At 46.6% G+C, this 69,478-nt stretch overlaps 1 protein-coding gene across 5 annotated transcripts; it reads left to right on the top strand.

The window, feature by feature from the left end:
• Positions 1-35,971: 35,971 nt before the first annotated feature.
• Positions 35,972-59,339, top strand: LOC128802378 (uncharacterized). 5 transcript variants are annotated; one of them, XR_008435395.1, is made up of 3 exons: positions 52,165-53,451; positions 54,289-54,444; positions 59,158-59,339. XR_008435395.1 is itself a non-coding variant. In XM_053968696.1 (2 exons), the coding sequence occupies exons 1-2, from the start codon at positions 52,441-52,443 to the stop codon at positions 54,364-54,366; spliced, it is 1,089 nt and encodes a 362-aa protein (XP_053824671.1). In that variant the 5' UTR covers positions 52,165-52,440; the 3' UTR covers positions 54,367-57,858. The 5 variants fall into 5 exon arrangements, 1 of the variants encoding a protein (XP_053824671.1); XR_008435396.1 differs by having other exon boundaries at positions 59,155-59,339; XR_008435397.1 differs by lacking the exons at positions 52,165-53,451; positions 59,158-59,339 and adding an exon at positions 35,972-36,771 and having other exon boundaries at positions 54,289-57,858.
• The last annotated feature ends 10,139 nt before the right edge of the window (positions 59,340-69,478 follow it).

Below are 69,478 nucleotides of genomic sequence, written 5' to 3'. Positions count from 1 at the left end.
GCCTCTTGGGGATTTTGGTGTCTTGTTGCTGTTACCTCTGCGAAGAATTTCTTGATTATCTCATCTCTTTCTTGAGCTAGTTAAAAAGCATCTTACATGGCATGGTTTCTATTTTAACATTATGTTATAACATAAAACTATATTTAACACACTACTTAAGAGAATGAATACATCATAACTTTCTAACATTACACATATAATATTCATCGTAATATTTGCGAAAAGCTAATGATAAAATACGCATTTTTCACATCCATAATTCCAGTATATGAGTACAGTGGGGGGACAGCAAGTAAGGAATTTGTCTTTGCATTACCCTCCCTTTGACTGCTAGGAAACACTGTCCAAAGAGGCTCCTGTGGTACAAACAATAACTGGATGGGAAGAGGCACTCTTGACTTTAAACCTTAATGTATAATAGGAAATAGCACCTGAGTATTGCAATGGTAAAGCACCTTGCCTGCAAACTCACCAGAGGCAAGCGACTGCTGCCACGCTGCAGGGCTACCTGCAGCACAGAGGGAATCATGGCCAAGCCCTCCGTGCAGGCCTGGATAAACCACACAAGGAACCCACAACTTCTTCACAGCTCTCTAACTCACTTAAGAAATAAAACTACAGCAAGTAGAGATCTCCCCCCACTAATTTTTTTTATGTGTGTGTCACACACTCACAGTAATGCTGAAAGTAACAAATTAGCAGGTTACATTAGAAGATACTGAAACTTTTTCTTCGGCTAGCTTTGTAGGTTTCCTTTTATATATGTAGTCACCTCCAATTCTGGGAAAAAAATGAGCTTTATTTTTCAGAAGGGCTATGCATGCACAACTCTAGCTGCTGTTCCAGGTGCACTGCAAGTAATTAGTACTTCTAGAAAAACTAACAAACAAACAAAACAAAAACTAAAAAAGCAAAAGCACTTTTAGGTACCTGAAAAAGGATGGTTGGAAGGAAAAATGTTTCTCATTGACCTCCTAATCAGCTGGTGTTACTTTTAGTTTAACTTTACACACTGAGAACCACTTGATTGAATAACCTGGCCTCAACTTAAAATAAATTAAGACTAGGTTTTGCTATGTCACAGCTGTAAACTAGTTTTTCAATCTTAGAGTACAGCAAGTTACGTATTTGAAGATGAAAAATTACGATGCAAATTGGAATAAATAGTTTAAACTACTTGTACACAGCAAAGGGAAAAGAATTAGCGGAATCAACAGCTCTGTGAAGACATCTGCTCCGTATGAAGCATCCTCCCCTATTTCCCTCCCCAGCCCCAACTTCCTTGTTAATTTTTCTTTATCTTCTTGGCTTAATTTTAAAACTCTGGCTGTCATCTTCCTATCTTTTGGGATAACCCCTATTCTTAATTTCACTTGTAAATCTTGTCCTAATAAGTTGCTACCCTCCCCTGGGATTAATAAGATATCCCTTATTTCAAATTTAGTTTTTCTCTTAATTGCTACATTTTTAATGATAGGAACTGTGAAACTCTCTTCTCTTGCTCTTGTTACTTTACAGTACTTTTGCTCATACTATAACTTTTTGGAATATTTAACAGACAGGTTCTTTCTGCCCATGTTTACCACAAATTCCAATTCTTCTTCTTGGGGACCCACTTCTAAAGTCATCACAGGCTCTAGATGGTATTTGTCCCCTAAAAATAGAGCCTTTGACACCCCTATTCTTCTGTAGTGTTCATCTCTTTGAAGATTTTCAGATCTTTTGCCCGTTTAGGACAGTCCCTCTTATAATGTCCTTCGCCCTTACAGTAAAAACAGGCATTCCTGGAATGCTCTTGAGGTTTGGTTTGTATTGGGGTTTTATTCTTTTCTTTTCCCCTGTCTCTACGACCGTCATATTTAGGAGTAGTGCCTGTGTGTTTTTGATTTTTTTTGTAATTGTTTTCTCTCATGGTGACTGCCATTCTAATATCTGGCCAAGTATTTGTAACAAAGTTAATTCTTAACAAAGCTTTTCCCACATTAGTTTCAGGATCTATTCCAGAATATTGTGTTATATTTCTCCTAAGTCTGTCTAACCATTCAGCTGGGGTCTCTTCTTTCTCTTGCTGTGCTTCAAAAGCCTTTTTCCTCGAGGTCCTGCCCCTTTGGGCCGGTCGGGCAGCCGCGAGCAGTGAGGCGGGGGCCGGCACCGAAGCGGCGGGTAGCAAAAAAGAGAGCGAGGGGCCTGCTGCGGGCAGCGGGGCGGGAACCTGCAGAGCCGCCGCCGCGGGCAGCGAACTCGCGCCTGGGACAGAAATTGGGGCATTAACACGCGGCAAGCCAGGACCTGGGGTAGGCGCTGGGACCGGGACAGGCACCGACACCGGGGCCGGCGGAGCTGAAGGGAGCAGCTCGCTGGGACTTGAAACCGGCGCTGGGGCTGCAGGTGGTGCAGGCGCGAATGGGAAGGGCGGGGGTAGAACTTGTAAAGGATCCCATCCTCTTTTTTCCTCTTGCTCCCCTCCCTTCTCCTTCCCTTTTTTCTTTTCTTGTTTTGTTTCGGGGATTTCTGCTACTTTAAAGATTTTTATTTTCCTAAAATTCCCTGTCCAACATACGGCATATTCTCTTTCTTCTGGATTAAACGGTTCTTTTGAGTTTACAAATACATTTAGAGCCTGACTAATCCATCTTTCAAAAGAACCATATCTAGGCCAATAAACGTGGTCCGATCTTACTTCCTTTGTTGGCCATTCAAGCGTACAAAATTGTATCATCTTTACTTTGTCCTTTTTTCTTGTACAAGGGTTGTTTTCCCAGTTGGCTAACATAACTCCTAGGGGACTATCCTGGGGTATCTCTGTTGATAATTTCTTACTCCTGGATTTCTTTCCTGTATTCTCTTTACTGGATTTCTGTCCCATTTTTCAAGATTTTATCTATTCACCCCCTGCCTCTACTTTTCACTTTCCTCTCACTACCTAAATACTGCTTTTCTTTCGACTATATTCTCAAAAAAACCCCTCCTTTTTCTCACACTACTTTTCAATACAATACACTTTCCTCCGAGGAACTATAATAAAGCTTAAAATAAACAATCTATATTACATATACATTCATTCGTCCACATTTGCTCAACATTATTTTTTTCGCTTACTCTCATACACAACAAAACAACCACAGCAACAAGGTCACTGGCCAGTCCCGGTGTTCTTGGATACCCCTCAATCTAGCTGTGTTGTTCCCAACCCCAGATCCTCTCAGGCTTATCCTCAAACCAGCAAAAATTTTGTCTTCCACTCATTTCCATTTACTCATCTTTATTTTCCACTCACTCTCGCACACAAATTCACACCCTCAGACCTGTTCATTCACACTTCTACATTTCCCTTTATTTTATTGCACAGAGGAAGGAAACGTTAGCAAACCTCTTAGACTTACCAGGGAATCGCGGATCGTGTAAGCCCCACCCTGACCCCTTCCACCTCCCCGAGGTTTGGCTATCCCTCTTCCCTAGAGATAGCCTCAGAATCAGGGGTTCGGACCTCCGTACCTTGCCCGATCTGGACTCCCCACCCCCCCTCCCCCGGGGGAATGGGTTAAATGACTACTTTACGCAGCCGCGGTGCTAAAAGGTCCTACCATACTGAGCCATCCTTGCTTTGGGGGCAGCCTCTCTGGGCTTCAGTACCGCCAGGCCTCTGGGAAGTGCCCTGAATTTAGTTGCCTCTGGTGCCAATTCACCTTTGAGGCTGGCTGCATGCGACTCACACCTGGTACGAGTCACAGCTTCCCCCTCATGCTCGGGCGAACAAGGCTAGGTTTGCGGTGTTTTGCCTAAGCTCCCACCCGCGGGGACTTGTTGGTGCGGGACCCAACCTCGCGTACACAACAAGACAACAAGGTACCTTTCTCTGGCCAATCCCAGAGCTCTTGGATATCCCTCAATACAGCTGTGTTTTCCAATGCCAGATCCTCTTGGGCTTATCCTCAAACCGGCAAAAATTTTTATTCCACCCTGAGTACTCTCGAATTTTCCCCAATACCTTTTGTTTTTCCCCAATAGATTATGCCAAGAAAAGCCTCTTTTAACCTTTTATTAATTTAAATTTTTTCCAATTAATTACCTTTTTATTTTCCTCCCCCACCAAGGGGTCCCACTCTTTCCCTGAGACCCAGTCCCAATTTCCCGTGGGGGTTTCTCTCACTCTTTACCACTCGCTTCGTCTCTTTACTGGCCGCTTTTCTCGCGAAAAAGACAGAAACGCAGCATGGGAGACTGCCGCTCTCGCTTAGCAGGTCTGGGGTAACCAGCCCGCCTCTCATTCACACACATTCATCCCCCCTTTATCCACCCCGTCCCAACATATACTTACCTATCCTTTGTCCCTGGTCTTTGTTCTTCGTGGACACTTTAGTCTTAGGGGCTAATTACCGCAGTTTTTAGGGAATCTCTTCCCTTTTCTTTGTTTTATTTTCTCCTTTTGTCCATCGGATTGGAACCTGCGTCTGTCGGTCACACCAGGGGAGCACAGTGAGGCTTCCTAACAGGGCAGGACGCATCTCCCTCACTCTGACTCTCCTAAGGCACTGGCAGAGAGGTGTTAAGAACCATCCTCTGCTACCATAATTGTGAAAAACGCCAATCACTTGGTTTTTAAAGTTTTTAAAGTTTAATAATAATAAAATGGTTATAAAAATAGTAATACAATTAGAGTAATAAAAATTTAAAGTTAGGACAATTACAAGACAATAAAAAGCAAAGAATTACGGATGTCCGGATGCTCTCGGGCACTTAAGCCACGACAAGCATGCCTTGTGAACAAAGGAATCACCTTAAAAGCAATAGCCTGTTGCATATACAAAACACTTCATGATTATGCATATATTTTATTTAAAACAAGAACTTCATCTGGTACTTATCAAAAAGTTTCTGTTAATTCCCAGGCGCCTTCAAGTCTAAGTCAGGCCTGAAGAAGTTCGTTTCTGTTGATAAGGAAAGCCATAAATTCCTCTCCTCTGGAAAATTTAGGGGTTTCTGTAATTGTTATCCTTGTGCGAAGAATTCCTTGATTACCTCATCTCTTTCTTGAGCTAGTTAAAAAGTATCTTATATAGTATAGTTTCTATTTTAACATTGTGTTGTAACCTAAAAATATATTCAACACACTACTTGAGAGAATTAATACAGCATAACTTTCCAACATTACACATATAATATTCATTGTAACTATTGCGTAAAGCCAATCATAAAATATGCATTTTTCACACTCAATAAAAAGGATAAGATAATCAAGAAATTCTTTGCACAGAGATAATAGTGACAGGGCACACAAAGAGTTATGGCCTCCTTATCGGAAAAGACAAACATTCTTCCACCTTCTCTCCATCTTTATGGAACCAGCAGGATTAAGGGGAAGAAGTTGACAAAAACCAGGAAAATTCTTAATTTGCAAGGAATTTATGCATCATGTATGAGATATATGAATATACAACAGGCTATTGCTTTTAAGGGTTATTCCTTTGTTCGCAAGGCATGTTTTTGGCAGCTTAGTGCCCAAAAACATCCGGACGGCCGTAATTCTTTGCTTTTTATTGTCTCGTAGTGTCCTAATCCTCATTGTCCAAATTTTTATTACTCTAATTTCATTACTATTTTAATAACTATTTTATTACTATTGTGATAAATTGAGGCGAATAATTTGATTCAGCCTTTTTAAGGTCAATTAGCATTTTATTAATTACAGCAAGCAGTAGCAAGCAAAACAGCGCTGGGTGGGTAGGGGTCTCCAAACCGCCCCTCCTGCAGTGTCCCACACTGCAGTGCCCCACACCCCACTCCCTTATTCAGTTTCTTTTTATAGTTTCTTGGAGGTTTCTTCATTCGTGTCTTTTGCGATAGCGGTGTGCGTAGCTTGAGCATCTCTCTGCGTCGTTTCTGTGTTGTGTCGAGGCAGGTGATCGCTGATTTCACAATCGGCTCTGGACAGTGATGGGCGTACCTGGAGCACTCCTACGTTGTCTAGTCCGGTAGCCGTTGCCTGGTGGTCGCTGATTTCATAATCAGCTCCGGCCATCCCCTGACATTCTTAGCCCGTGTCTGCAAAAAAGCTACAAAAAGCTCCCTATATGGTGATTAATCATACTTGTAATCTTGCGGTTTTGCAATATATCTATAGCCTTGCGGTTTGTAGCAGTTGCTACAAGCTAGTATAAGGCTAGTCCCTTATACTTTAATTTTTATTTTTCCTCCTTTAATATTCCAATTCTTTTGATGAACAAACAAGTTACCACAGTTTATCACAATCCCCCATTTTCTCTTTTACCATTTTGTTCATCAAATCGTTTTGCTGCTTCGTATGCTAGGAGTAAAGTGTCTTCTACCTCAGGACAGTTTTCTTTCAGCAGGATTCCATGAGTTCTAAAGAGTGAAGTCAAAGTAGCCACACGTTGCAACATCCTCCAATTCCATATGAGTGTTAAAATGGACATTATTAAACTTATAGCGACTAGAATTAGTAAAACTATAATGGGGTGACTTAAAGTGTTCATGATCCCAGTTGCAGTTGGTGACCATCCGAATAGTGCATCCCACCAGTTATGACTTGCATCCTTTTTTACTCTCTGCAGGACTCTGTTTACTTCAGTTATATCATGATGGACAGTCACGAGAGTTTTCTGCCCATTCTTGTGAATTTCTTCTATAATTTTGATTAGATCTTGGTGTTTCATTAATTGTTTAACCAGGGTTGAATTCATTCCAATGGGTGTGGGTGGTAATTTGTTGTATGTTGTGTAGTTTGATTTTATTAATTGGTGGGATACAACTGGTGCTGAGTAGTTAAAGTCGCACCCAGTAACTTTGATAAAGTTGCAAATACAGAAATTGGAATGATTTCTAGTAAATAAGGAGACCTTGTTCTTATCAATTTCTATAACAGCACACACAGTCCTTAAACACACGCAGCCATTACCTATATACACTAATACAGTTCGTGGGTTGGGATCTGGGCGGATTTCAAAGTGGCAAATGCCTTGGTCAGTGTCAAGGCATACGTCTTGAGTGCTAATTAAATTAGTCTCACAGATAAATCCCTGCTGTTCCCAAGCAATGCAAGGCTCTAGGTTAATGGTTTGCCATTTCCCTCGGTTTTTCCAGGCCCATACCCTATGTTCTGAGGGGTATAATACTGACTTTTCATGACTTATTCCTAAGGCAACAATAGGGTGTATAGTGTGAATTATGGCATTCCGTATAGTGAGCACAAAGGCAGTAGCAGTGTTAGTGGTGGGATTATAGGTAAAATTTACCAAGGTCCACCAAGATTGGGAATCCCTCTCAAAGTCTGTGGCATTGTCCCAGACGACCCTTCGTACTTCAGTTGGAAACACCCCCTCACTTCCTTCTCTTATGATTAAAGCTGCTGTTGATTGTATCCATAACTGTACTTGTATACAACTAAGGGCTAAAGATATGTTCTCTTGTGCCACTTGTAACATGTCTACCAATAAGTCATGGTCGTGATCCTCAATATCTCTCCATCTTGGCAGTATCTCTGAGACTTGCCACTGATTATCTCCTAGTGCCAGTAGAGAAGACTGTAAAGGCTGCTTGAATTTTGTCAGATGGTTAGTTGCTGCAGCTAATTTGTTCATTAATATCTCAGAGTCGATCCCATTCAAAACCCCCAATCCGGTTCCTAACATCCCGGTTAAATCCCTTCGCATTCTACCTCGGAGATGTACTTGTTTTTGTAGCCACTTTGTCCATCCTTCGAAGGATGACCTTAGGAAGGGAGAGCAGGCTGGCTGAACTGCCGAGATATTAGTTTGCATTAACAGTTCAACACGTTTAAGGGACCATTCTGGGTTAAAGAGCAGTTTTTGTTGACCCGTATTTCTTATGACATATGGGCCGATTTCATAAACCTTGGGTTCAAGATTGAATGGTATATTTTTGGTGTGTACTTGAATGTTGGAGTGGTTTGTAAAAGGCTTGGTCATGGCGTTTATTGTAAATTTGAAAGACAACCCAATGGTGTTGTGGGCCCAGAGGCAAACCACGTCAACAGTTTGTCTTAATGTGAAGTTATACCAACAGTCTAATTCACTTGGATGATTGCAGACCTTCGAATGCTTGTGATTATCTACACTGATTTGGATAACTTTATTGTAGGTAGTCCCGTTAATCATTCGACACCCTATCTTAATTTCCTCTCCTATGGTTCCTTGAAGTGACCACCCCTCTTGTCATTTCCACTCCTGCTTAGTATATATCTGGTTATCGTGCATGACTAGAGTTGTTAAATTTAAACCTTCTAAATCAGGCTGGCTTCCCATAGATCCAGTGTATTGGGTAAAGGCTTGGGACCACAGCCATTCAGCATTGTCTTGACCAGAAACACCATTAGGACAAAGCAATAGAAAGCTAATAATTTGCCAATAAGGGTGGAGTCCTAGCCTTGTTTTTGTTTTGTAACATCCTGCTTTCCCCTTTTGGGCTTGCTGCTCCCTTGGTGTTTCGGAGGCACTTAGACTGGTCCTTTGAGGGAGCCTAGTACTCGGCTGGCAATGGTTGGAGCATTTTAGCATTGTTCCACTTAGAGGGGGCTTGGCCTTTTCCTCTCTGCCTCGCTCGCCGACTCGGGTGCTTCGAGCCGCAAGGTAAACCATCTTCTCGGCAGCAGCAGTACTCGCCTGAGCGTCCCCTTTTCCGCTCCTGCCTAGCCTTGTACTGTTCCCAGTTCTTATCTTTGACCAGAGGTGGGTTGCAAGGAATCCCCTTCAGTTCCTTTTGACAACGCCCTTTTATTATCTGAGCAGCAAATGGAGTGGGCTCGTTAGTAAACAAAAATACTCAGGGTATATTCCCTTGGTAAATATTTTCCACCACTCAGATCCAAAACTGACCCACCGATTTTCCAATTCTCCTATCCTTAGTACAGTTCCAATTAGTTTTCGCTGAGTTTTTAGCACTCAGTACAAACCTCAATTGGTGGTCTTCGCCTCTGGCAATGGACCCACCACCGTTCTTGGCAAATTTTACAAAAGGATAACGATCTCCACAACCTTCCTTATTACAAATCACTATAGAGTCTAAAGCACACAAAAGAATAACAATCTCCACAATTTTCCTATTACAAATCACTATAGAGTCTAAAGCACACAAAAGAATAACAATCTCCACAACTTTCCTATTACAATATCACTATAGAGTCTAAAGCACACAAAAGAATAACAATCTCCACAACTTTCCTATTACAAATCACTATAGAGTCTTCAGCTAGTTTGTAATTGTATCCCTTTTGCTCCCCCTTTTGGTTGATTTGGATAATGTCCACAGAGTTCATTAGTTTTTCTTAAGAGTCACTTTCAGGTTCCCAGGCTGGCTAGTCACTCTCCACTGGTTATTTGTAGCAACCGGGCCTTTCACTCGGCTGGCGTGAGTCCACCCCTTTTCGGCCGTCCTGACTGCCGTTTCTATGGTAAGCAAAACAAGAAAGGGACCGTCCCAGCATGGGGTTAAGGAATCTTCCTTCCAAGACTTAATAAGTACTTGATCCCCTGGTTTTATTTTATGGATTGTTATATCCAGAGGTGGTCTCTGTGCCAGCACTCCTTTCTTCCTCAATTCCTGCCTTCTGCTCATAATTTGGGTGATGTAAAATTTAATATGAGAATCTTTAAGGCAGGGGTGATCTGTGGGGGCTTCCATATCATAAGGCATTCCAAATAGCATTTCAAATGGGGAGATTCCCACATCAGTTCTGGGTTGAGTTCGAATGTTCAATAAGGCAAGAGGTAGGCACTTAACCCATGACATTTTTGCTTCCAGCATTAACTTTGTGAGTTGTTTTTTTATTTCTCCATTCATCCTTTCCACCCTCCCCGAGCTCTGTGGATGCCATGGGGTGTGATATTTCCATTGAGTTCCCAAAGCTGTCAGGACATCTTTTGCAATTTTAGAGGTGAAATGGGGTCCCCGGTCCGAGTCTAAACACTCAATTAATCCATACCGGGGGATAATTTGCTCTAATAATACTTTTACCACAGTGTTCAAAGTAGCTCGGGCCGTAGGATAAGCTTCCATGTAATGGGTTAAGTGGTCTACCAGTACCAATAAATATTTATACCTCCCCACTTTTGGTAATTCTGTAAAATCGATTTGTATATGTGAAAAGGGTCGTTGTGCCAGTTCCCTTCCGCCCATTGGTCTTTCTCTTAATTGTTGTTTATTTATTCTTTAACAGGTTAAACATTGTTGGGTTACCTGTTTTGCAAGGTTATAGATCCCTATGCACATATATTTAATTGCAAATTGGTCAACCAGGGCTTGTGTTCCCCAGTGGGTTTTCTCATGAATTGCTTGCAGGACCCTTATTGCCATTCCTTTTGGGAGTACCTCCCGCCCATCCGGTAGTATCCACTTGCCTCCCTCTTTTTCCTTCACCCTCATTTGGTTTAATTTTTGTTTTTCCTGTACCGTGAAGGCTAACACATGGTTAATGGGTCCATGGAACCGGCAATGTTTGTCTTGGGGGTTATCACAGGCACACTGTATTGAATCAATCCCATATGCATCCCAACAAGCCCAACATGGTTCTTCCTCTAAGTCAGCTCCACAAGTAGAGCAATCTTCCCTTTGTGTGACCCCCCCCCCTTATATGGTTTTAAATTCATTAGAGCTGCCTTTCTCGCCTCCTGGTCAGCTAAGTTATTTCCCCGTACTGAGTTTCCCATCCCCACTTGATGTCCTTTTACATGAACAATAGCTATTCTTTCCGGACCTCTCAAGGCCTGGAGCACTTTCCGAATTAATTCCCCATGTATCAACCCCTTTCCCTGTGAATTGATAAGACCCCTTTCTTCCCAGATTTTACCAAATGTATGAACCACCCCATAAGCATATTTTGAATCAGTATAAATGGTCCCAACTTTTCCTTTTAGTAGTTCTAAAGCTCTGAGTACTGCATACAACTCACATGCTTGTGCTGACCAGCTGGGGCTAAGAGGACCAGATTCTATTTTCTTAAAAATCTTCCCATCCACAATAGCATACCCAGATTTCCTTTTCCCTTCAAGGACCCGAGAGGACCCATCTACATAATATCGATATCCTTCCTCTAATTCCTCCTCTTCAAGGTCTGGTCTTATTTTTGTTTGTTCCTCTATTTGCAAAAGACAATCATGAGTTAGTCCCACAACTGGTTCCCCATATAGAAACTGGGCTGGATTTTGTAAGCTTGTGGTTTCAATACTTAACCTAGGAGAAGAAATTAGGATGCCTTCATACTTTAGGAGTCTGGCATCTGTTATCCATTTATCCGCTTTTTGTTGTAGTACTCCACGAATGTTATGAGGAGATAGAACCTTCAGTTCACTCCCAAAAGTTATCTTTCCTGCTTCTTCTACCAAAAGGGCAGCAGCCACTATCGATTGCAGACAGGCAGGCCACCCTCGACTAACAGGGTCGAGAAGCTTTGAAAGATATGCCACTGTTTTTTTTCCTCCAGCCCATTCCTGGGCTAACACCCCGTACGCCACCCCTTCCTTGACATTAATGAATAAAAAGAATGGTCTTTTTAGATCCGGGAGGCTGAGAACCGGGGCATTGACCAGTTCAGTTTTTAATGATTTTAAGCGGGTCTCATCCTCGGAGCTCCACTTTAATAGCCCGTCTGTTGTTAATTTTTCATACAGAAATTTAACTTTCCCACTAAAATTTTCAATCCATTGTCTGCAATACCCAAAAAGTCCCAGTAACTGCCAAACCTGCCTTTTAGTTTTTGGGGCTTCCAGGGAAAGTATTCCTTGGACTCTATCAGTATCCAATTTCTTAGTCCCCTGAGTCAGCCAGTGTCCCAGGTATTTAACTTCCTCTTCCACGAATTGTAATTTCGACTTTGAAACTTTGAGTCCCTTAAGGCTTAAATAATTTAGGGGTTTTATAGTTTCTTCCCTTACTCTTCTTCTTTCCCTGCAATTAATAAATCATCTATGTATTGTAGAAGCACAATCCCCTCCCCCTGTGAATATTCTGCCAATATTTGTTCCAGAGCTTGCCCAAACAAATTTGGGGATTCGGTAAACCCCTGGGGAAGGACTGTCCACCTCAATTGTTGTTTTCTATGTGTATCCGGGTCTTCCCATTCAAAAGCAAAATAACCTCTAGAGGTTTCCTTAAGGGGACAGGCCCAAAAAGCATCTTTAAGATCTATTACACTATACCACTGGTTTTCTGGGCCAAGTTGGCTTAAAATAGTATGTGGATTGGCTACGACCGGGAATCTTTCAACTGTTCGTTTATTAATTTCCCGCAAGTCATGCACCAATCTGTAACTGCCATTCGGTTTCTTTACCGGCAGAACGGGGGTATTGAAAGGGGACATGCAGGGTTCTAAAAGTCCCTTTTCCAAAAGTCTCTTTATTTCTGTTTTTAGTCCTTCCCTCCCCTCTTTGGGTATGGGATATTGCCGAATCCTGACAGGGATTTCTGGGTTTCTGATAGTTACCTCAAAGGGTTCAATATTTAATTTCCCCACACTGTTGGGGGTATACCAAACTTCTGGGTTAATCTTTTTTTCGTCTTCAGCCCGGAGAGGATATAGTTTTACTGTTAGTTCTCCCTTTTTTGCCTCTATCCCTATCCCCAACTCGATCATCAAATCTCTCCCTAATAGATTATAATCTGCTTCTGGGACTAGTAAAAATGACCCAATTCCCAATTTAGAATCACTTTCTAAGAGTACATCCTTAATTACAGGTACTCCAAAGGGTTCCCCTTTGGCCCCAATCACCTGTATTATTTCAGGTGAAACCTTACACCCTTGGGGAAGGGTCTGGACGGTTGATCTCTCCGCCCCTGAGTCCACAAGGAACTCATATTCTTGTTGCTGGGGACCTATCTTTAATTTTACCAGGGGCTCTGTTCTTTCCCTTGTCCCCAGCAGATAGAGCCCCCGACCCCCCTAATCTTCTTTGAACTGTTCCTCATCAGCAATCTTCTGCCGACACTCTTTCCTTATGTGTCCCTTCTTCCCACAATAGAAACAGACAATGCTCTCTCCACCTCTCGACTTCCCCTCAAACCGACTTCTCTGGACATCAGTCTGACCTCTAGACTGACCTCCAGTTCTTCTTTGGGGATTCCGTTGTCCCTCCCTTACTGCTGCCAACATGATTTTAGACTGCTTTTTAAAACTCTCATCTTCTCTCCTAACATACACCTTTTGAGCCTCTCGCAACAACTCATCCAATCCTTTCGTTTGCCATCCTTCTAATTTCTCCAACTTCTTCCGAATGTCTACCCAAGAATTGACTACAAAATGCACCTTCAAAAGTGTCTCCCCTTCTGGGGTATTGGGGTCCACCCCTGAATACAACTGGAAAGCTTTCTTCAATCTCTCCAACCATTCTGTTGGATCTTCATCTTTTTTCTGGTGCTCTTTAAATGCCTTTTGTACATTCTGCCCACGAGGAACAGCCCTCCTTATTCCCTGTAATATTATATTCCGCAAATCGCTCATGTGTATGCGATGTACCGGGTCTTGGTTATTCCACTGAGGATTCTGGAGGGGCCATTTGGTGTCTGCTAAAGGTCCTTGCTGGTGTTCATCGTCCCAGATCCTCATACCCGTCTCCCTAATCATTCTCCTTTCCTCCACAGAAAATAGGATTCCCAAGTGTCATGGTTGGACACTGGCGCAATGCCAGCGTCCCCATGAAAATGCACCTTCCCTAAATAAATGCTGTGAGATGTTATCAGGAACAGAGCAGAGCAGGCCCAAGCTTAATAACAAAGGGAAAAAACTTTATTAAACTACTACTAATACAGAAAACACATAAACTAAATCCAGGATGAAGACCTTTTAAAACACCCCTCCTCCTCCCAATTTCCAAAAACACCCAGCCATGAAACATCACCCGGGATTCCTGATCAAATTACCACCCTTCAGGTAATCCATACTCAAACTATCAAGGGAGAGAGAAGTCTCTTTTGCACCACAGGCCCCCCAGGAAACACAGCTGCCACCCTGTGTTTCCCTGTCACACATGGCCACCGCCCGGAGAAAATCTGCCAGTGTGACACTCTCCTTTCCATGTCACAGTGCTCTCACCACCGTGCATGGACAGACTGCTCATAGGGCTCCTTTAAGGATGCTTTGCCACAGACCCAAAGATAAAACAGTTCAGTTTCTCATCCTGGGACTACAGTCCCCCCCATTTTCCCCTGGGGCCGAGGGGTCCAAAAACAGGACTCATCTTCTTCCCGAAGACAGAGGGTATCACCATTCCCTCTTCAGCTCTCTTCGTTTCTCGCCATTCTTGTGCTGTTCGAAGCTGAAACAGGTCTCCCTGGGTCACCACTGCATCCCCCTAAAATGCAGTCTCCATTGCAGGAGATTTTGGTTCAGTCCATGGCTAACAAGAAAAGTCCAGCCAAAAGCTACTTCATCATCTCTTCCCACCTAAATATTTCTTCTTCTAACATCTCAGGTCCCGGACTATCTCTCTTCCACTACAAATCAAGGAGGAGTAATACTTTTAAAAAGCCCTCATTTCCTGGAAAGGGTTAAAAGTTCAGACTCCCTGGACGGCTGATATCTCGGTCTGGTGTTCCGCCGCCTCCCACGCTGGGCATCCCCCCCCTTCCGTCCAGGAGCTGGCTGGGTTCCAGACCCTCAGCCCCCTCGGCCTACCTGGACAAGGCCGCGTGGCTTCCCCTCCCCCACCCAGCCCGTAGCTGGGCAGGGGAGCGTCTGCACTCTCTGACGACCGGAACCAAAAAGAGAGAGTTCTCCTGGGAGTTCTTGCTTTTAACCCCCTGTGTTCTCAGAGGCGTGTCCATACTTTCAGTGGTCACTCCAGGTGCCAATATCCAAACCTGACCACTGATTGGTTTGACCTAACTTCCTGGAAAAAATTCACTTCCATGTCAAACCACGACACCAAGATAGATTGCAGCTCCTCCCAAGTGTAAATGTTAGGTCCTAAAAATTGGTCTAATCGCTCCGCCACCCCCAGGGGGTCTTCCAACAGATGTCCCATTTCCTTTTTAAAATCCCGGACATCTCCCGGACTTAGTGGGACAGATATATATCCCACTCCCAAAATTTGGGCTGGCTTCCCTGGTTGTGCTGCATTTGGGTTGGGTACCATTCCCATCCCATGTTCTCTAAGAGGAAATATGCCCAGTTCTTGTTTCTCCCTTTGTCGGGTTTGACTCCTAGTGACTCTCCGGGACATCCTGGGGGTATTCCCCTCCGACCCCCTAACCTCTGATCCCTCGTCATCAGATAATTCTTGAACGGGGGCTGAGGGGTCAGGGTATTGTAGCAGGGGTGGAGGTACTGGAGGAGGTGGTGGTATATAGGGAGGAGGAATAACTGGGGGTATTTCCTCCTCCTGCATGCTTTTCTTTTTCCTTTTACTATTGAGAGCAAATAGCTTTGTTCTTGTCTCCCCCATTATCCAAAGAGCTGCATATTCGCTCTCCTCTTGGTTAAAGGGCTCTTTGGAGTTAACATATATATTTAGAGCTTGACAGATCCAATCCTCAAACGACCCAAATACGGGCCAATATAGTTGGTCTCCCCTTATTTGTTTACCTCCCCAAATTTCCATACAATAATGGATCATTTTAACCCTATCTTTTCCTTTTCTAGAAGGAAAGGCATCCCAATACTTTACCATTAAGCCTAGTGGACTCTCCTCTGGGATCTGAGGAAGTTTTACCAAGATTCTCCCACCCATGGATTCAGCAGATTTACTTTTTCTCTGACCCATCTTCTAGAGTGCCTTCTCACACTCAACACAAACAATACGACAGTCGCTTCCCCCAATTCATGGCCCACTCCGTCGCCGGATATGGGAAACGCACTACTATGGGGTCCACACTCACTTGGGGAATCTGAGCTGCCAGTTCCCCTCTCACACACACGTTCACATTCGTTACACTCCAGGACTCCCACCCCTGACCGAGCGACCGAGCGGATCGGACTACTCACGTCTTTCCGGCGCCTCCGTTTCTCGACCGGGGCTTCGCCCTGTGTGTCTTCTTTACTCACCTCAATCACCCCGGGACTACACACCCCTAAATGACTCTTAAAGACCCCGTTTCCAGGGTCGAGACTTTGTCCCTTTCACATGTATTCCGCTTGTACGGGGCCCACTGAACACATACACTTATATTAAATTAGTAAGCCGAAACTTGGGGAAGTTTCTCCGGGGATCCCCTGCCCCATGAACTTTGATGCAGTCCACCTCCACGTCTGGGTTAGGCCCGCTTGCTCTCCTCCTAACCCAGGAGCCTCCCCACCGAGGGTAACTCGACGCCGAGGGGGTGCAGCTCTCCCCTCCTACGTCACCCAACCCTGGAAAAAAGAGGCCCACCACCCACCGGGAAAAAGAGGCCCACCGAGGGCTACTTACGCTTCCTGCGTGTTCACTCTTCCGCAGTTCTTCGTGCACAAAGATTAACGGGGGTACCTTTGCTTGCTACTGAGTTTTAGGTTCGTCGGTAAAGGCCCAAGGAGGAAGCCCCCCCTAAGGGCCACCGCAAAAAGGCGGTGGGGCGCCTCACCCTAGTGGGGCCTCCCTTCCGGATTTCCTTTATCCGAGTCACGGCACCAAATTGTGATAAATTGAGGCGAATAATTTGATTCAGCCTTTTTAAGGTCAATTAGCATTTTATTAATTACAGCAAGCAGTAGCAAGCAAAACAGCGCTGGGTGGGTAGGGGTCTCCAAACCGCCCCTCCTGCAGTGTCCCACACTGCAGTGCCCCACACCCCACTCCCTTATTCAGTTTCTTTTTATAGTTTCTTGGAGGTTTCTTCATTCGTGTCTTTTGCGATAGCGGTGTGCGTAGCTTGAGCATCTCTCTGCGTCGTTTCTGTGTTGTGTCGAGGCAGGTGATCGCTGATTTCACAATCGGCTCTGGACAGTGATGGGCGTACCTGGAGCACTCCTACGTTGTCTAGTCCGGTAGCCGTTGCCTGGTGGTCGCTGATTTCATAATCAGCTCCGGCCATCCCCTGACATTCTTAGCCCGTGTCTGCAAAAAAGCTACAAAAAGCTCCCTATATGGTGATTAATCATACTTGTAATCTTGCGGTTTTGCAATATATCTATAGCCTTGCGGTTTGTAGCAGTTGCTACAAGCTAGTATAAGGCTAGTCCCTTATACTTTAATTTTTATTTTTCCTCCTTTAATATTCCAATTCTTTTGATGAACAAACAAGTTACCACAGTTTATCACACTAATAAACTTTTAAGATTTAAAAAAAACAAGTGATTGGTGTTTTTCACACAGTATATGAACGTGAACTTCACATTAGTAATTTACGGATCCGTCCTGGTCTGTTGAATCTTCAGGATAATGGACGGTTCGAAGCAGGGCGGGACGCGTAAGAGAAGAAGGGGGAGACCCTGTCATTGGCGGGACGCGTGTGGAAGAACGGCATAAATGCAGCAGGCGGGATGCGTAAAAGACAAAAGCAGGGACCCCCGGCCCGGTGGGACGCGTGAGATTAAAAGATTTGTAAGAGCTCAAGAGCATTTGGAGGTGGCCAAGTTGAAAGCCACGGTGTTAAAGTGATAGCTAAAGTCAGCATTCAGCAGAAAATGGCACTCGTGTCGGGACGGGTAGTCGAGGTAACTTTCCCAGCTCGCGGGCGGCGGTCGGGGGAGGACCGCGTGGCTGCTCCACGTGGAGCTGCAGTGCACTGAATGCAGTAAGCTCCTGGTGTGCTGGCAGCGCAATAACTTCCAGAGCTTATCAGCCGAAGCGCGCGCCTGCCCACAGTGACTTAGTGGTGGCCGGCGCCGGCGGGGTCGCCGCTCGGGACAAGCCGAGTGCGCAGGGTTCCCCGGGCGGGGGCTGCGGGAGAGGGTGAGCAGAGTTTCACGGGGCCGCCGCTGTGGTTCTCCCAACCCGCGGGCGTGGACGAGGCCAGGGGTTGAGTCTGGGTGGAGCGGTGTTTGCGGTGGGTTTCCGATACGCGCCGACCCAGTGAAGATGGGGGAGGAGCGGTGCCGAGATTGCACACAGTGCTGCTAGCGGTCAGAGACCGGCCGAGGTGCAGGTGTCCCCAGGCCGGGGCATGGGGTCCGCCGTGACTCCCCTGTGGAGCCGTGAGATCGAGACGCCATGTGGGTGATGACTCCCGGAGGAGGCAGAAGGCCATGGGCAGCGGGAGGGCTGCCGGTGGCGACTTTTGCCAAATGCGAGGGGTTTCCAAGCCAGGGCCCGCGCAGGCCCGCATGGGCAGTAGAGGGCCAGCAGCGTCCGGCGTGGTGGCTTTCAGCGGTTCCGACCCAACTGAGGGTGACCGCGGCCATCAGACGCACTGGAGCCCCGGGCTGCCAGTGGCGAAGTCTGCCCCTGTAGACCAGGGGGTCGGGGCGCTGGAGCCCAGAGCCGCCGGTCCGTCGGTGCGAGCTGCCGGCAATGGGAGCCGCGCTTTCGTGGACCGAGAGATTCGGAGGCGCGGTGCCGCCAGGGTAGGGGGCGGGCTCAGTTGTGTGACCTTGCGGACCACAGCGGTCACCAGCCCGGCGGCGGTGCCGCGGCACATGTTCTGCATGGAAACCGCTGAAAGTAGAAAACTTCTAGTTGTGCGGGGCCTTCTCCGCGGCCCGCCGGTGCGGGGCTGAGTGGACGCTGAGCGGGGGCGGGCTGGTGCGGGGACTGCATTTCCTCTGCGGTGGTGCGCCGCGGCCGGCTCTGGGTCGGCTGGGAGGGCCTCGGGCGGGCAAGTAGCCCGGCGCAGCGCGAGCGGCGGCAAGTGTTACAGCGCCCAGGCAGCAAGTCTTGACGAATTCCACAGCCGAGGGAGAAGCGGGACATGTAGCTTACAGAAGCCCCCCTCCCCGGCAGCGCTCTCGGGGGACCCAAGTCCTTGTAATCGAGGCCGCAGCCCGCGGGGACTCAGAAGTGCCGAGGGGGCAGCTGCGCCTGGTGGGGCTGGCCGGGGCACCAAGCTGCGGAGACCCCCCTGCGATATACAACAGCGTGGAGCCGCGCGAACACGAGAACACCACGTGAGCAGCTTAGCAGCTGCTTCCACTGGTGTTCCGAGAATATAAGCTAATGATTTACTTTTATTTTCCAAGAAGAAGGCACAGCTTCTTTTTTTTCCTTCTCATTTCTTTTTTTCACTCTCCTTTTAACTAATCAGAGAGACGGGTTCTCTCGGGAGAACCTGTAGTTAAAATGAACTGTGAGCCGCCGTCCACAATGATAAGGATCTCAAGCACCCCCTTTTAGTTAAAAGGTAAGAGGTATCCCTTAACAAAACACAACAGTGTAGCTGTGTAAAGGGTAAAGAATACCATATTTATTTACTCTTTGAACAGTACACTTATAAGGATTTCTTATTCACTGTCATATATTTAGATGTTATACATTACTAATAAGTTTTGTATGCAGATCCAATTGTAATTAAAGTTATAAGTTAAGAAACCTCTACTAACATTCTGCTTTCATTAGTGCATTTGAAATAACTTCATTTGCAAACTTACAAAGCCTTCCAGAGAAAGCAATTTCCAAATACCTTGTGGAGACTTTACACAGAAATGATGTTAGCAACATGACATCTTAAATGCTGTTCATTATATCAGAAATCTTCCTGAATTTTGCCTAACAAGAGAGGAAAGTTAGCTTCTTATTTAAGCACCTGGGAGAAGGGGACTTGAGTTTGGTTTTTGTATTACCCTCTTCAGAAAAGATGCAACAAATCTATACTTGGCCTTAAAATAATAGAGGCACAAGATGAGACATATTAATGTATGCCATAAGAACACTGAGAATTTGAAAATTTAGCACATCTTCATTTCAAAGCCTTCAGTCTCATCTACTGGAAAGTGCCTCAGTATTGGCATCATTCTGAGAACAGGTGACAGCCAGTGCTATACCTTGTTCTCTCTCTTTTCAGTACCTTTCTCTCTAGTTCTAGTTTGTATCCCACCCCAAAGGCACAGAAAGTAAAATGCTACCTAGAAGTAGCAAGGTGGTAACAAGCAGTACAAATGTCCTACTACTCTTTTTCCAGAAGAGTTCTAGAGAGTGCTTTGCATGTATGTACCAGTGTATATCTATGGGTACATGTATACCAAGGTGTACGTGTGTTGTGTGCATTATTATATACATGTGTGTTAAATTACCCCCTCTCAGGTATGACTAAGTTAGTGTACAGCCCTGTGTTTGTGAGTGTACACAGGCTCTACAAGTGTGAGCATAGCCCTGTGTAAGATATGTGTGTTGATGACATTGCACACATTAGTGTGCACAGATTTATACACTTGTGTTAATGCACACAAGCTCTACATACAAACAAGTCTCGTGTTTGTGAGCACATGTGCATTGGTAGAAACTATACATAAGTGAGTATCTCTGGGGCACAAGTGTGCTAGCGTGTGCAAGTAGAGTGTGTACAGCTCCGTGGGAGTATGCAAGTGTGTGCTGCTAACAAGTACCTCTGTACTCCAAGGTTCTATACCAATAAATAAGTACCTCTATGTGTGTACTAGTTCTGCACGTAACCTTACATGGCTCTGGATGCACAGCTCCGTGCATCCGGCTGCTGTCTTACCTGAGAAGACAAACGTGTGTGTGTGTGTGAATGTGTATGTATCACTACTGAGCTCTACTAACCAGAGGAGCCCCTAACTCCCTGTGTACAATATGTAGAGTTCAACTTAGTTTATAACAGAAATACAAGCCAACCCATTCAAACTGCTGTTATTTATATTCTTACCTCGTGCCTTAATTTTGCGGTAGACTTGTTAGAACTTATAAATGTGTGAACTCATTCTCATATATTCATAGACTAACAAACAGTACTCCCCTGTTATTGTACTTTGTGAAAGACAAGTAAAAGCCTCACGACTACTCTAGGTGCTTTAGATAACTGTTAACATTTTGAACAGAGAATTTAAATTGTATTGGTCCTTAATATAACTGCCCTATGAAAATTACAAGTATCTGTTAAGGGGAGGAACAGTAGAAAACATTAAAATAATTCGCTTAAAACTGAAGTGTGAAAAATGCCATTCACTTGTGTTAAAATTTTAGAAGTTTAATAGCAATGAAAATAGTAATAAAAATTAGGATAACAAGAGACAATAAAAAGCAAAGAATTACAGGCGTCCAGGTGCCTTGCACTCTGCCACAAAGCACACCTTGCTAACAAAGCATTACCCCTTAAAAGCAATAGCCTATTGCATATTCATATATCTCATACATGATTCAAACATTCTTTTCAAACTAGGGTGTTTCTGCTTAATTTTAGCTTCCCCCCCCCCCCCCCCCCATCTTGTAAATTAATTTTCTTGGCTGCTTGAAGTCTGAGCGTTCCCGATAAGGAGGCAATAATTCTTTTCTTGGAATCTTGGTGTCTTGTTGCTGTTATCTCTATCCAAATAGGATAATGTGAAGAATTTCTTGATTATCTTTTCCATTTCTTGCACTAGTTACAAAAAGTATCTTACATCACATAGTTTCTATTTTATTATTATGCTATAGCCTAAAAACTATATTTACCACACTACTTAAAAGAGATTAATACAGCACTTTCCAACATAACACATATAGTATTCATTTTAACATTTGCAAAGAGCCAATCATATAATATGCATTTTTCACATGAAGTATAGTGAGAACCAGAGGGCAAGACCAGGTTGGCCCCTGTATTCACCACCAAGAAGATTATAATAACCCTGCTGCAGGCAGCAACCCTGTAGGCATGGTAGGTGGGGGTAAAAGCCATACTGGACCTCTGTTCACAAACTCCACCAATCATTTTGCTTAAAACCCTTTTCCACTGTCTTTACCCACATCAACACATGCTATTAAAAATGAATTAATTACTCGAGCCAAATAAATTATAAAATAGAAAAGGGGGGTTTGTTATAGATGGATAATGAGATGATTGGCTCTCACAATTAAGGGATAAATATTGTGTGAATATTAAGAGAAGCTTTAGTGATGTATAGTTATGTTGTTGTAGTTTAGATGTCCTCTATTCTCTCCATAGTTCCCTTTTCCATCCCCCTCTGTATTGTTGCCATCAGACAGCCTGGGTTGTCTAGGACAGGTAGAAAGAAGGCGTGCACATGTGCCTCTTACATGGAGCAGTTGGGAATGGAAAAGTTTGTTGCTAAGGGGGTGCGGCATGACAACACCTGACCCTCCAATCAAGTTACAAGAAAGCCGTCTCCACCAATAAACAGCAAAGAAGAGCTGACTGACAGACTTTGGGAGGGGCCAAGGTTGGCTGATGCAACCCCCAGGGGTATAAAAGACTGAGCATCCATCTTGAAGACAAACCAGCCAGGTGGTAAGCTGTTGCGGTGTGAATTCATGGTTTCCCCAGAACCCCGGTTTTCTCCCCTGAAGGTGTCCTCCCAGGTGTGACAATCATTCTTTCTTTCCCTACCCTGACCCCTGCTGAGCACTGTCTGTCACTCCTGGCATTCCAGAAGTGTGTCGAGTGATTGGCAGATTCAAAGGATGCCCTCCACCCCTGGGGGGGCATTGGGCCATCCAGGTGTCCTTTGTCCCTTGAGACCTCCTCTCCTGTGCCTGGTTGGTGGGCTCCCTATCCCTTCCCCCCTCCCCTCCCCGAGGTAAAAGAGAGGGGAACCGCGCGGTCCGAAGAGTTCTGATGGAGCAGTGACTGAATTCGGAGTTCTGTTTGGAGCCATTGCTACATTCAGAGGCCTGCGGGCCAGAATAAAAGCTCTGGATTAAAACCCTCCATCAGAACCGACTCCTTTCCTTCACCATCGCCTTAAAGGATTCTCCGACAGCAGGAAACATGAGGAACAGACCCTCTGCGAGAGGAAGCTCCATCCTGCCACCACCTGAACTCCAGCATGTCTGGGCTTGTCTCCATGCGCCCAGCTGCGACATCCAGCTAGCCAAAGGTGTCTCTGGGGTGAAACACCACAGTTGCTGCCATTTGGTCCAGCAGCAGGGGCCAGACAAGCCAGGGCACGTCCCGTTCTCTATATTGGAGCCACCAATAGTAAGCAGCCACAAAGGCAGTTCCCAGTGGTGCAACTTTTTCCTTATTTAGTCCTTTTGTTGTATTTTTGTTAAGGTTTAATAAACCTTTTAAAATTTTTGAAGTGCGCAGTTGTCTCTCATATGGTATAAGCTCAGCCTTATTTCCCAATTAGGTGTGATTCCTTGTACATTCCTTGGATCATTTGGGTCTTCCCAAACCATTACCACCTAGTCCCTGTTTGAGAGTCAATTTGGTATCACCCGGTTTAGGTGTGATAGTCCATTCCTCAGTTTCCTTCACAAGTCCTTTGATTCTGCTGGCATGAATCCACCCTCTTTCCCTGGTTCAGATTGCTGCCTCAGTAGTACCTGAAAAGGACTTCTTAATAGCACAGGGACAGTGACAAAAGGAAGACAATACTTCATCAGCATTTGCCATCAGCATTCCCCAAAACTTTCTGGATTTAGCAAAAAGCTTTTTTCCACAGGCGCCTCTGTTTCTTGTATCCAGCTGTACTAACAGCTGCAGAGGCAAATTCTTCTTTCTGTGAGCCATAATTAGTTAAACAAGAAAGGCCAGGCCGATTTTGACACAAAATGAATCACATCTATTGCTTTTTACCCTCTGGGCAATATTTAACTGTTTTAGCATCACATACCCATTCCTCAGAACAAAAGCCCCCCCGTCCTAACAGCAAGAAAAAAGAAAAGAAAGAAACAGAAAGAAAAAAGAAATCTTGCTTTAAAAATAAACAACTTTGTGAGGTTTGGAGAGCCAGTGAAAGATTAAGGCTATCTCTGCCTTGGTCTTATCTCTCACTCTGGCCCCTCTCCCTCTTTTTACAGCAGCGCTTTCAACGCTGTCCCTCACCCTTCCCCTGCTGCCGCCACTGCACCGCAGTGGCCCTGGCTCGCTCCGGGAGCAGGGGATAAAAACCCGCAGACAGCCACCTGCGTGGGGACCCTGGGGGTGTGCCTTGCCTCCCTTTCGCCCTCTCTTTCTCTCTTTCTCCCTTAACCCACTTGCCGGGGCCGAGGCTGCCATCCTGGACTCGGGACCCTGGCAGGCTGAGAGCCACCCCCTGGCAGCTCCGCCACTGAGCCAGCCCCCTCCTCAGCGGCAAACCCACGCGATCCACACCCAGCACCGCCACCGGGCCAGTGAGCACATCCGGTCACCCCACACCCTCCAGGACCCTGGCACAACCAAGCCAGCTCCCAACCCCCAGCGGCACCCCACGCAAACCGCACCGCCTCCACGGGGTGGGGGGGGGGAAATTGGGAGGTGCTGCGCCAGGCCACCCCCACAAGTCAGCCCCTGCCGCAGCCCTCCCAAGACCTTGCGGCTCGCTGAGAGCAACCAAACACCTCCTAAACTCGACAACCTTTAACCTAGTGCCCCCAGGTGCTCTTATAATTCTTTTTTCTTTTGTAGGTGTTATAGATACATATTATAATATTGTTTTTTTGCAAATATTAAAATGGATTTTATATGTGTGGTGCTAAAGTAACTTTTTTTATAAAGATATAGTTTGTATTTCTGCTGTTAATTAAGTTTAGACATAGTCATGTGACGCTGTGCCACTCCTTGTGTCCACTCGGAGACTCCCGGCTTGCTCCGGCACAGCGGACGGCAGGAGACACTCTCCCGTGCCTCGGGAGGTCAGGAGGGTGGCTAAGGCTTTTGGCCTTGTGGGGTGAGATGGTTGCGACGATGGCGGAAGTAAGGAGTAGACTCCAGTTGGGGGTAAAGTCCAGGTTTATTAAGGAGAGCTCCGAAGAGATCCACAACCCAGGGGAACCAGCCGACTGAAGCCCTGGACTGGGCTGTGCAGCACAATATAAACGGGGGTGGAAACAGGGAAGGAGATCACCCACCCACCAATGGGAATGTTCGGGGGAGTGGAAGGTGGGGAGACAGACACATGGAGAATTCAATAGGGGAGGTGGGAAGGAGGGACCCCTGGCCCCCATCCAATCACTCGGCGCCCTTTGTGGAAGGTTCTGGATGAGTGGGATGGGGAGTCGAGTGATGGACAAGGCACCAGGGAGGGGACAGGGGAATGATCCAGTGAACTGGGGGGAGATTGACATCAAGGAAGGAGGAGGAGATTGACATACGAGGAAAGGGGTAGCTCAGGGTAAAACCATGGAGGAAATGGGGGGTAAAGGGATGAAACAGAACTGGTACAAAACATAAAACTTAAAACCACAATACAACAGTCGGGAAATAGCTATGCTTGTGTTAAAATGCCTGCTTGGATGGGATAACATCCAATGAACATAGGATGAGGACACCTGCTACAGATATGCCAACTGTCAACACTCACTGTCTGAAGAAAGTATGGACCAAGGCCCAAACTGGAAGCAATAAGGAGAAGGAGCCAAAACCACAGCCAAGAAACACGCATGCTCGAAAAAGGTGGACCCAAGGAGGGGTCATGTAAAATAGTTCCTGGAAAATGTAAATTAGTTTATGTATATGCATAAGGTTCTATGAATATGCAACAGACTGATGTAATGGGAAAGGTATTTAAGGGATATCCCCATGTGTGCTCTTGGCTGAGTGCCAACATGCACCTGGCCGTAATCTTTGCTTTACTGTCTTTTGTCTCCTATTGTCCTTTATTAAACTTTTTAAATTTTCACAGGAGAGTGAACGTGTTTTTCAACTCTCCTGGGATTAACACCTCGCCTCCGAGGCCCCAGAGGACGCAGACCAGGGGGCGCACCCCGCCCCAGTTTGGCGGCCTGGCTCACTTCTTCTAGCGTGGATCGGTGGTTGCAGGTAGAACACCGGGTGGACAAAAGGAGACACATAAAGCAAAGAAAAGGGAAAAAGGCTCCCTAAGCCGCGTGTCACGATCCGCCCATGGGGCAAAGGAATCGTGATGGTTCTTTTCACCGATCCCAAAAGTGCAAAAAGGCAAACAGCAGGGGACTATCAGTTAATCACAACAAATGGACCTTTATTAGGGGCCAAAACAGTAAATGTGATAGTGGGGATCAGAAAGGAGATAAAAGGATAGAGAGAGAGAGAAAAGAGGGGGATGGGAATAGCAACCAACACAGGCGAGATCCTCACTGGTCCGGACAATGGGGATCCGTCTTGTCGTGTCAGGGAGAGTCTTCGAAGTTCTGGTCAACTCAGGGGTCCAGTTATAGTCCACTGAGAAAAAAAAGGGGAACATGCAGGACAATGAGAGTCTATTGAAGTTGCTGAGGGGGGAACAGGTGAGTCCACTGAAACCACCAAGGCAGGATGAACACAATGAAGAATAAGTCCATTGGAGCTACTGAAGGAGAACAGGTCACATCATTAGTGGTCATACCATCCTTTTCCCCACTCCCTGTGGTAGGAGTCTCAGTCTCAGTCCTTGGGAGGGGGGTTTTTCGATCTCTGTCTGTCATGGTGGTAACAAGGCAGATGAGGGGTCTTCAGTGAGAGACCATGGGAGTCACCCCAAAAGTTCATTTGGCTTAAAGGTGGGGAAACCATTGTAGTGGGCAGGTATCTCAGCAGGCCGTTCCTTGCTGGGTCTATACCAGGTCCTTGCCAATTCCTTGCCAAGTCCTTGCCAGGTCTTGTTCGGAACAGCTAGCGTGACGGTACAGCAACTGCACCTGCAATGTCATCTTCTCCAAGCCGGAACTGCAGTGGGGGATGGGTTCCCCTTCGTGGCAATCGGGAGGCAAAAAGAAAATGAGGGGGGCTTCGGACTGCCTCTTATACCACCCAGTGACTGACGATTGCCCTCAGGAGATCTTCATCAGCAGGGTTTTGTGGTGTCGTTGTGAAGTCTTCAAGACTTGTCAAGTGTTGGCAGCACATCCTGGGGAAAAGAAAAAGAGAAAAAGGAGGGGAAAGGAAAACAGGGAAAACCGAAACAATAAACAATGAACAGATCTAAATCAATAAACAAATATAATTGGACAATAAGCAAAAATACAATCAGTATTAATTTGAAACAACAATAAATAAGTATAATAAATATTAATTAAACAATAAATTGATTAAATAATAAACCAATATAATCAATATTAATCAAAACAATTTTCTAATCAATAAACAATAATAATTCAAAACAGTTTTTTTCAAGTGATTAGAACAAATCATAAAAGGGAAAAGAAAATTACGTCAAAACATATCTTCTAATCTTGTAATTGCCTTGTGTCTACAGTCTTGGGGATGTCTATAGTGTAAAGGACGTCGGCCAAGTTCTGTGCATTAATTATAGGAATTCTGCTGGATTGAGGGCTAAACATGCCAAAGAGCATCCAGGTTGAACAAAATTCTGCCGGATTGAAGATATGCCCAAGAACATCTGGGGTTGGCCAATAATATTTTGAGATTTTATAATACCTGTGGGTGGATATCAACAAGTGACTTGAGAACAAATGTTCCTTAATTCTGTGTTGTCCTGTTGTGAGTAATAGTGAGTGAGACAGACATAATAAAGAAATAAAAGTGAGTTTGAATGGAGGAAAGTATATGTAATGTATGTTGTTGATTTTAGGCTTGACATTACTTTCTGGAAGGAGGTGTTTTACATTTTGTTGTGGGGAGTGGGTGGTTTTCTGTGTTGTGGGGTGTGGGTGAAATTCGAGTGGTTAGGAAGTAGGAAACAGGCTAGGGCCAAACAGTACCTTGAAAAGAAAATGAAATTAAAAAAAAAAAAAAAAAGGGACAGAGAACTAGTAAGTCGGGTTCTGGGAAAGGAGGGAGTAAAAGGGTGCCAGCAGATATACCCCAAGATAGTCCCCTGAGAATGATGTTAGCTAACTGGGATATTGAGCCTTGTACAAGAAAAAAGGATAAAGTAAAAATGATTCAGTATTGTATGATAGAATGGACAAAAAAGGAAATAAGACCCGACCATGTTTATTGGCCTAGATATGGTTCCTTTGAGGGTTGGATTTGCCAAGCCTTAAACAGGTTTGTAAATTCTAAAGAACCATTTAATCCAGAAGAGGGAGAATATGCTGCATGCTGAACAGGAGACATGGAACCCCTGGGAATAAAAGTTTTTAAAATAGCATGCCGCAGTGTCCACCAAGAGTCTTCTTGGTGCTTCCCTGCTAGCTCTGACACAGTGGCTGTGGGGGACACCCTTCCGTGCTCAGGAGTGCGGAAGAGAGGCTAAGGGTTATGAGCCCTTTCCTTGGAAGGCACTGTCGGCGATGGTGAGGGAACCGGGAGGAGACAATCCAGGTTGTATAAATCCAAGGTTTATTGGTAGCTCCGGGGAGCTCCTGGCCTCAACGGTACAATGCTGGAAAGCCCCCGAGGAGACCGGAGCAGCCCCTTTTCTTAGGGGGTGGAAACAAGGGAGGGGTTTGGCTATCCACCAACAGGGGGATAGAGGGGAGTGGGACATGAAGTAATTGACAAGCAGGAAAACATATTAGGGAGCTCAGGAGGGGGGGACCCCTGGCCCTTGGCCAATGACTCAATGCCCTTTGTGGAAGCTTCTAGAGAGAGGGGCTGGAGAGTCGAGTGACAGACAAGGTGCCAGGGAGGGGATATGGGGATTGACATTTAGGGAAGGGGAGACAACTTGAGATGAAACCATAAACAAGGGAAAAACAGGGACAAACCAAATAACACAATATAACAATAGCAGAAACCCCAAAAACAGAGCAAGAAGAAAAAGTGGAAGAAAAGGGCTGGGACCCCTTGGAAATGTTACCTCCCCCATTCCCACTAGTTCCCCAAGCTCAGGATCTTCCGGCCGCCCCAGTCCCAGCCACGCCAGGGTTCCTGCCTGCGCCGGCTCCTGTCACCTCTCTTGCGGCCGCTCTGTCCACGCCGACACCAGCCGTGCTGGACACCACTGCTCCGGCTGCCATGGACCTGGTGCACACCATCCATGTCCCGGTTTGGTTTCCACTGGAAGACTCTGCCCCTTTGGCGGTTCCGGCTACGGTCTCTGCCTCTGCCCCCCTCCTCTGAGAGGATTCAGCCTCGGTGATGACTCCCGCCCCAACCCTGCGGCGTTAGCTTTCATTGTCCCTGGCTGCACGCAGCTCTTGGGAGCCCAGCTGTGGCGTAGCTTCCATGTGCTGCCGGGGTTTTCTGCCGCGGGTTCCCAGACACGGCTCCGTGTCTCGGGCACATGGGCTGGCCAGCCACTGTTGCCGTGCGCTAGGGATCTGGTAAAAAAGTAAGGAATTTGTCCATTTACTCCGTGCTTGGCAGGAACGGTTTTTGGTCATGTGGCGCAGTTGGATGGAAAGACGCAACCGCTCCCGGCACTCGCATGGGAGAAAATGGTGCCTGGGTGCCGGCAGGGTAGGATTTTATGGGGGGGTGGGGCGAGAGGATCCACAGCCTGCCGTCCAATAGGGGCGGCTGCCGTGGTGGTGATGCCAGCAACAGAGACCAACCAGAGAACCCCGCAGGGGCGGGCACCGAACCTCGGACTGAGTAGGATCGTGTGGATTGGGGTGGCAGGCACGGGGTTTCCCAGGGCCAGACGGGGGAGTGGTTACAGGAGCGGCAGAGGGGGAAAATCCAACGGCAGGCAGCATGGGGCCAGAAACTGCGGGGGTGGGGGGGGAAGCGACACAGGGGAAGCGCGGGGGTACACAGGACTCGGCTAGCTAACACAAATAAGAACCCCTAAAACCCAATCCCAGGATGCAACACAACCCCCTTTCTCTGGCAGCCCCATCAACCCCCATCCAGGCCGCCATTCCCTGGGTAATGACAGCTCCTGCTGTTCAAGGGAACTCCCTCCTTAAAGGAGGGCTACTGTTATAGGTAAAAATTGACTCAGCCGAATTAAAAAGGGAAAAAAATAATTTTTATTATAAAGATCAAATTCTATCTGAGCCAGCCACAAAAGAGGACAGTGCTGAGCCCGGGATCGGCACTGGGTGAGACACGAGTTCAACCACTCTGGCAGAGGGTCTCTCCTATGCTCCACACCACCAGTCCTGCACAAGCAGTTTTTATACAGTTTATTTTGCTCGAGGCCGGGATTTTGGTGATCAGCCTTTTCTTTCTATTCAAAGTCCCACATATTCATAAAGTCTTTTTTCTCTGTGCCGGGTTGAACAATCTGAGGTCCGGGAAGTGATGTACATCGATGATAGAGTTACGGGAACCCTGCATTGAGATGTATCTTTCGGTGGTTCCAGTGATCCTAAACTCGGGTAGTTGTCTGGATGATCATCACCTGGGAGTTCCTAGATCATCTTGAGTAACGACCCATCTCCCAGCGAGCAACATGTATTAACTTGTAAATGAAGCCTTATCGGCAATGGTTTCGACATACATGAGACAGCCTTCCCCCTCCTTCTGCCCTGGCTCCCTTGCTTTGAGTCTATATTTTTGTCATATAAAAACTCCTATCTATATATTACTCTATAGGCATGAATTATGCCTATTACACATAACAGCTACCATACCAAAATACAAGAAGCTCAGTTAAAAAGCAGCTTAATAATCTCTCCCCTGACACTTCCCCAAAGCAAGGGGAAAAAGTTGTAAAGAATAAAGAACAAAAGGATTGGGATCAAGAGGTTAGTTTCTTTCCATTACGAGAAATACCAGTGGGTGGAGTCCAAGGGGGGGACAGGATTTGTAAACGCTCCCCTGACTTCTTCAGAAGTCAGAAATTTTAAAAAGGAAATTAAAGGATTATTGGAAGATCCCATAGGTACAGCTGAACAGTTAGATCAATTCTTAGGTCCCAATATTTTTACTTGGGAAGAAATGCAGTCAATAATGAAAGAAAAGGCAAATTATTAGAGCCGCTGGAATGAGCATTTGGGAAAGGGAGAATTAACAAGGTCTACCAGGGGACCAGAGAATGTCAATTGCATGTCCTAACTGAAATCAAAATGGAGAGGCTGGGCAGGGACATATGAATGATTATCGTAATCTGATAATCAGAGGAATAAAAGAGCCAGCACCCTGAGGGCAAAATGTTAAAAGGGCCTTTGAGGGACAACCAGGAAAAGAAGAAACCCCAACTGAGTGGTTATAGAGGCTCTGAAAGAATATGAAACAATACTCCAGAATAGACCCTGAGACTATAGCAGGGCAAGCCCTATTGCAAGTTAATTTTGTCACTCATGCCTGGCCAGATATTCAAAAAAAGCTGGAAAAATGGAGGACTGGCATGATAAACTCTTAAATGATCTATTAAAAGAAGCACAAAGCGTTTATGTACGGAGAGATGAAGAAAAAGCCAAAGTGGATGCAAAGATTATGATAGCCACAATGCAACAAAGTAATTTCCAGAGGAATCTAAATCCCCTAAGTACCACCCCCAAATATTCGGGTTTTAAAGAAAGGGAAAAGGGAAGAAATAGAATCCTGGCACAATCAAAATTCCAGGAGCAATCTAGAATTGCCTGCTATTATTGTGGGGAAGAAGGGCACTATAAGAGGGAATGCCCTCACCTAAAAAAGGATCTGAAAATTTTCCAAGAGATACACCCAGAAGAGGAATAGGGAGGTCATGGGCTCTATTTTCTGGGAGACAAATACCATCTAGAGCCTTTGATAACTTTAAAAGTGGGCCCCCAAGAGGAGGAATTAGAATTTATAGTTGATACTGGGGCACAGAGAACTTGTGTGGTAAATATCCCTAAGGGATGTGATATCAGTAATGACACTGTGAAGGTAACAGGAGCAAAAGGAGAGGGGTTTAAAGTCCCTGTCATCAAAAATGTGGTAATTGAAGGGGAAACTAGAATAGGGATGGGAGATGTCCTATTAGTTCCTGGAGCAGGCAGCAACTTATTGGGGAGAGACTTAGAGTTGCAACTAGGAATAGGGGTCATACCAGAAAAAGGAAAGATGACAGTTAAAGTGTTAAGGCTGGGCCAAGAAGAGGAAAAGATAAACAAAGAAGTTTGGGCTGGGGAAGGAACTGGCAGGGGCTGAATATTGACCCCATAAGGGTCACGACTGAGAGAGAAGAATGTCCCATATGTGTCCGTCAGTACCTGATATCCTTAGAAGAAAAAGAAGGCTTAAAGCTGGTAATAGAAGAATTGATAAAGGATGGGACATTGGAACCTTGTATGTCTCCTCATAATACCCCTATTCTTCCAGTAAAAAAATCAGACGGGAATTATATATTAGTGCAGGACCTAAGGGAAGTTAACAAGAGAACTCAGACCCTTTACTCCAGTGGTACCCAATCCCTATACTCTTTTAAGTAAAGTCCCACCCCAGCATCAGTGGTTTAGTGTGATGGATCTTAAAGATGCTTTTTGGTCATGCCCATTGGCAGAGGAAAGTTGAAATATTTTTGCCTTTGAATGGGAGGATCCGAATACTGGGAGAAAACAGCAACTAAGATGGACAAAGTTACCACAGGGATTTACGGAATCTCCAAACTTATTTGGACAAGCTTTAGAAGAAATATTTCAAACTTTCCCTGTTGCCGCAGGCCCCCAGCCGGGTAATAATTAGCACTGACTCCATGATTCAGAAGGCTGATCAATTGCTTTATTATTATATCTTATAGTATATTATATTATACGTCTAATACACTATATTAGATTAGCAAGAGCTCTCACCATCTACTTACTGGAAAACTTGTGACTCTCTCTCCTGAGAGTCCCGACACAGCTGTGGGTCTGATTGGTCATTGAATCCAAACACCATCACCAGAATCCAATCAAGCAATCACCTTGGGTAAACAATCTTCTGAACACATTCCACATGGGCACAACACATGAACAGAGATAATAATTGTTTTGATTCTTCCTCTTAACTTTCCCAGGCTGAAGCCTGAGAGAATTCTCTCTGTTCTCTCTTCAACTGAACTGAGAGCTTCCATATTTCCCCACTCCTCCTGGGATACATATTACTCAATAAGTGGATGATCTTTTATTATCAGGAGAAGCTGAAGTTGAAGTAAGGGAGGCTACTATAAAACTTTTGAATTTTCTAGGGGAAAAAGGATTAAGAGTATCAAAAGGGAAGCTACAATTTGTGGAACCAGAAGTAAAATATCTCGGCCACTTAAGCAAAGGCAGCTGAAAGCTGGATCTTGAGAGGGTTGCAGGGATTTTCTCTCTTCCCCCTCCCTCTACAAAGAAGGAGGTCAGAAGGCTACTTGGATTATTAGGATATTGTAGATTATGGATAGAAGGGTATACACAGGCAGCAAAATTTTTATATGAAAAATTGACGGAGGGAGATGTGAATGTGGAAGGTGGAGTAGCTCATGGAGTTTTAGTCCAAAAATGGGGGGAGGGAATAAAAGGACCAATAGCATATTTATCAAAATTGTTGGATCCAGTGAGCCATGGCTGGCCAGTTTGTATTCAGGCTATAGCAGCTACTGCTATTTTGGTGGAGGAAATCTGTAAACTTACTTTTGGAAGTAAACTAATTGTGTATACACCTCATGCACTCTGAAATGTGTTAAATCTAAAAGCTGAGAAATGGTTAACAGATTCTAGGATATTAAAATATGAAGCTATTTTGATAAACAGTGATGACTTGACACTAGAAATAAACAAAAGTTTGAATCCAGCACATTTTTTATATGGGGAACCAAAAAAAAAATTAACACATAATTGTTTAGAAATTATCCAATACCAAACTAAAGTTCAGGAGGATCTAGCAGAGCGAGCCCTTCCAGAAGGGGAAAGAATATGTGTTGTTGGTTCATCCAGATGCATACAAGGAAAAAGAATGTCAGGATATGCTTTGGTTGATGGGCAAAGGATGCAGACCATCAAAAAAGGAAAATTACCTTCAAATTAGTCAGCTCGGTCTTGTGAATTATATGCTCTAAAAAGAGCACTGGAATATTTAGCACACAAGAAAGGAACCATATATACTGATTCAAAGTATGCTTTTGGGGTAGTACACACCTTTGGGAAAACTTGGGAAGAAAGAGGGTTACTGAACTCAAAAGGAAAGGGACTGATACATGAGGGACTCATTTTGGAGGTTTTAGAGGTGTTAAAATGGCCTGAAGAAATAGCTGTAGTACATGTTAAAGGACACCAAAGGGGAATGACTTTAGAAATAAGAGGAAATAATTTGGCAGATCAAGAGGCTAGAGATGCAGCAGAATATGGGACCAAAAGGGTTATGTTAATTATGACCCCAGATAAGGAAGAATTGTAAGTTCCAAAGTTTAGTGAGACAGAGGAAAGAGAGATAAGTAGGATAGGGGGAGGGAAAGATCGGTTAGGGAAATGGAAACTCCTCCCTGATGGGAGACAATTTTATGTAATAAGCCACTTACAAGGAAAATATTAGAAGACATGCATCAAAAAACTCATTGGGGTACTCAAGCTCTGTGTGATCACTTTCTAAGGAACTATGGGTATATTGGAATTTTTGGATTGGCAAAACAAGTAACCAAAAGGTGTATAATTTGTCAAAAGATACATAAAAAGGTAATGAGGAAAATAACATTTGGAGGCCGTGAGTTAGATCTTTGACAATTTCAAAGTATCCAAGTGGACTTTACTGAACTTCCCCAAGTACAGAGATGGAAATTTTTATTAGTAATAATAGACCATCTAACTCATTGGGTGGGAGCTATTCCTACTGTCACGTCCACAGCCAATGTAGTATGTAAAACTGGTTTTGAACAAATTATTCCCAGGTATGGAATGGTTAATAGGATAGACTCAGATAGAGGAACATATTTTACGTCAAAAATCTTACAGCAAATAACTCAAGCCTTGGGAATAAAATGGGAATTACATACCCCATAGCGTCCACAGAGTTCGGGCCAGGTAGAGAGGATGAACCAGACGTTAAAGAGGACTTTAACAGAATTAATGATTGCAACTCAAATGTCATGGGTAAAATGCCTACTTTTGGCTCTATTGAGGGTCCGAACACAACCCAGGTGAAACCTGGGAGTGTCACCCTATGAGATGATGTTCGGATTACCCTTTCTGACCACCCAACATGAAACTGCTACTTATGAAGTAGGGTGTTAGAAAATATGTCACCACAATTGCAAAAACCCTTGAAAATGTGAGGTTGAAAGGGATAATCCCTCAAACCACATCTTTAGAATTTAAAATCCATAATATCCATCCAGGGGAATGGGTACTAGTGGAAATGTGGAAAGAATAATCTTCAACTCCACAATGGGAAGGTCCTTTTCAGGTACTACTGGCGACTGAGGCAGCGATCCAGACTAGGGAACGAGGGTGGATCCACACCAGCAGAATCAAAGGACCTGTGGAAGAGCCTAAGGAGTGGACGATAACATCTAAACCGGGTGATACCAAACTGATTTTTAACCGGGGACCAGGTGGTAATGAACTGGGAAGACCCAAATGATCCAAGGAATGCACAAAGAATTACACCTAATTGGGAAATAAGACCAAGCTTATATCAGTGGTTTCAAGTACCACCTGGACAAGTCCTGAGATGCCTCTCATACCCTCCTTGGGGAGGAATACTTCCACTTCAAACAGGAGGATCAGGACTGTTTAGGTCAGAGAGCTCTTGTATTCTGACCTTAGCCTGTGACTTATACAAAGAGGAGGAGAAATTACAATTTCCATCAGTGCCATATCATATACCATGTTTGATTCATCCCAATACCGGACATGCTAGCTGGGCTAAATATAAATGTTTAAATTGTGGGAAAAATTGGTATTGTAGTTCACACAATCGACGCTCTCGTTGCAGGAACTGTTGAGTGCTAAATCTATCCTCTATCCAGGTAGAACTCAGAACAACTGAAATAATAACTTTGTTTTGTGGATGGGAATTATTAGTGCCTGTTGAATGGGAGATACCTGAGGAACAGTGAGAAACCACAGTTAAGGAGTGTCAAAAACTATTTGCCTGGAGATTAGTAAAAAGGAAGTGACAAGGAAGAAGAGGGCAAGACTGGACTGGCCACTGTACTCGCCACCAAGAAGATAATATATACCTACTATGGGTAGCAAACCCATAGGCATGGGAGGTGGGGGTATAAGCCATACCAGACCTCTGTTATTCCTTTTTCTGTCACTCATTTTTTGTCTTTTCCCTTTCAGGATACCGGCAAGGTTGTGTCACAGATGTTACCGAAAGCTGTATATGGAAAGACACCAATGTAGCAGCCAGAGGCCCTGCAAGGCCTCCCTGGCAGTCACTTGCCTAAGATAAGAAATGCCTAGTCCTGATGACTGGACCAAAGAAGCCCCTCTTCTGCCTTCGGACCCTCGTTATCTCTCTGTAACACCATAGGTCATATTCACCTCCACCCTTACTATTGGACCATTTCCTAAAACCTCCGTACCCTATATAAACCCCCATTTCTGCCCAGTTCGGCAGAAGAGCTGTCACTGAAACCCTTTGCAGGAGCTGCCAATAAAGACACTGCTGTGGAACCTCATACGGCCTTCTCATCTCTCTCTCCCTGCATCTGCCCGTGGCACTTAGCAAGCAAAGAGCTGAAATCACTGAGGAGTTGAATTCACCAAAGAGCTGATCTCACTTAAGAGCTGAGCTGCTTGCTAAGATTGCCTGTGGCTGGGAGCTTGCCAGAGGGACCTGGACAGGTTGTGCTTATCAGCCCAGTGCTATCCAGGACACCTACAGCAGCCGGCGTCGGATAGACCCTGGGAACCCCAGGCCATATTACTTGGGGCCCCAAACTGGCGTGCCTATATCCTGCACCCCAGAGAGCAGCATTCGTCCTGAATTGTCACTGCCTTGGCTCGCTACGACCTCCTGAAGATAAGTTCTCCATTATAGAAGAAGTGATCTGAAGAGGCATGTGACAAACCTGCATATTGCCATCTGGGATGAGATCCTCCAGAGTCGGACATGGCAGACCACCTACCCAGCAGTCCTTGACCCACATTCGGCTGAAGAAGTGTAAGTTTTAACCAGCCTTTTTTGCGCGCTTTTACCTTGGGTCCTTTTTTGGTTTTTTTTTTCTTTTTTTTTTTCTTTTCTACTCTTGCGGGGGGGGGGGGGAAGGGAACTATACAGGAATGGGATCAAAATCTAGTAAATGAAAACGATCCCAGAATGAGAAAGACTTATATTTACAAAGCCTAAAAATCCTATCTGCTAACAGCTTCTCTTTCTCTAAAGGCAGTCTTTCAAAAACTAATTTGAAAAAAATTATAAAATGGATTATTTCCCAGTTTCCGGACACTAACACACACACTATCGGTTTAGATTCTTTTTGGGACACAGTAGGGACAAGAATATACACTCTCCAAACTAATGAAAACTTTTCTGTAACTCGGTTTTACCTCTTTTTCATTCTATTACTAAAGCGGTAGAAAAGACAAATATAAAGAGCTCAATTTCTCTGCAGACTTCCCCTGCTGAGGGCATTCCATCCTTATCTTCCTCACCACACACTGTCTCTTCAAATGCTAATTTGCCAGATAACATTCCTCTCTCAGTCTCTGAATTCTATTCTCCACTTTCTCTGGGTCCAAATGCAGGCCCTGGGAACGCTTTACCCTCGGCAACCCTTCCTGGGACGGGGAACATGGAAATCGCGCCGCGCCCACCCACCCTCTCCGCGCCCACGGGGTCCACGGAGCCCGCCCATCCCTCGGCTCCCCCCCACCCCAATGCGGTGTCGGAGTCTAGGACATCCCTCTGGCTGCCCTGGCTGTCTCGAGACCCTAGCAGGGGTCTCAGAGACCCTGGCAAGAAGTCAAAAACATCTGTGGCTTCGATTTTAGCCTGTGAAAAAGCTGCCAACTCTAGATGAGGAATTGCAAGTCACAAGGGTATTAGTAGTGTGATATTTAAACTAACACAGGGTGGAAAAATAGAATTTTGGGGTTTTTAAGATAAGGAGTTCAGGGGACAAGATGGTGGGATTTGGGCATGTCCTGACTTTCTTCTTGTTCTTCTTGTCCTCCATGTCTTGCTGTGATAGTGACACTTTTCTATTGGTTCAGGATAAGGACACACTGTCCAACATAGATCTTAGGTATTGGTACAGGGACTGTAAACATGGTACACGTAGTTTTGAGTATATAATGTGGGAGCCGCTCAGGCTCAAGGGGAGACTGCCATGGCTTCTGTACTAGCCGGACCTCGGCATGTCAGAGAGAAACTATTATAGATAAGAAGAAATAAACAACCTTGAAAACACAATCGGAAGCATTCCAGACTCCTTCTTCAGCTGCGTTCGGGCTAAGGGAAGCAAAGACTCTTTTTGGATCTCTCTTGGGAACACCCCGACCTATAGGAGCCCCGAGAGAGAAGAAATCCACAACGTGGCAAGCGCGGATTCTGCTCTCCCAGTTACGCAATACACGGCATGCTGCTTGCACTGCCCCCCCACTCCATGTTCAGGTGTGACTGCGTTGGTTTCTATTGGGTCTGCCCTGCCTCACTCCAACATCTCTGCGCAGCCCGCCGTGACTCCCCCCACCCCCACAGCCATGGCTCTCACCCCTGCTGCGACCCTCCCCACCCCCGTTACCATCCCTGCCTGTCTGCCCACCACAGCCCCGGCGAACCTCGCTGCACGCTCTGTCATGCCCGCTGTGGCATCAGCAGCTCCCCCCAACCCCACTGCCTCCTCTTCCCCTTTCCTTTGCCCGCATCCTCAGGTGATGCAACCACCCAGCCACCCTCAGTGCCCCCTGAACGGCACCTCTGAGACCCCCCACGGTGGCATCCCACTTCCCCATGCACCTCAGTCCTGCGCAGGCTGTGCCACATGTGGCGCTGCCATTGCTGCTCCACTGCTGCCTCCCTCTAGCCAAGCTCAGCCAGGTGCCCCCTCACACTCTCTCCAGTTTCCTACACCCCTGCAAACTCTTGCTCCAACATGACCAAAAAAGCATAGTGCACCTCCTGCTCACCCTCACTCCTTGTCTGAGGACAGTGAGTCCGATTCTGACACAGAGGACATTGATCCATGGGCTCTAATCAAAATGGAAGCGACTCTGGCAGGGGATTGGGAACTAGCTCAGAGAATTTATGCCTTCCCAGCAATTCATATAAAGGGAAAAAGAGGTGGGGCCACCACTAAAACAACGTGGGAACCTAACACAAATAAAGAACTCGTACAACTACGAAATATAGCCAAAGAACATGGTAGAAGTTCACATATTTTTAGAAATTTCCTAGAAGCTATCTTCTCAGCACATGTTTTAGTACCTCATGATGTTAAAAACATTGCCCACTGCCTTCTTTCCCTGGCAGAATATATACTATGGGAAAGGCATTGGAAAAGACAATTAAAAACATTATCAGACACCTATGCTCAAGATGCAAATAGACCAGATTTTGCAGTTGAACATCTGTCTGGAGAAGGGGATGTACAGAAACCCTCTGACCAAGCTGACACCTTACCTAAGGCAGCACTACAAGACTTGGCTATTGCAGCAAAAACCTCCTTACTTCTTACCCCAGATTATTCTGTTCCTACCCAACACTTCTCTAATATTAAACAACGAGTAGATGAAAGCTTTATCAAGTTTGTAGACAAAATTAAAGATGCTCTGGAAAAACAGATAGAGAGCACAGAGGCAAGAAAGGAACTGTTGTGCAAGCTTGCCTTGTCAAACACAAATGAACAATGTAAAACAATTCTGAGGGCCCTACCTTGGGATACAGAACCTACCATAGAGCAAATGGTGGAAAACTGTACATGTCATTTGTCCACTGAAAACACACTGGCCCAAGCAGTTGCTCAGGGTACTGCAGAAGGAGTTTCTGGTGCATTTGCAGTAGTAACTTCCAAAGACCAGGCCCGCTGCTATCACTGTGGGGAATTTGAACATTTTATAAAGGAGTGTCCAGACAGGTCACCTACCCGAAACCCCCGTAACACCTACCAAAGACCCCAGAATCAGCAGCGCTACCAGCAGCGTTCGGGAAACTTCCAGCAGAGCGCAGCCAGGCCCCGCGCAAAGACAACAAATCAAAAGCTGTCCAGATCCAACCACACATCATCCCAGGAGATTCCAGGTCACATTGAGAGGATCCAACACACAGAGCAATACAGATGGGAACACGGCGCCAGTTGGTTGTCGCCTTCTGATGAGAAGGCAGGCGACCTGGTTTCAAGACACAGCACGGCAACCCGGCCTCGCCCGGGTCACTCGGTCCACTGACATGCACAGACACCAATGTGGTGGATGGTCAAATGGCGTTTATTATCTCATCTCGTGAGGTTAAATAGTCAAGGGGGCTTTACTACGTCAAAAGGGGACGGTGGGTCTGGCTAGGATTAGTAAGGAGTGGAAAACTACTGGAGTTAGGAGGGGCTGCATGCTTCAGGGGTGATTGATCACTCATAGCAGGAAGAGGGGGGAAGGGTCTTGCTTTCCGTCACATCCCGAGATTTTCCGTTCGCCTGTCCCTATCTACCACATCTCCCCCCCACCTTTTTTACTAATGAATGAGGTAGTTATAAACATAGGCACTAACGTGAGGTACAAAGTTATAATATGATAAGGGAAAAGGGTTTTTTGGTAAACCTGAGTAATCTTCGCAAGGGAAGTTTAGAGAACCTTTGCGACTGGCAGTGTCCTCGGTTTTTGGTTCACAGCATTTGTTGCCGGCCTATAAACAGGATGTTGGCCCGTTCTAGGCGAGCTTGAACAAATGAGACCAGCTTGTTTAGCAGGCATGGTCCGAATGTGAAGGTTAAAAGCAGTATCACTAGCGGACCTATTAGGGTGGAAATTAGAGTGGTGAGCCATGGCGATTGATTGAACCAGGACTCGAACCAGCTCTGTTGGGTTTCCCTGTCTTTTTTTCTTTGAGCCAGTCTATCTCGGAGTTCTGCCATGGAGTCTTTAACGACTCCTGTGTGGTCCGCGTAGAAGCAGCATTCCTCCTTCAAGGCGGCACACAGCCCCCCTTGCTGCATGAACAAGAGGTCCAGTCCTCGCCTGTTCTGTAAGACCACTTCCGAAAGCGAGGAGACTGATTTCTCTAGAAAGGAGATGGATTTCTCGATCCTCTGCAGGTCCTCATCGATGGTCATTTGCAGCTGAGCAAGCCCTTGGTGTCGGGTCGCGAGGGCCGAGACACCTGTGGCTGTGCCAGCTGCTCCCAGGCCGAGCAGCATTGCGATAGTCACTCCTGTTATTATTTCTCTTTTGTGAAGTCGGCTGGGCTCCTCAAAGAGGTGGTATACCTCTTCGTCTGAGTGGTACAGGACCCTAGGAACAATCAGAACTTGGACACAGAAGTCGGTAGCGTCATTGAACTTGGCAAGGAACACGCAAGGACTCACCCCAGATCTCTGACAAACCCACATCCCAGATGCGGATGGGACCGCCCACTTGTTGATCTTTCTGTTGGGCTTGACGACTTCGGTGCAGAAGTTGCCTTTCTGTTTTGCCAAGGCTGCATTGCCAAAGCATTTGCCCTGGCCTGTGACTTGACTCAGGGTGATTCCCCTACGGGGAGCGTCCCATCTGCACTGGTGGGGGGCTTCGGCTGTGGAGTAACTGAAGGGGGTGTTTAGAGCAACTCCTTTGTAGAAAGGAGGTTTAACATTGTAGCAAAGCCAGCAGGAACTGGTTAGGTTCGGGTTGGATTCGTTCAAGGATAGAAAGGTAGCCTCTAGCATGCGGAAGATTGGGTCTGAGTCCGACTCGGCTAAGCGGCCTATTTGGAAGGCATCTGCATGGCCGGTCGGGATATCAGTGGCCTTTGTGGGTAGTGGTTTGGGATGGGTTATGTTTCTCCCTTTCAGCACGTCCTTAATAACCTTATTGGGTCCTACCGGTCGGGGTGCCGGCGGTTGGAGCCTGATAATTCACACGTTCACCCACTCTTTTGGCCCCTTGAGAACTACCGTCCACGTTCTGCCTGTGGCCCAACTAGGGTGTTCTGGCTGCAGAACCGTCATGTTATAGTCTGTGCACTTCCGATATTTGGGTTGAGTATAATGGTTGCTATAGACCCCTTTCACGATGGCGGGCTTTTTACAGCCGGTAGGTGCCCAGGTGAACTGTAAAAATCTATCGGGCTCCTGCGGTTCCCACCCTTCTCCCGATGGTCTGGCATCTGTGACAATGGTTTCACAGCCCCAGTGTCCGCAATATCCCCACCCCAGGTAGTTACAGTACTTCTTCCCTGGGTTGGAGGCTGGACACCAGTAGGATAGGTACATGTACATGACGTGTGGGTGCTGGGGTCGTATTTTTGGTCGTCCTGGAAACAGGTCGGCGATATGGAATACGAAGGATGGGGTGCCTGCTGTGGTGATTTCTTTGAACACCTTGTCACTTGAAAGATGTTGCATGACCCACCTGAATGGCTGATGGGGGTAATAGTCTGGGTTGGCTCGCCCCCGGCGATGAGCCCTAATAGCAAGATCACACAAAGCCACCGTTGCTGTCTGGGTCTCACCGGTGTAGGACTCTTGGGTGCTGTCCGGCGTTTTGGTGGTTTGTCGTTTTCCTCCGGGACCGGGATGTACACGTTACGGGGACGACCCACGAGCATGTCCTGTAAACAGAAACTCGCAATTCTCGTTAGTCTCATTCTGAAGGTCTGGCTTGATTGACTTAAGTGGACACCACCTGATCTTGCCCTCTTTCTTAACCGCCGCATACCCCCGTCCCGTGAGCACCAGTCTCCAGCCCCGTTCCCATTCGCCCAGCTCGTTTTTGATTACAACCTGCGGGCCCTCCTCTAGGGCTCGAGTGACCCAGTGCTTTCGAACAGGACTGTCTGCCTCATCTCCTCTAGGGAACTGATTCAGTGCTAGCAAAGCTGTTGCCAGTATACGCGCTTGGTCTCCTGGGGGAACGGAATTGGCAAAGCCCTCTGCCTTTGCCAATAGTTCTAGCTTAGCTTTCAGGGTCTGGTTTGCTCGCTCAACAATGGCCTGCGCGGTGCTGTTATACGGGATACCTTGTACTAAGGTGATGCCCCATTTCGAGGCGAATTCTTGCGCTGGTTTGGAAATGAGATTGGAACCGTTGTCGGTTTTAATTTGCTTGGGGATACCAAGCCATGCCATAGCTGTCAGCCAGTGCTGAATTGTGGCCTTAGAGTTAGCTTTGGGGTGCTGTGTGGCTACGATCGCTCCGCTGTAAGTGTCCACCGTCACTGCAAGCCATGCTCGGGGCTTTAGCAGTTGACATAAGGTGAAGTCCGACTGCCAGATTTCCGAGGCCTTGAGACCTCTTGGGTTGACCCCACTGGTCCACAGGGGTGACTTCTGGCAGTGAGGGCAAGTGGCCACTACATGTTTTGCGTCCACGGTCGAGATCCCGCATCTCTTCGCCAGTGCTTTGGCTCCGATGTGGAGCGACTCATGCAGCTGCCGAGCTTCCTGCAGTGTCCACACTCCCTTTGCTGCGGCGTCCGCTTTGTCATTGCCGGTCTGGAAGAAGCCTTTGACTGGGTTGTGGCTGTTGACGTGAATGACAGACACGGTGCCCCGTCGCGAGGAGAGCGCCTCCTCCAGCATTGAGGCCACTGCTGACGTTGACACGCCTGGTCCTGACATGGCCAGGCAAAGCCTTGCCACGAATATAGAGTCCGTTATAACGTCGAGGTGTTCGTCTTGGAAGAGTCCGCACGCCAAGACCACTGCTGCTGCTTCCAGTTGTTGCACTGACAGTGTGGGGTCACATGTTTTGACGCAATGCCATTGCTCTCCTGCCTGCCACACTGCCGCTGCAGTAGAAGTCGTGGAGGAAGCGTCTGTGAAGACCGTCGGTCCCGGCTGCGGTCGGTCCATGACCTTTGGCGGCATGTCTATATCGACAATGGTCAGCAGCTGAGTCCAAGGTGGCCTGGTGGCGTAGGAGATTTCTCCTCTGAAGCCGGTGAGAGCGAGGGCCAGGTGCTCCGATATTGCGGTTGACTCCGCGGTTGGCCGCTTGCGAAAGGGGAGGTGGATTCTTGTCAGCTCGGTTCCCAGGTGTCTCAGGGCGAGTCTCCTGCCTTTCATGATGAGGTTGGCGACGCATTCAATTCCCGGGGAAAACGCACGAGTTGGTCTTCCGAGGACCACCCATTGGATCAGCTGAGACTTTTCGGAAGGTCCTTGGGCCAGTGCTCCCACTCCTCCCTTTTGTGTGAAGTGGACGTATAGATCGAGTGGCGCATCTGGGTCCCACCTGGCAAGCGTGCCAGTAGACATCTGATGCTCGATGAAGTCGAGGGAGCTCGCTGCTTGCGGCGTCAGCTCCTTGGGGTCCCAGGGGTGCTTTCCTTTCAGGAGGTCATATAGAGGTTCCATGACCTCGGGGGGAATCAGGATGATGTTGTGGAGCCACTGCAGAGATCCCACAAGGCGCTGCATGTCATGGAGCGTCTTGATGTCTCGGCGGACCTTCACCTTGGGGGGCGTCACGTAGGAGTTTGTGATCCCCACTCCCAGGAAGGTCACGCAGGGTCCTCTCTTGATCTTCGTGTTCGCGATCTCAAAGCCATTGGTCTGGAGAGTTTCTGTGATCGCGGTCACCAAGTGATCCACTTGGCTCGCCGATGGTGCAGTGACGAGGATGTCGTCCATGTATTGAATGATGGTCGCAGCGGGGTAGGATTGTTGGACTGGCGTCAGTGCTCTGTCCACGGTGATCTGGCATATGGTCAGGCTGTCCACGAGACCCTGTGGCAGCACCTTCCATTGGAAGCGGAGGTTAGGTCGCTCGCCGTTTGGGAACACGACGGAAAAGGCGAACCGTTCCTTGTCCTCAGCGTGCAGGGGTATTGAAAAGAAGCAGTCCTTGATGTCCAGCACTGCACATGGCTGCCCTTTGGGGATGGCTGAGTTCGTGGGCAGCAGTGTCTGAACTGGACCCATGGGTTGGATTGCCCTGTTCACCTCCCTCAGGTCGTGGATGAGGCGATGACCCTCTCTGGACCTTTTGGGGATTATAAATACAGGGGTGTTCCACGGGCTGGTGGAGGGTTCTATGTGATCCTTCTGCAGCTCGCGGCTGACCAGTTCCAGCAAGGCTGCCATTCGAGGCTTTGACAGGGGCCACTGCTCGACCCATATGGGGTCTGACGATTTCCAGGTCAGTCTGATTGGCAGCGGTGGGTGTACGGCAGCGGCCCTCAGGATAAATTTGTGATCCTGACTCCTAACATAGTGAGGACATCCCTTCCTATCAAGGGTGGAGAGCTTTGCAGAATGTAGGGGTAGATTGCCACCGTCTGTTCCGGTCCCTTTTTCGTGTGGAGTGTTATAGCCACCAGCTGGGTGCTTTTCCACGCCCGGGATGGCCCTCCCACTCCGTTCACTGGGGGGACCTCTTTACATTGCCAGTGCTGAGGCCAAAGCGCTTGGGGAAAAACTGAGCAGTCTGATCCCATGTCCGCCCAAAACCGAAGCCCTATGATGTGGGGATCCTGACTGCCATAAAGGCGGCATGTCCCCCACATCTTCAGGGGCTCCTTCCCTATTTTCATGGCCAAGGCCACCCAGGGGTCCCGCTCTGGGGCGTCCCCTGCTGGCCCTGTGGCACAGGCGCGGCTTGTGGCGGTGGTGGATACGAAGGTGCCACTGGCGGCGCTGCAAAGCTCTGCGATTGTGTCGCTGGTGGGGGTGCGAAGCTGGCTGCCTCCTGTGGGGGCATGGGGTATGAGGGCCCCCCTCCCCACTGGGGGTTGACATAAATGAGCCGCTTCGCATTCGCAGCGGGAGGAGGCTGAGTGCGGCCAGTGCGCCCCCTCCCTTTCCCGTTTCCCTGAGGCCGGGACCTGCAGTCCTTAGCGAAATGCCCCTTCTTCCCACAGCTCCAGCAGAGCCCTCTCGGGCGTGCTTGAGGTGGGGGCACTGCCGCGGACTGCTTTGCCGGCTGGGGACAGCTCACTGCAATGTGGCCTGCCTGACCACATTTGAAGCATGCCATTGCACTGGTTAGGGTGCGATCGGCTGCTTGGACGGGTGTTAGGTGTTCCTCTCTTACGACGTGTCTGATCATATCGGCTAGGCTGGCCCTGGCTGGCAGGGAACGCAGGATGTCCTTGGTGACGGAACTGCACTGCTGGCACAAGCAGTCCGCCACCACGGGGCCCTTTGCCTCCGCAGGCAGGGTAGAGGAGTCTACTGCCGCCTGCAGGCGGTCTACGAACTGCGTGAAGCTTTTGCTCTCTGCCTGTCTTATGGTGGACCACGGTGACGGCTTGGCCACTACCAGAGAGGCAGCCCGAATAGCCTCCCTAGCAGCTCGAGTGGTGGCCCTGACTTCCTCAGCCCGCATCTGTGCGGCTTGTTGCTGAGGTGTAACCATCTCGTCGTGTTTCCCCAGCAGCCTGGATAGGCTCGACCCGTGCAGTGGCTGCCCCGCCCCAGAAGCCTGGGTAGTGCTTTTGTACAATTATCTTCCCATTCCTGCTTAAACACGATCATTCCCGCACCACCGAGTATCATGCGACTTATTTGTTTGATATCAAAGGGGAGCAAGTCGTCATTGCCAAAGAGGCCGTCCACGAGGGTGGAGACCATAGCCGAGTTGATCCCTTTCTCTGAGATCGCTTTGACAATTGCCTGTATGTCTTTGGGGTTTACCGGATTATATCTCCTTTGTTGATTCCCCTCTGGCCCGGTGATCCTAACCGGGAAACTTGGACCGCGGCTGAAGGAGTCCACTCTGCACAGGCTATGTTTATCCTTCCCCAGTCGGTAAACTGGGCTGGTTCGCATTGTGATTGCCTTTCGATGTGGCTTAAGGCTTTATTCGTTTTTGTTTTAAACCGCGTTAGCTCCGCTTTTTCCGTTTCTGAGTCCCAGTCGGCTTCCGTCAGCTCTCCCGAGCTGGTGGAGCTGGTGGAGCTGGACTCAGAGCCGGAAGTTGAATGCCAGCACATTTCTGGGCTTTGGTGCCTTTTTGTGCGGCTCCGGCCCCGCCCCCGCCCCTCCCTTCGGGGGTGGTGTCGCTCCCGCCCCCTGGGCTTGCCCTGCCACCCGCAGGGGGAGGTCTCTCCCTTAAATGGTAGCAGCTTTGAGTGCGGCTCCCGATTGGGCATGCGCTCTCTGCCGCCCCCCTCCTCCTCTTTTCCTCGCAGATGCACACTAGCAAGAATTCGGGACTCTGGGCTCTTCCCGCTGAGAGCTTCCGCGCCCCGCCCATCCCCTTGGTCGCCGGCGCTATGTTCGGCTGGGTAGGGTGGCGGCGCCGCCCGAGTCGGGTTCTCCGCGTCTCTGGCTTCCCTCGCCAGTTCCTCCCAAAAGGACTGCGCGCGCTGCCGCGCTCCCGGCGCCGAATCGCTGATCCGCGGTGAAGGGATGGATGGGGGGTCCGCGAGTTTTTTGGGAGGTCCCGCGGGTTTTTCGGGAGGTCCCGCGGGGGGGGTTTGGCTCGGGCTCGGGGAGGGGGGGAACGCGCCAGGCCCCCCCGGGTCCCCGCTCCTGGGTAAATAGCTTTTGGGGGCGGTTTGCGTTGCCGCTCCTACCCCCAGCTTGGGTGTAGCTAATAAACATGTGCGTGCGGCGCTCCATGTTTCCTGCTCCTCTAGCGCCTTGTGCAGGGCCCGCTCGACCTTTCCCCACGCCTTAAGACTTTTGCCGCTGCCTGAGGTCTTTGTATCCTCGGCTAGCGCGGCCGTGCATTTCCCCCACACCTCTGGGTGTAATATTTCCACGGGACGTTCAATCGCCCCAAGCTCTAAGAGTCTCGCAATAGCGAGGTAAAAATCCTTGAGCTTGCATTTAATTCCCCACTGCTTATAAACTGAACTCACGACCTTCGCGATGGCTTCCATGTCCATCGCTGGTCCGGGGACGTCTCCCCTGCCAAGAATCGGTCCCACCGTTCTGGCCGCTGTTCCTGTTCAGGCGATACCCGCTACCTTAGGGTTTTGGCACCATATGTCGCCTTCTGATGAGAAGGCAGGCGACCTGGTTTCAAGACACAGCACGGCGACCCGGCCTCGCCCGGGTCACTTGATCCACTGACATGCACAGACACCAATGTGGTGGATGGTCAAATGGCGTTTATTATCTCATCTCGTGAGGTTAAATAGTCAAGGGGGCTTTACTACGTCAAAAGGGGACGGTGGGTCTGGCTAGGGTTAGTAAGGAGTGGAAAACTACTGGAGTTAGGAGGGGCTGCATGCTTCAGGGGTGATTGATCACTCATAGCAGGAAGAGGGGGGAAGGGTCTTGCTTTCCGTCACATCCCGAGATTTTCCGTTCGCCTGTCCCTATCTACCACAGTTGGTAACTGCTTTGTCTATTAACTTTAATAATAAGGATGTCTATCGTGTTCCCACAGGCAAGCATGGGCCAAAAGGTGGTCCTTTTGACATTTTAATTATAGGTGACACTCTCCATGGCGCAGAGGAAATCTTTGTTGTTCCAGAAGTACAAACAGTGCACCTGGGACAAGAAATCTCTGTCCAGTTGTGCTTCACAGACTTACCATTTTTTCTTTTACGGGGAACTCCAATTGCACAAGCCTTTCTACTCCCAAAGAATCACAGGGAACAGCTTCCTCTCAACCCTACAGCAATGTGGGCACAAGTTGTGGGTCCAAGTAAGCCTACCATTGAATATGGTCTATCCAGCAGAGGAGAGAAGATCCACCGACCAGGGATGCTGGACACCGGTGCGGATGTGACCATCATCGCTCTCTCAGAATGGCCACCACACTGGGAACTACAACCTGTAGCAGGAATGATTTGAGGGACTGGTGAAGCCACAGTGTCTATGCGAAGCAAGCACAACATCCTCGTCGAAGGGCCTGAAGGCAAATTGGCAACCATCCGCCCATTTGTGGTAAGGGCCCCCATCACCTTTTGGGGCAGGGATGTTCTATCCCAAAGGGGAGCTTCCCTACGTATTCCCAATCGGGATTTCTGACTGGGGCCACTGAGGAGCACGCACTACCAGATACCCCTCGGCTCACCTGGGAATGCCAAGACCCGATCTGGATTGAACAGTGGCCCCTCTCTAAAGTAAAACTGTACGCACTACAAGCCCTTGTGGAAGAACAGCTCGCCAAAGGTCACATCGTCGAGACCACCAGCCCTTGGAACTCCCCAGTCTTCATATTGCAAAAACCTGGAACGGACAGGTGGAGGCTCCTCCACAACCTTCGCAAAATCAATGAGGTCATCGAGGACATGTGCCCCCTCCAGCCTGGCCTGCCTTCACCATCAATGCTGCCTCGAGACTGGAAACTTGCCATCATAGATACTAAAGACTGCTTCTTCAGCATTCCGCTGCACCCCCAGGACGTTCCACGGTTTGCTTTCTCCATTCCCTCTCTTAACAGAGAGGCTCCACTCAAAAGATATCATTGGTGTTATCTTCCCCAAGGACTTAAAAACTCGCCCACTATATGCCAGTGGTACGTTGCTCACATCCTGTCTCCTGTTCGGAACCTATTTCCAGATGCAATCATCTACCACTATATGGATGATATTCTGGTCTGTGCATCAGAAAAAACTTACTTAGGCAAAGCAGTTAAAGGGACAATTGAAACCATAGAAAAAGCAGGATTCGAGATCTGTGAGGACAAAATACAATACACCAACCCATGGACTTATCTTGGATTCCTGATCCGAGAAAGGACAATCGTACCCCAGCAGCTTGCTATCTGAGATGACCCAAAAACCCTGAGAGACTTACACAGTCTGTGTGGATCCATCAACTGGGTACATCCCCTGCTAGGAATTATAACAGAGGACCTCTCTCCCCTGTTCAACCTTCTCCGTGGCCACGAAGACCTAGACTTTCTATGCACTCTCACAACAGAAGCCCAAGACACCATCACCAAGGTCCAAGAAGCCCTGTCTTCAGGCCAAGCCCATCGCTTCAAGCCCAACCTGCCCTTCCAGTTCATCATTCTCGGAAAAGCACCCTGGTTCTATGGACTGATTTTCCAATGGAATCTTCAACTCCGAGACCCTTTATTGATACTGGAATGGATCTTTACAAACAACCAACCTTCAAAGACAATTACCACCTTCCAAGAAATCATGGGACATTTAATAAAAAAAGCCAGAAGTCGCCTCCACTCTCTTGCAGGGTGTGAGTTCACATTCATATACTTGCCACTGACCACTGGGAGCCTGGAGCATTTGCTCCAGACCAATGAAAATCTCCAATTCTCCCTAGAAAGCTATACAGGCCAAACTTTCATCCATATCTCAAAACATAAACTTTTTAATCATGATGCAGCCTTTAATCTGACCCCCAAATTAGTCCAAAGTAAAACACCTCTCAAAGCTCTAACAATTTTTACAGATGACTCAGGGTCATCCCACAAGTCTGTAATGACCTGGAAGGACCCTAAGACTCAAAATTGGGAATCTGACATCCAAGTAGTGGAGGGATCTCCACAGATTGCAGAATTAGCAGCTGTTGTCAGAGCCTTTGAGAAATTCAAAGACGAACCCTTTAATCTGGTCACAGATTTGGCGTATGTTGCAGGTATAGCTATGAGTGCAGAACACACTCTTCTCAAAGAGGTTTCCAATCCAAAGTTACACCAATTGATTTTGGCATTAACACGCTTAATCTCCCACAGAAAGCAACCTTACTATATAATGCATGTGAGCTCACACACCGATCTCCCAGGTATCATCACAGAAGGGAACAGGAAAGTGGACGCATTGGCCATGGCAATGGAAGCTGCTAACGTCCCTGACATCTTTGCCCACGCAAAGTTGTCACATGCATTTTATCATCAAAATGTACCTGCCCTTATCAGAATGCTCAAGCTCTCAAAAGATCAAGCAAAAGCTATTGTCGCCATATGCCCGGACTGCCAAAATTACCAGATACCATCTATGGGGACAGGAGTCAATCCCCGAGGCCTGAACAGCTGCCAGCTGTGGCAGACAGACGTAACTCACTTCCCACCTTTTGGAAGGTCAAAATACATGCACGTATCAGTCAATAAATTTTCTGGAGCAATATTTGCATCAGCTCATCCAGGAGAAACTACACAGCACACCATAAAGCACTTCCTCCTTGCATTCGCTACTCTGGGAGTACCAAAACAAATCAAAACAGACAATGGACCTGCCTATACCTCTCAAAAGTTAAAAGAGTTCTTCAGTGAGTGGGGAATAGAACACAAGAAAGGCATACCTGCAAATCCCACTGGACAATCAATCATAGAGAGGACACATTAAACCCTCAAAAGAGTCCTCAATCAGCAGCGAAGAGAAACAAAAATCATATCTCCAGCTGAAAGACTTTGCAAGGCTCTCTACGTCATCTGTTGGGGAAGATGAAATAGCAAGGCCCTATAAATATGAGGGCCTGGCAAAAGAATTAGAGAATACAGATATCGAGATGAAAACGAGGTTTGAAATACCAAACCTTCATTACTGAGCATCCCGAAAACAATAATGCAATCCCCCCTTTCTGATAGATCCTAAGGTCAAATGGAATGTCCTGTCTCACCCCCCCAATGTATGGTTCATCCCATACCTGTAACCCTCCCCTGAAGTATCCGATGTCTGTAACCCCATTGGCCCAAGTCCTGTCCCAGCCCACCTTGAAGCCCCCTGATAAGGTGTGGCCGAGGGACCGGACGCTCTCTCTCTTGGACCCTCCTGCTGGGACACCCACCTGGCACCATCTCTCTCTCCCTCTCTCTCCCCCCCGCTCTCCCCGGGCCTGCCACGAGTTGCGGCTAGCAACTCTAAGCAGGGCCCTTCATCCTTTATAATAAACCCTATGCTCTAAAGACCGGGCCTCAGAGATCCTTCGTTAGCACCCACCCAAACCGTCCTGGAGTCCAGCATTCCCCGCAGATATCAATTTCCTAAATTGTACAACATCAGAGCCTGACCCCCCAGTACTTCGCCACTTCGCAAACACCACCCAAGCAAAGCTCACTGAGAAACCACCAGTGCTAGTGAAGGACCCAGAAACACATCACATTTCTGGGCCTTTCCAGTTGATTACTTGGGGAAGAGGGTATGCGTGTGCTCTACTACCATCTGGTCCAAGATGGTACCCAGGAAAAAACATAAAACCATACCTAGGCAATGCAAACACTACTCCCACAAACAGTGACAAGAATTGTCCTGAGTGAAATCCAAGACCTCCTCAAAACCAGAAAAGATCTGCCTGGAGACAAAGGCGTTGCCGAATGTCCACATACTGAAGAAAAGACCCTCCCATCACGTGACAGCAGACAAAACAGAAAGTGGGACAACATTCTGCTGTAACAGTCAAGCCATAAGCCAGACACAGCCTGAACACAAATTGTTCTCTGAATTACATGTTATTGCCCCCTTTTTACCCTAAAAAACCCTATTTCTCAACTCTTACCAAAAACCCCTAACCTTATACCCGCTCTCCCATATTTAGCTTAAAAAAAAAAAAAAAAGAAAAAACAAAGGGTGGGGGGGGGAAGGCAAGGGGGAAAGGAACAAGGGAGAAAACCCTCCCCTCCCACCATAAAGATAACAAATTTTGTACATATTCCCTATCTCACTATCAGAAGCCCCATCCTTGTCCAAAGATGAAAATTATCTCCGTTGGTGCTGTCCTCACTACTGCCTGGATGCTCCTCACTGTACCACATGCCTTCAGCTGGATTAGCCCACAGCCTAGCCATAACGTTTGGGTAACCTTAGCAAAGACATTAAAACAGGGTAACGTGCTTATCCATGGGAAGCCTTGATAACCCACTTTCCACATGTCTGGTAGGGATTCCATTCGTAGCAGATGACTGGCCCATCTATAATTCAGAGCTCCTCTGCACCACAGGTAAGAGACCCAACCTGGTAGATACTTGGGATGAGTGGACAAAAATGTTGCCCAATGCTCTAGAGGAACCCCAAGAATTGAACCTGTTGGGGTCCTCCAAGGCAACATACTGTGTCAAATTTTACTTTAGACGTCCAAAGAATAATTGGCCAGAAATTGACCAGACAAAAAACACATACAGGAAAGACATATCACCCATTAACAAAGCCTATAACTATCCGCATTGGTGCAATTACACCGCTCGGGTGATCTCTGTATCCTCTCTCCACCCCAAAGTACTACCCAAAGGAATGTTTCTCATCTGTGGTGATGGAGTATGGGCTGGGATCCCCTTGCATCTCCAGGGAGGTCCCTGTAGCCTTGGAAAACTTTCTACCCTCACTCCAAATATTACCTTGTTACATAACTGGAAAAAAGAAAGCGAATTAAAATGCCACAAAAGATCCTACATGGAATTTGATGAAAACTGCGATCCCAAATTATATGATCGGAACAAACCAAAAAAGACTGCGGTCTCCCTATTCCTACCCTGGGTAGCTGCAGCTAAAGCCCTTGGTGAAATAAATCACCTAGGGTGCTGGCTCAGTAAGCAAGCCAACACTACATCTGCCACCCTGAGCAATCTTTTAAAGGAAGAAGAAACCATGAGACATGGATCACTTCAAAATCGAGCAGCAATCGACTTCCTACCGCTTGCCCACAGACATGGCTGCCAAGACTTTAAAGGGATGTGCTGCTTCAATCTCTCTTCACGCTCAGAATCCATCCACGCAAACATCCAGAAACTGAAGGAACTTGTGAAGGACTTAAAAGTAGAAAACAACCCAGACTGGGTCAATGACTTTTTCGGTCAATGGGGATTAACAGGATGGGTTGCATCTTTGGTTAAGGAAATTTTGTGGATTTTCATGGTAATTGTCATTGTATTAGCTATGTTCTCATGCCTTGTCCATTGTTTTAAAAGAACTATTGGGAACGCCTTTTTACTAAATACAGAAAGTGGAGTTGTAGCAGCCAGAGGCCCTGCAAGGCCTCCCTGGCAGTCACTTGCCTAAGATAAGAAATGCCTAGTCATGATGACTGGACCAAAGAAGCCCCTGTTCTGCCTTCGGACCCTCGTTATCTCTCTGTAACACCATAGGTCATATTCACCTCCACCCTTACTATTGGACCATTTCCTAAAACCTCCGTACCCTATATAAACCCCCATTTCTGCCCAGTTCGGCAGAAGAGCTGTCACTGAAACCCTTTGCAGGAGCTGCCAATAAAGACGCCACTGTGGAACCTCATACAGCCTTCTCCCCTCACTCTCCCTGCATCTGCCCGTGGCACTTAGCAAGCAAAGAGCTGAAATCACTGAAGAGCTGAGCTGCTTGCTAAGATTGCCTGTGGCTGGGAGCTTGCCAGAGGGACCTGGACAGGTTGTGCTTATCAGCCCAGTGCTATCCAGGACACCTATGGCAGCCGGGGTCGGATGGACCCTGGGAACCCCAGGCCATAATAAAGGGATGTCTGGGGTGCCTCAGAGCCATCACAGCAGTTGTGCTAAATATCCAAGAAGCATGCAAATTCGCCTTGGGATAGAAAATTACTGTACTAGTGTCTCACACAGTATCCGCAGTGCTAGAAGTGAAAGGTGGGCACTGGCTTTCCCCACAAAGGTTCCTGAAATACCAAGCAATTATGGTAGAATAAGATGATGTAGAAATAGTGGTAACTAACAATGTCAACCCATCTTCTTTTCTCAGCGGAAATCAAGGGGAGCCGATATACCACAATTGCCTAGAGACTATCAAAGCTACCTATTCCAGCTGCCCAGATCTTAAGGATACCCCTTTGGATAATGCAGAGACCTGGTTCACTGATGGGAGCAGCTACATCACCCATGGAAAACGGCATGCTGGGTATGCAGTTACTACTTGCAGAGAAGTAATAGAATCGGGACCTTTGCCAACAGATACCTCTTCACAAAAGGCCAAGATAATTGCTCTAACCTGTTGTTATGGGTTGGCGCTGGTGTAGTGCTAGTCTACTCATGAAAATATATATTTTTTAAATGGCTACTGTGAGATGTGACTAGGGACAGAGTAGAGCAGGCTTAAGTTTAGAAATAAAGGAAAAAACTTTATTAACTTATACTACGGTAAAAGGAACACACAGGAAAATGGAATGAAAACTCTCTAAAACATTCTTCCTCCCTCCACTTAATTTTTACCAAAACACAGTGAGACAAAACTTTGGACTCTTGATTAAGTTACTACTCTTCAGATAATTAATTCTTAGTCTATCAGGGGAGAGAGGAGTCTTTTTTTGTACTATAGTCTTCTACAGGAAATACAGTTGAAATTTCTGATGTTTTCATGTCAGACATGGCACTGCTTAGAGAAAATCTGCTACTGTGACATCTTCTTTCTATGTATAGTGCTCTCACTACTGTGCATGGACCGAAACTGCTTATAGGGTTCTTTTAAGGATGCTTTGCTAAGTACTAAAGAACAACAGTTTCTCATTTTGGGATAACAGTTTCCTCTATTTTTTCCTCCCCTGGGGCTGAGGGTCTTGAAAACAGAGATCTTCTTTTTCTCTGAAGACAGAGGGCACCACCACACCCTCCTCAACTTTTCTCTGTTCACTCTACTCTTGCACATGACGTCACTTACTGAAGCAGGCCACTCTCACTCTTGTACTCTCTTGGCTCAAGTCATTGCATCCCCCTAAATGCAGTTTCTGTGTTGGGGAGAATTGGTTCAGTCTATGGCTATACAAGAAAAGTCCAGTCAAAGGCCATTCCATCATCTCCTCCTACTTAGGATTTCTTTTCTATCTTTTTCTGACATTTCAGGTCTCAGACTGTCTCTCTTTCAAATCTAGGAGGAGTAGTGTTTTGCAAAGCTTTCTTTGCCTAAGAAAGGGTTAAAAGTCTCGGGCTCTCATGACCAGGCTGCTCAGAACTCTCACAGCTGGGCACCTTCCCCCCCCTTCTCTTTCTCCTCTGCCGGCATACTGCCAGCACATGAGATCAAATTTCCAGGTGGGACAGGCTCTCTGTCTCTCTTTCTCTGTCTCTCTCTCTCCATCTGAGGGGGGGGGAACAAAGACATCTCAGTTTTTCTCTTCCGTCTTGCAGGGGCCAATACGGTTCTATACCCTTCACCCCCTGGCTTACTTCTCTTAGGCTGCATGGCTTCCCCTCCCCTACCCAGCCTGTGGCTGGGCAGGGGATGTCTGAATTCTTCACTGACTGGAACAAAAGAGAGCATTCCCCTGGGAGTTCTTTACTTTTTTACCCTGTGTTCTCAGAGGCGTGTCTAGGTCTTTAGTGGCCACACTAGGCGTCAATATTCAAATCTGACTACTGATTGGTTTGACTACAACTTCTTGAGAAAATTCACTTCCTTGTCAACCTATGACACTCTACCCTTCTCCTCTGAGAACATACCTTTCTAAAATGATTATCAAAATTACATTCAACACACTTCTACTTAAAGCAATAACTTACACTAAACCTCTACCCCTGGATTTTCACTATTAATCTACTTTAACTTTTTAACTTCTACACCACCACTGGACCTTCAGAGGAAAACTACACCCTTCTACAGGATCACTGCTTCAAAAGAACCACATTTGTCACTCAAAGAGGACTGCAGCCACCATTTAATCAGACTGCTACCAACACCCTGACCAACAGGGTGTCAGGTCATATTCTGACTCTGTCAGCGTTGTTTTGTATTACTGCATTTTTATTTTGAATTTTCTTAATAAAGAACTGTTATTCCTGCTCCCATATCTTTGCCCTTAATTTCAAAATTATAACAATTCGGATGGAGGGGGTTTACATTTTCCATTTCAAGAGAAGCTCCTGCCTTCCTTAGTAGACACTCATCTTTTCAAACTAAGACAGATTTTGGCACCCAATGTGAAGCACGAGGGCATTGAGAGAAAAAGGATGAAAAAAGGAATAGCAGTTCTTGAGTAACCTAATTTTTGTGTGCTGATATAGAAACCTCATTAGGTGTCACCATATGGTCTAGCTTGCCCTGGTTTGGATGGCACGTGGTTGTGGCTATATTTCTCCCATTTGCAGGCCCTTATGTATACATGTGTCCCATAACTAAGGCTACTGTGGCTGTTATCCAGTTTGCTTTATAGGTTAATAAAGTGATGAATTAATGGATTTTTAACTTCCTCTGGAAGGTAGGCACATGGATTCAGAGCTATCACACACTAACTGTATGTTTTTGGGGTTACTTTAATAATGGTACCTACTGTAAAGAAATTACACCGGGGGAAATTTTCTCCCAACCTTTCAACCAGCTCTTTGGGTTTGCCCCATCAGTTTTCGAAGGGTTCAAATCTTCTCTAAACAATAATGATATCATACAGTAGTTAGTGTTGCTGATATGCCTGTTAAACCTGTTCTATTTAGCATTCAGATATTAGGGAAGATTAACTTGGATAACCACCCTTATACCTACCCCAGAAACTAGGGATGCTGCCACAGAGCCTGATACTGCCCCAGAGACTAGGGATGCTGACACACCACCTGACCCTGCCCCACAACCCACCTCAGAAATAAACCACCCAAACTGGATGGGGGTAATGGAAGAGAAGATATGTCAGGTGCTGAAGGAATACATTTCCCCAGCTGGTGAGAAACCCTACCCCTGCCTTAAAGAGGAAGAGTCTAATAGTACAGCAGTGGAATCCACAGACATTACAACCATCCAGGTTCCAGCTGAACTGAAAGGGCAGTCACAGCCAGCAGCAGTCTTCCCTGTGGACACGAGGAAGTCTAAGATTAAATCAGAGCACCCAGATAATAAGGATAAGAAAGGAGGGCCCTCACAACCTGCAGGGGAGCCAACATTTGAGATCATCACCTAGTCCCTGACGTATGAAAGTCTCCGTATCTGCACAAAGTCATTGTACGATGGTGGTGTAAAGCTTATACAACCTAGTTATTCAGGTCTGGGACCTTATGGGTACAGGCATGAAACTGGATAGTGAGACAAAGAATTTGGTATCCTTGACTCAAGACTCAGGTATGAATCAGGTATTTGTAAGGGAGCCAGATCCCTTTCCCTCTGCGAGCAGCTTTAATGAGTGTAAGAGAGAAGTTTGTCCACAGAGAGCAAATGCAAGAGTACCATAATAGAATGCTCTAGAAGACCCTTGAAGAAGAGATCCAACAGCTGAGAGAAGTGGCAGTATTGGAGGTACTCTTTGTGAGGGATGGACAGCATGATAATGACCCCAACAAGGTCAGGTGCACAGGGCAAATGTTGTGGAGTCTGGCAAATCTAGGGCCATCTCAATACACCACCTTCATTGCAACGATTAATGCCGATACCAACCGAGAGACAGTGGGTTCTGTTGCCAACAAGCTTAGAAATTACGAGAGTATGATCAATGGCCTGGTGTAAGCTCATGTCTCTTCTGTAATTAAGAGCCTCCAAGAGGAGATGAGGGAGATGAGGGAGGAGGTGAGAGGTGAGGAGGAACAGTTCAAATATGGCACCAGTACGAGTCACAGGCCCCAAAGTCAGAGCCCAATGTCCCCCCAGCTGGAGAGAGAGGGTACACTCCATTGCTGACCTGTGGTTCTTTCTGCGTGACCATGGGGAAGACATAGGAAGGTGGGATGGAAAATCCACTTCTGTCCTGGCAGCATGGGTGCGTCAGCTCAAGGAGGGAAACACTAACCGAGGTTGTTCGATTAAAGCAAAGGTAGCCTCAGCCTCCCATGACCAAGCTGCAGAGTATGATCCGTCAGAACCTCTTGAAAGAATCTCTAGTATGTATGCCCGGGAAGGAAATTATAATCAGGACTAGAGGGGCCCTGCCTCTAGCCAGAAGGAGGCATGGGAAAACCCGGGTCTTTTGGGCGGTGTAGATCTGATGGCCTGGCACATCAGAACCACAAAAATATAAAGCGTTAGTTGATACTGGTGCACCATGTACCCTAATGCAATCGGGACGTGTAGGGGCAGAACCTGTTTCCATTGCCAGTGTAACGGGGAGATCGCAGCAATTGACCCTGTTAGAAGCTGAGGTGAGCCTGATTGGGAAGAAGTGACAGAAAAATCCTATTGTGACCGGCCCGGAGGCCCCGTGTATTCTAGGTATAGACTTCCTCTGGAATGGCTATTAAAAAAACCCAAAGGGTCTCAGGTGGCCTTTTGGAATAGCTGCTATAGAGGCAAAGGACATTAAGCAATTGAACACCTTGCCTAGACTATCAGAAAACCCATCTGCAGTAAGACTCCTGAGGGTTGAAGAGCAACGAGTACCAATTGCCACCTCAACGGTGCACCGCCGGCAGTATCAGACGAATTGAGATGCCGTGATCCCCATCCACAGAATGATCTGTCAGCAAGAGAGCCAAGAGGTGGCCAGTAAAGCCCACTCTCCCTTCAACAGCCCCATTTAGTCTGTGTGCAACTCTAACAGAGAATAGAGATTGACTGTAGACTATTGAGGCTTGAATGAAGTGACTCCACCACTGAGCGCTGCTGTGCTGAGCATGCTGGAATTCCAGTATGAGCTGGAGTCCAAGGCAGCAAAGTCGTATGCCACTATTGACATTGCTAACGTGTTTTTCTCCATTCCTCTAGCAGAATGCAGACCTCAGTTTGCTTTCACCTAGAGGGGTGTGCAGTACACCTGGAACCGACTGTCCCAGGAGTAGAAACAGCCCCACTATCTGCCATGGACTGATCCAGGCTGCACTAGAAAAGGGTGAAGCTCCAGAACATCTGCAGCATATCGATGACATCATTGTGTGGGGGAACACGGCAATAGAAGTATTTGAGAAAGGAGAAAAGATCATCCAGATTCTGCTGGAAGCTGGCTTCACCATGAAGAAGAGCAAAGTCAAAAAAACTGCCCAAAAGATCCAGTTCCTGGGAGTGAAGTGGTAAGATGGATGGCATCAGATTCCCACGGAAGTCATCAATAAGATCACCGTGATGTCTCCCCGGACCAGCAAGAAGGAAACACAAGCTTTCCTAGGTGCCATAGGTTTTTTGGAGAATGCACATTCCTGAGTACAGCCAGATTGTGAGCCCTCTCTACCTGGTTACCCACAAGAAGAACGATTTCCACTGGGGCCCTGAACAGCAACAAGCCTTCACCCAGATCAAGCAAGAGATTGTTCATGTGGTAGCCCTTAGCCCAATCAGGACAGGACCAGAGGTGAAGAATGTACTTTACTCTGCAGCCGGGAACAATGGCATGTCCTGGAGTCTGTAACAAAAAGTGCCTAAGGAGATTCAAAGCTGACCACTGGGATTCTGGAGCCGAAGTTACAAAAGATACAAATCCAACTACACTCCCACAGAAAAAGAAATCTTGGCCACCTATGAAGGAGTTCAAGCTTCCTCGGAGGTGATTAGTACAGAAGCACAACTCCTCCTGGCACCCCAACTACCGGTGCTAGGCTGGATGTTTAAAATAAAGCTTCCCTCTACCCACCATGCCACCAACACCACATGGAGCAAAAATATTGCCCTCATCACACAGCGCGCCCGTATTGGAAACCTGAATCGCCCTGGGATTTTGGAAATAATTACAAACTGTCTAGAAGTTGAAAACTTTAGTCTCACTAATGAAGAAGAGCAAGTGACATGGGCTGAAGAAGCTCCACCATACAACCAACAACCAGCAGAAGAAACATGATATGCTCTTTTCACTGATGATTCCTGTCGCATCATAAGGATGAAACAAAACTAAAAAGCAGCTGTATGGAGCCTCACACGACAGGTTGCACAAGCTACTGAAAGAAAAAGTAGATCAAGTCAACTTGCTGAACTCAAGGCCATTCAGCTGGCCCTGGACATTGCTGAAAGAGGGAAGTGGCCAAAGCTATACCTTTATACTGATTCTTGGATGGTAGACAGTGCTCTGTGGGGCTGGCTGGAAAGGTGGAAAAAGGCCAACTTGGCAGTGCAGAAGAAAACCAATCTGGGCTGCTGATGAGTAGAAAAACATTACCACTCTATGAGTATTCTCAGTTCAGTCAGAGAGAAAGAGGTTTTTCTAACCAGGCAGGAGCCTGGGAAACAGTTGGGAAAGAATGTAAATAATTCACTCTCTCTTGTTGTTCACATTGTTTATAGATAGGTTCTGCTACCGTGCGTCTTTCACTGCACACCAATGGTGTGAGATGTTTTTACTCTAAGACCAATGAAATTAGTCTGCACGATGTTCCCTATAAATAGAGCGGTGCATTTGAAATAAATCAGTTCATTTCTTGCCTTTTGACTTGGAGTCATTCTGTTCCTGTCCTGCTCAACAGTGACAACCACTCAGGTAGAAAAGCTATCTGTGAAAGTCTGTCATGTAGATGCCCATGTTCCTGAGAGTCGGGCTAGTGAGGGGCACTGAAACAATAAGCAGGTAGATCAGACTGCAAAGATAGAAGTGTCACAGATAGATTTAGATTAGCAACATAAGAGGGAGCTGTTCCTTGCTCGATGGGTTCATGATGCCTCAGGTCGTCAGGGCAGTGACACTACCTATAAGTGGGCACAAGACCGAGGGGTGGATTTAACCATAGACAGTATTTCTCAAGTTATTCATGACTGTGAAACGTGTGCTGAGATTAGGCAAGCCAAGCAGGTGAAGCCCCTATATAGTATAGTGGGCAATAGTCCAAATAGAAGTATGGGGAGGCTGGGCAGGTTGACTACATCACACTGCCCCAGACGTGCCAAGGCAAGCGCTACGTGCTGACCATGGTGGAAGGCACCACTGGATGGCTGAAGACCTACCCTGTGCCTCACACTACTGCCCAGAACACCATCTTGGGCCTGGAAAAGCAAGTCCTGTGGAGACATGGCACCCCTGAGAGAATCGAGTCTGACAATGGGACCCATTTCAGGAACAGCCTTATAAACACCTAAGCCAGAGGACATGGTATTGAATAGATGTATCATATCCCTTATCATGCACCAGCTGCCAGGAAAGTTGAATGGTGCAATGGACTACTTAAGACTACCCTAAAGGCACTTGGCAGAGGAACCTTCAAAAATTGAGAAATTAACTTATAAAAAGCCACCTGTCTTGTCAACACCTGAGAGTCCATCAATCAGGCTAGTCCTGCCCAGTCAGAGCCCTTGCACACAGTAGCTAAAGTCCCTGTGGTACACATGAAAAGTATTTTAGGAAAGACAGTTTGGATTAATCCCACCTCAGGCAAAGACAAACCCATCCATGGGATTGTTTTTGCTCAAGAACCTAGTCACACTTGGTGGGTAATGCGGGAAGATGGAGAAGCCCCTTGTGTACCATAGGGAAATCTAGTCTCAAGTGAGAACTGTGTGTAGGGTTTCATTGTGTAGATTTTATTGGTTTGGGTATGATGCAGATGGTAATAGAATAAGGGGTGGATAATGTCTTAGGTTGCAAATGCAAAATGTGGCCAGAGGTGTTTATTCTATTGCCATCTGTTAGAAGTGAGGCATTTATCTTCTGTTAAATGGGCCACTTGTTAAAACCAAGTGGGGCAGGTTTTTTTATCTCTTCCACAAGCAATTCTCCCTCCAGGGAGATATCATCTGTTAATGGGCCATTGAGTCTCATTACATGACTGATAAAATTACATCATCCCATTGTGAGATGCTCCACCCAGGGGGAGGTGCCAATCACTCCTACCTAGATATAATCTGAGATTTGGAACCCCACAGTCAGCCTTTCCCCCCTAGATTCCCAGAAGAGCAGCTTTCTTTTCCACTGGATTTCCAGAGGAAGACCAGGCCCATCAACACTACCACTAGACCTTCAGAAGAAAACCCTTCTACAGGATCACTACTTCAACAGAACCACATTTTTCACTCCAAGAAAACTGCAGTCACCATTTAATCAAACTGCTACCAACACCCTGACTGTGGTGGGTTTAGCGCTGGCCAAACACCAGTGCACCCACCAGATTATACTTACTCATTTCCTGCTGTGAGATAGGATTAGGAGGAAGGCAAAGCAGGCTCAAAACCTTAAAAGAAAGATTTATTAACAGTAACTAAAAGAAAGAATAATAAGGATCTGAATAAAACCTTTAGTACACCTCTCCTTCCCTCTACAACCTTTTCTTCCCCACTCACAACATACAGAAACAATTCAGTTTATACCTTCTAGAATAGTCTTTCTTTAGTTCACTTAGGGAGATGTTGGGAAGGATGAAAGTTTGACAAGAAAGTTTAACAGATACGTATGCTTGGCAGAAAGCTCTTTGAATCTAGAATCTGAGAATCAAATAGAGATGGAAGTAAGTTTTGATATAGAAGAATAATAGATGTGTAAATTGACAATTGCTGAGCCAGTCTTGCTGGACAACTAAGAAAGCAAAGGTTATGTCAAGTTGGAAAGAGGATTTCATGCAATTTCTTAAATACTTCCCAATTATTTTCTTTGACTGGCATGGATCCGCAAGGGACTCAATTATGTTTGCAACACTAAATCTTTTCAATATTTGCCTCAGGTGATAGTCCCCCTCTTAATCTGTATTTCCACAACATCCCCCACTCATAAGAATCTAGTTCTAATGTTCCTTCCTCTATTCTCTTTTTAAAAATATATTCAGTTAAAACCTGTTCAGTGTGTTTACACTCTGGACACAATCCACTTGGAGGATAACCCCTGTGACAATGATAATACCACCTCTCCTTACAATAGTTGCGTTCAGTGCTTACAAAGGGATAGCAATTACAATCCTTTTCAATACAGGTTATTTTATCTCCTGGCATCTGATTTTCGTGTTATTTTCACCTTCAGTTCTCCTGGCTGAGAGGTAATTTTCCAGTCTGCTTCCTTTGTTGTTATAGGTCCTTTTACTTAGGAGATGCGTGTCCACCCTTTCTCTGCTGTCCGGATTACCGTATCTGCGGTCCATCCCAACATGGAGTCAAGCTACTTTCTTTCCAACTACGGATCAATACTTGATCACCTGGTTGCATTTTATGAATTGTAGATCCTAGGGGAGGAGTTTGATTCATTATTCCTTTCTTATGAAGTTCTTGAACATTTTTTCCCAAAGTCATGACATACCCTTAGATTGACATATTGTCTACTATAGGATTTCCCACTAGCATATCTTGAGAATATGGCACCTCATATAGCATCTCATATGGGGAGATCCCATGCTCTGAGTTCGCCATTGTTCAAATATTTAACAACATCAATGGTAAGCACTTAATCCAAGATCGTTTTTTTTCAATCATTAGTTTTGCTAGCTGATGCTTTAGGGTCTGGTTCATTCTCTCTACTCTCCCCGAACTCTGAGGGTGCCAAGGGGTATGATATTCCCAAGAGATCCCTAGAGCTTTCATTACTTCTTTTAACACTTTTGAGGTAAAGTGGGAACCCTGATCTGAATCAATCACTCTAATCATCCCAAATCGTAGAATTATTTTTTCTAAAATAATCTTTGTATCAAAATGTGCTGTTGCTCATGCCACAGGGTAGGCCTCTACCCAATGAGTTAATTGGTCTACTATTACTAACAAATACTTATATCTTCCCACTTTCGGTAGTTCAGTAAAATCCACTTGTATCTTTTCAAAAGGCCTATACGCAGTTTTTCTCCTTCCCTGCAGCGTCTGTCTAGATGTCTTCTTGTTAATTTTCTGGCAAATAATGCATTCTTGTGTCTCCTGTTTTGCTATATCAAATATTCCTATACACTCAAAAAACTTTAAAAAGTGGTCGCTTAGTGCTCATGTTCCCCAGTGAGTTCGTTGATGTAACCGATGAATTCTTCTTCTAGCGTTAGCTTTTAGATAGCATTTCTCTACCATCTGGTAAAAGCCACTTATCCCCTTCTAGGTTAGCCCCTAGTTTCTCCATTTCTTGTATTTCCTTTGAGGTATAGCATTTTTGATACTTTGTCTCATCCTCACTTTTACTCAAATTATTTAAAGACACAGGTAAGCGTACTGCTGCCCTTTGTGCTTCTGCATCGGCCAAATTATTCCCACAAGTCTGATAATCTGTTGCCCTCTGATGTCCTCTTACACGGACAACAGCTATCGCTGATGGATCCCTCAAAGCTTCTAATCTCTCACAATCCATTCATGATGAACAAGTCCTCTCCCTTGGGTATTTACAAGTCCCCTTTCTTCCTTCCAAAGATACAGGGTTGTCCTGGTTTAGGGCAAATTTGGAAGAAAACCTCCAAAAAGGGCTCCCCCAAAAACGCAAATTCACACGGCCTCTCCCCTCAATCCGTTCAGGAAGAATTTCCTCAATGAGAAGTGGAAAAAACCTGTTTATTTAACACGCAAAGCACTCCGCAGCACAAAAAAAATGAACAATACCAGATGACAAAACTCATTTGCTGCTCTGAAGAGATAACAAATTCAGGAAGTCTCTCCTGTGCATGGTTGCTCTGTTATCAATCCCTCTGGCGCTGGGAAAGGATGCTGCCCAGAGTAGGCCCCGGTAAGCCACAAAGTGTGAGCTCTCGATGTTTCCCTGGGTCCCAGTCTGGAGCAGGTTCGAACGGATCCAAGAAAAGGGAAAGAAAACCAGTCCAGGGAAAACTCAGACTGCCACAGCTAGCTACACTAACTAAAAAGCAAAGGAGTGTGGTGTTCTGCACCGTCCATGCCCAGACAACACAGTGGAGTTCTGTGTTCCAGCAGGCTGTGAAGGAGTGAGTGCAGGCTGATAACAAAACTCTGTGATTCTTCTTCTCCCCGCCTTCGCTTTCTGAGCCTGTCTTGAAGGCACAGAATATAATATCCAGCATAAGCAGAACACACAGTTGGGGATACGAGCATCATAGCGTCACCCTAGGACAGCTATTGTTGTTTTCTTATATGGGAACGATGGGATTACTTATTTCTATCTTAATGGCTTCAATCTCCAGCTTTCCTATTTCCCCTTTATGGTGCCACACCTTCGGATTAATTTTGTCTTCGTCTTCTGACATTAAAGCCTAAAGATGTACCTGTAGTTCTCCTTGTTTCACTTCTAAATTTACTCCTAAAGCTATAATCAAATCTCTTCCTAGCAAATTATTGTCTGCTTCTGGTACCAATAACAAATCATTCAAACAAATCTTATTTTCTGATTCAATTTCAACATTTTCAAGTATGGGTACTTTAAATGGTTCCCCTTTTGCTCCCACAACTAGAGCAGTTTCTTCACTAATTTTACATCCTTTGGGGAGGTGCTGTATAGTTGATCCTTCTGCTCCAGTGTCTACTAAAAAGGTAACTTCTCCCCCTTGAGGACCTATTTTTAATTTTATCAAGGGCTCTTTCGATGTTCTGGTCCCCAAGATGTACAGCCCCTGACACCCCTATTTGCCTTCTTCAAACATTTTTTCATCATTTCATCGTTGCTTACAGCTTCGCTTTGTATGTCCTCTTCTCCCACAGTAAAAGCAATGATAATCTGCAGGACCATCTCTGGGGTTTCTAATTTGGGGAGGTTTCTTATAATCTCCCCTAGGTCTTTGTCCTTCTGTTCTAAATGCTTTCTTTTCCCCCCTTCTGAGTTTCCCTCACAGCCGCTACAAATAACTTGGCTTTTGCCTTCTGTTTTTCTTCATCTCTCCTCACATACACCTTTTGGGCTTCCTGCATGTCATGGTTTGACATGGAAGTAAATTTTCTCAGGAAGTTGGTAGTCAAACCAATCAGTGGTCGGGGTTGGATATTGGCATTTGGAGTGACCACTGAAGGCATGGACATGCCTCTGAGAACACAGGGGGTTAAAAGCAAGAACTTCCAGGGGAACTCTCTCTTTGGTTCCGGTCAGACTGCTGTGCAGACCTCCCCTGCCCAGCCACATGCTGGGTGGGGGAGGGGAAGCCATGTGGCCTGGGAGAGGTAGGCCAGAGCCCCAGAGGGAGAAGGGGGCAGGGGGTGAAGGGAAGGGAACCAGGCTGCCCCCCCCCCCCCCCCCCCCCCCCAGGACCGAAGGGTGGAGGAACACTGAGATGTCCCAGGCAGCCACCCTGGAGAGGAAGAAACAGAGAGCCTGGAGGTACCTGAAAATCACTGCAGAGAAGACAGAGGTGTGAGGGGGAGACAAGCACCCAGCCGTGGGAGTGTGGGAGTTCGGCAGCCTGCTGTGAGATTTCAGCCATCCTGTTCCTGGGAGCCTGAGACTTTTAACCCTTTCCTGGGAAAGCAAAGCTTTGCAAAACACTATTCCTCCTTGATGTGGAAGAGAAAGGAGACAGTCTGGGACTGAGATGTCAGAAGAAGATGGGGAAAAGAATTCTAGGTGGGAGGAGATGATGGAGTGGCTTTTGGCTGGACTTTTCTTGTATAGCCATAGACTGAACAAATCTCTTGCAACAGAGACTGCATTTTTAGGGGGATGCAATGGTTGGAGCCAAGAAAGTGCGAAAGTGGCAGTGACCTGCTTCAACAGCTGCAAGTGCAGGAGTGGAGAAGATCTCTGTTCTTGAGACCCTCGGCCCCAGGGGAGGGAAAAATGGGGGGGACTGTTGTCCCAAAATAAGAAACTGAACTGTTATTCTTTTGGTCCATGGCAAAGCATCCTTTAAAGGAGCCCTATGGGCAGTCTGTCCATGCACGGTGGTGAGAGCACTGTGACATGGAAAGGAGAGTGTCACACTGGCAGATTTTGTCCGGGTGGTTGCCATGTGTGACATGGAAACACAGGAGGTGGCACCTGTGTTTCCTGGGGGGTCTATGGCAGAGGAGAGGCTCCTCTCTCCCTTGATGGACTGAGTATTGATTAGCTGAAGGGTGGGGACCTGATTGAGGGTCTGAGTTGTGTCTCACTGTGGTTTTGTTGGAATTGGGGGCGGGGGGGGGGGGAGGAGGAGGAATGTTGTGGAAGGTTTTCATCCTGGATTTAGTGTGTGTGGTTTTTATAGTCGTAGTTAATGAAGTTTTTTTTCCCTTTGTTATTAAGCTTGGGCCCGCTCTGCTCTGTTCCTAATCACATCTCACAGCATTTATTTGGAAAGGTGTATTTTCATGGGGGTGCTGGCATTGCACCAGCGTCAAACCCTGACACCGCAATAGCTCTTGGAGACCCCAGTCCTGCCAATCCTCTAATTTCTCTAGCTTTTTCCACATATGTCCCCATGATTTTGCCACAAATTGAGTTTTAAGCAATGCTACTCCTACTGGGGAATGTGGGTCCACTCCCGAATGAATTTGCAGGCTCTTTCTGAGCTGCTCAAGCCAATCTGTAGGTGATTCATCTTTTTCTTGGTGTACACTGAAGGCCTTGTTAATATTTTGCCCTTGAGGTATGGCATTCCGTATCCCTTGTATAATGATATCTCTAAGGTCCCTCATATTTTGTCTGTCCTGCTCGTTCTGATGATTCCAATCCGGTCTCTGACTAGGCCATTCCTGATCACCATGTGAACCCTGCTGGTGTCTCCTTTCCCAATCTCTCATTCCTGCTTGCCTAATAATTTCCTTTTCCTCAGCAGTAAATAGTATTCCTAATATAGCTTGAAGCTCATCCCAGGTGTAGGTATTTGGGCCTAAAAATTGGTCTAACCTCTTGGAAACCCCTAAAAGGGTCCTCAAGCAGCTGCCCCATTTCCTTTTTAAATTCTCTTACATCCACAGTATTAAGTGGGACTGTTACAAACCCTATCCCCTTTCATTTCCCCCCATAGGTACTTCTCCCAAGGGGAATAGTCTCTTCTTTTGATCTTCCTCCTCCCCACTAGAATTATTTTACTCGTGTTGTCTCCTCTTGCTCCAAGTCCTACTAGATGGTGGTGATAGTGGTGGGGCCATCAGGCTCCGGGGCCTCTCAGGATGTGGCTGGTTCACAGTGGCCACGAGATGGAGGTTCGCCAAATAGCAGTCCCGCTTGTGGCCGGAGGGCAGACATGTGAGCAGCTGCCCCCAAGTCACTGCCGAGACTGTTGCGGGTGGAGGTAATTGCTGCGGCGTGGGTAGCACAGCAGAGGCACAGAGCATGAGGAAACCAAGGCAAAGGAATAAGGGAAGGACACTTGTCTGAATCTCCAAAGATTTAATCCCAAAGTGGGGCAGAGCAAGTGACAAATCTGAATCTGAAGGGGCTAATTTAAGGGCTAATGGGAACACAGGGAGGACACAACTTTTGACCAATAGGAAGGCATTAGGGGAGGGGTGCAGGGTAAGGGCTCCCCAGTAGAAGCCAACACGGAGAGGGATCAAACCCTACAATCCAATTCTGCTTCGAGAAAGGGATGAAAGACAGGGAACACTCCAGAACCAAAGGAGTGTGCCATCTTTGAAAGACAGGGGTAAGACAAGGGAACAAGGGAGGTATACAGGTGGATTGACAAGTAGATTGACATACATTTTGTCCGGGAAAACTGTGGTAAGCAACTCAGGACTGAACCGTTAGGGGAGCCAAATGAGGTACAGAGAACGAACCACTACAAACTTATAACAAGGAATATTAAAACATACTGCAGAAGAACAAACTATAAAATAACAGACTACCACATCTCCCCATTTTTTGTTTTATAAAGTTGAAAAAACAGCTGGGGAGGGGTACCAACTCCATCCTGGAACTTAGTTCTTTAAACTTCTGTTCTTTCAAGGGCACTTTCTTCCCACCACTCGTGATCTGTGGTGGTAGCAGCCATCACAGTCTTTGAAGAGGATGAATTGGCAGTGGCACTGGAAATAACTCTTTTTAAGATTCCAAGAACTAAGGAAACTAAAAATATAACAACTATAAAGCAACTAATGCCTTTTTCAATGGAAAGCATCTAGCCTGACTGTCCTGGCTTGTAAGATAAGCATATATTCTATTTGCCATGTGTCAGAGGTGGGGCAGGTATCTTCTGTTGGGCAGTTTTCTTATCTCTTCCAAGAACAATGTCTCCCTCCGGGGAAATATCTTCTGTTAATGTGCCATTGAATGGCTCACTGCATGACTGATAAAGTTACATCCTCCTATTGTAAGATGCTCCACCCAGAGGGAGGAGCCAAACAT

Source organism: Vidua chalybeata, chromosome W (assembly GCF_026979565.1).
Source record: "Vidua chalybeata isolate OUT-0048 chromosome W, bVidCha1 merged haplotype, whole genome shotgun sequence".
In the NCBI taxonomy this organism is placed as follows: Eukaryota; Metazoa; Chordata; class Aves; order Passeriformes; family Viduidae; genus Vidua; species Vidua chalybeata.
This window is presented reverse-complemented; position numbering and strand designations above follow the sequence as displayed.

Bases quoted from the DNA above. Each gene is read 5' to 3' on its own strand.
- LOC128802378 (XM_053968696.1), top strand. From the start codon at position 52,441: ATGGGAAGCCTTGATAACCCACTTTCCACATGTCTGGTAGGGATTCCA. The intron at 53,452-54,288 runs GTAATTGTCATT...TTCTTTTCTCAG, and splicing joins AAATTTTGTGGATTTTCATG to CGGAAATCAAGGGGAGCCGA.